Below are 72,089 nucleotides of genomic sequence, written 5' to 3'. Positions count from 1 at the left end.
GTGGTGGCCATTCGTGTGATGGTGGATTTGGCTTATATCGTGGCCAATGGCTTCCAGTAAAATAATTTCAACGGGACACTGAGGGCCAGGCAGGGGCCCCCTACCCCCCACTATGCTGATCCTCTAACTTACTTACCTTGAGACTGAGTTCAAAGCATGCTTTGTTTTTCTGAAACTCCCAACCAAGAGCAAAGAAGCTGAACCCAGCAGAAGGAAGGAGCCTTGGGGGGGATGGGGAGAGTGGGTACAGATGTCAGTGCTAGTATTGTTTAAGGAGCCAAAGCTCTCAGTGACTGTGAGGAAGGCAGAGCTCAGTCTTTGCTCTGAACAGGTGGGGGAGGGACGATCAAGGAGCTCTCAAGTCCTCTGGGGACATTTGAATGTCTTACCCCACTCTCCATCCAGGCTCTTTATCTTGAAGAAGCTGCAGAAGGAATACCATCTCTTCATTTGGGCCTTGTGGTTAGGAATCTAGGGAAGCCAAGAGGTCTAGGACCTCATTTGTGAAGATGACATTACCCACAGCTGCCACTAGGCAGCACCCAGCACACACTGCACTGTGACATTTAAAAGTGGAGATGACTCAGCAGTTAAGAGCACTGGCTACTTTTCCAGAGGACCCAGGTTCAATTCCCAGGAGATCTGAAGCCCTCCTCTGACCTGGGGTATGCAAAGATATCCGCCCAATCCACATAATAACAATGAAATTAAATCCCGCCCTCCCAAGTCCTGAAACTTTGTGCTGTACTAACCAAATTTATGCCCAGAGCAATTTGCTGTTATCATCAAACATTTCGATGTAGATACGTAGGGAGAAAAAAAAATGTATTTGACGTTTCCTAACCTTACTTCTTTTTCTTCTAGATCTTAGGTTTTACTTTCTCTTACCCCACAAATTTTTATTCTAAAATAATTAACACTTGATTTGAAGTCTTTTCAGACTCACTCTCGTGGAACTTCCTCTTGCTATAAATAAAAACAGAAACTGTTATTTCCTTTCCTGTAACTAGTAAAGCTCTAGGTCCCTTTAGAAAACTTTTCTTCAGAAGAAATTGATCAAGACAAATCAAATATACTTTTAACATTTTTTTATGAATGACAATGGGAGTGAAGTTTGAAATTTATTAAAAGCACACACGTGTAAGATGGAGGAGGCTTTGTGCACATAATCAGTGAACCAGAATAAGCAAGAATAATCTTATCCCCAAGCTCAGCCTGTCCCAAGCACAGATCAGATGGACTGACCCCCATAATTATATTTTCCCATTTTCCAAGCATGGCTGTGATTCAGCTGACCTCTTTCATTTACATTTCCAATATAATCACCCGCCATCAGGGGCATTTTAGATGACAAAGGAGGCCCCACCCTGATGCTGGCCTGATTGGAGAGGGAGGAGATGTCCCTGTCCCTGGTGTGTCTCTGGGAAGCAATTTTGTTTTCTTTTGTTAAAACTCGTCTGTGACAAAGTTGCAACTTCCGTTTCCAGCCTCAGCCTCTCGCGTTTGGCTGTTTGCTTATTTAAGAATGGTTTAAAAGCAAGGCTTTTGCTTTGCTGGGGAAACAATGGGAACAAGCAAATGTGCCCTTTACAGGGTTTAGCTGATGGAAATTCTAAAGCCGATTCTAAATCTGTCAGTTTCTCTCTCCTAATTGAAATTAACCCAACTTACTAACAAAATAAATAAATAATTTTTTTAAAAGCAAGGCAATGGGGTGAAGATGAACACAATTTGGCAGTAGCAGGAAGCACCCTGTTTCTTTAGGCAGTGAGGTAGAAAATCTAGTCTCTGGATACCACACGTCCTGTGAAATAACAGCAAAGGAAAAACAATTTAGCCAATTCTATTTATTCTTCACAACCAAAGTCACAATTCTCTTCCCACAGAATCGAGCCTTAGAATCTCGATATCAAATTTAATAATACCAGATTCTTTATTTCCCAGAATAAATAGATTTGGGGACCAGGCCAGTGGAATTTTCCACTTCAATTAGCCACAGTGGGGAGTTTGCATTGTTATACAATTGTAATGAAGTTTAGTAACGAGCATCACAATGGAAAATTAATAAAAGCTCAGCTTAGCCCACCCCATTCAAGTAATTGTCAATTAAGGCTACAATCAATATGGAGGTAATAGCTCATGACCACGATGCTTGGGTATTTTCTTCATGAGCGTCGCAAATCAATGTGACCGTTTAGCGTAAGCATAGAACGAGCTCATATTTGGAGGCCCTCATTGTTGGAGAACTGGCCGTCAGAAACAACTCCCAGATCTGAGTTTGCATATATGCAAATGTCAGGGGACGGCCCACTCCCATCCAGAGAAGTTACTAGAGGGCGGAGTTTTGTTCCAACCAGGAAGCTGGAATCCTTGGGGAGCACCTTGGTTTCCTTCTCTGCAAGTGGGATACAGACCAGTTTACGTTTATTTCTATCTTCCCATTTGCCTCATGTCCCCTGTAGACTGTAGATAATTGTTTGTTTGTTTGTTTGTTTCCTGTTGTTAAGGACATGATTATAGGGCCAGTAACTTGGCTCATTATGTAATAGCACTTGCAGCGGAAGGTTCAGTCTCTAGAACTCACATAAAGGTAGAAAGAGAACAGACTCCCTGAAGTCTCTGGTCCTCTGAGCTACACACACACACAGTGTGGTTTGAACCCAAAGTGTTCATGGACTTTAAAGTGAAAGTCTTTGTCAGCTTCTTGCTGAAAATCCAGACAAATGTACTTCCTGCAGGAGGAGCCTGTGATGAGGAAGCAAGGGTAGTGTTTGCATTCTGGGACTCCTAGGCCTGAAAGAGATTGGTCTTTCCCTCTTGTTCTTCCTCCACAGGGCTTCATGGACCCTTGGATGGGTGTGGAGTGGGGCTAGGTACCTGTCACACCAAACATTCAGTCGATAACTGTCAGGGAAGAGCAGGTCTTCTGCCTCTTCATGTACACATGGGAGAAAATAGAATGTCAGCGTTCATGAATTGTCTACAGAGAAAGGCTTAAGGAGAGTTTGAGGCTGGGCAGAGAGGCAAAAGGCCTCTAGTCACAGCATCTGGGAGGCAGAGGCCATTGGATCACTGTGAGATTGAGGCCAGCCTGGTCTACAGAGTGAACTCAGGAATGAGTCCCTTAAGGGTGATAGACTGAGACCATAAAAGGAAGTCCTTAAGAACAAAACAACATATAAAACATGAATACATTAATAATGACATGTGAAATTAAAGGCAGAATAAAAGATGTTAGATATCATGCGCTCTCTTATATGGAGCGCATATATTTTTAAAAATATTTCTTTTGCCTGCACATATCCAAGTGTATCACATGAATGCCTGATACCCATGGAAGTCAGAAGAGGGTGAGCAAGCTTATGGTACTGGAGATACTTGTAGAGTTAGGGCCTGTTACGAACTGTCATGTGGGTCCTGGGAACCGAACCCAGGTCTTCTGCAAGAGCAGTGAGTGCTCTTGACTGCTGAGTCATCGATTTAACACTAGACCATACAGATGTATATATGCAAATGTGCATGTGTATATATGAATAAATGCACACATGTATTCATGTATGCATATATATGTGTAAACACATATATATGTGTACATATGCATATACCTATTATACACAGGTACATGTGTATGTGTATACATGTACATATGTATGTGTGTATATATGCTTATGTGTTTATATGCAAATATGGATATATGATATTACAGATGAAAAGATAATATGAAGCTATATGTTTGCAATAGTATAAATTTATAAGTGTGTGACTCTTATTAAACACACTCATATACACACATTCAGAGAGAGGAGAATGGACACACTGACTGACAAGGGTCAGAAAATGTTAACACTAGTTCACTGTGTGTGGCAGAATGATGACTGGGTTTAATTTCTATTTTCTATACCTCTCTATACTTTTGACACCGAATGTATGGCTTTTTTAGAATGGTATTTTAAAATGTCATTCTCCTGATCGAGGGTGAAGATGGAGAAGTTCCAGACAAGTATGCGATGCTCAGTTAAATTTGAACTGCAGATAAATAACATTAGTTTTTAAAAAGGAAATGCCCGGTATCACATACAGCAAATATCAAACAGCATTCATTGTTACTTAAGATTTGGAGTTTGCCTGGTGTCTTGGTTTTTTTTTTTTGCTGGATCTATCTGCCCTAAATCCTGACAACCTAAGGACCAGGGCAGCTCCTCGGGTCTCTGGAGAATGTTTCCATCTGTATGCTCTGTTCCCACCTCTGAGGAGACTGTGGTGTCTACCACCTCCTTAGCAATCTTCAGATTCTCATACATCTTCCAAAGCCACTCAAGATCCTGGGGACCATGGTGGCATAGCAGCCAGGTACCAGCTGTCATTGTATGGTAGAGGATGCCCATATCCCTAATGTGTGCAATATGACTTTCCTGCCCTCCTTGGTGAGACCATGGGGTCACCATGGGGATAGCTCTCCTGGGAGCTGTCCAACTCCCCTCCTCACTGATGGGTCTCTGTGTATAAGCTTTGCTTCAGAGGTACAGTCATGGACTATCCTCCTCATCAGTGAAGTCCCAGTACAGAAACACAAGCCACAGGCAAGATGACGCCTTTCTAAAGAGCCTGAAATCTCGGGGTCAGGCCTTCTTACTCTGCGTCTCTGGGTTTCTGTCAGAACCGAGGCTCAGACAGAAAGGTCTCTTCTGTCTATCGAGAACCCAGAGGGGTGGAGAAAGCCACTTACTAACAGCCACACAGCTGACAGAATTGTCCTTGCTTCTGAGAGACTGTCTGTTGGCTTCACATTTCTTTGTACATCCATAGTGGCCTTCTCTGGGGACCCTGACCAGTGACCAAACACCAGCATGAGCTCTGAGGATCTTAACTCACTCACTGCCTTGCCTTCTGGAATAGCTGAAGCCACGTGATGACCCCAAGTAGAGACACGGTTAGTATATATATATGTATATATATGTTAGTAGAGATTAGAAACAAATGTATGTTTTATGTATTTCTGTTTGTATGAACATCTGGCATTTAAATGGCATTAGCTGTTCTGTATGAAGAAACCAAACCAATCTGGAGTCCAGAATTGTCCGTGGACTGAAGCCACAGGAGCCTTGACCTATTTGGATAGTGTCGAGTTTGAGTTTCCAGGAACACTATGAGCTGAGGACTGTGAGAAAGTACTTGGGTAAGGAAATGTCCCATGAAGAAGACGGACAATGTTGTGGGGACAGCGGAACAAGATCACCCAACAAAGATCCGAACAAAGAGAAGAAGATGCTCTGGTGCCACAGAAGAAGTAGGGGACGTCCAGCCTGGGCAGGAGACATCAGTGATGACCTGGTTAAAGGATATGGGTGAAAATCCGAAGCGGCTTCCAGCTTTGTGCAAATGCATCCTCGGGTTAGGTCCCTAATGGTCCTCAGTGCTGCCATAACATTGTCCTCTCTTCATCCCATGAAACACAGATGCTGCCTCTCTCTGGAGAGAGAGAGCAAGTGGACGATCCCATCTCTATTATTCTTAAGATGAGCAGAGGATCCCAAGTGAGGCCCAAGGCCGGGGGGGGGGGGGGGCAGGGAGGGAGGGAGGGAGGGAGAGATTGAGGGAATTCTCCCTGAAGACAGAGTAGGAGTGTGCAGGTGTTCCGTGAGCTTGTGAGCACTGTGGGTCTGTCTCACTCTGAGGATGGTGCTCACACAGAGGAGCTGGATGCCAAGACACGGAAGTCTGACCCGGGGATGACTCAAGGCAGTGATGGGCAGAGTTTCTGGGGCACGGCTTTTCAGGGGCAACATGGCGGAAAGCAGTCGCTGCAGAGATGAAAATGCCAAGCAGCAAAGGCTGAACGGAACTCAGTGGAAGAGTTCCTGCTTAGCATATCTGTGGCCCTGGGTCCTATCTCACTACGTACATGTACACACACGTGTATTCCTGCACACAACACACACAAAGTACTACCACCACAGAGAGAGAGAGAGAGAGAGAGAGAGAGAGAGAGAGATAACTCACACTCTTGATGAGGTATTCCAATATTGCCCAGGCTGACCCCCAACTCCTAGACTGGAGCAATCCTCCTGCTCCAGTCTTCTGAGTAGCCGAGATGACAGAAATGTGCCTACTTAATTAAATGCATTTGTGAGTATGATAAATAGCCAAGACAGAAGAATATAAAATTCTCACTTAAAACCAGAGAAGGTAGAAAAGGAGACTGGAAAACAAAACAAATAAGTAGAAGGAAAGGAGCAGTAATTTTTTTAAAAAGCAGTTAAAGTGTGGTAGCTATTAATCCAAATATGTCAATAGCCGCTTTAAATGTCATTAGTGTAAATGCCAAATAAAAAAGCCGGAGGTTCGCAGGGTAAGAAACAAGACCCGGATAGCGGTATGCTGCCAGTAAGGACCTCACTTTCAAATCTAAAGACATGAAAGTACATGTGAGAATAGCAAAAGAGGGGCTGGAGCAATGACTCAGTGGTTAAGAGCACTTGTGTTTCATGCCCAGGACCTGAGTTTGGTTCCCAGCACCCACATGGTAGCTTGCAACCTTCTACCACCCCAGTTTCAGGGGGTTCAATGCTCTCTTCTCGTTTATGAGAGCACCAATCATATGGGTGGTACTTGTGCAAGATAAATTTTTTATAAAAGGAGCAGAAGAATTGAAAAAGATAGACTATTAAAAAGCAGTCCACCCTCCCACCCCTGAAATCTACGGTAGATGCATTCATTTCAGGAAAGGTGAAATTCGAAACGGGAAGTTTATCATAGCTAAAGAGGCCCCTAGCGAGACACTCCAGAGCTTTCACGTAAATGTAACTGCTGTGTGTTTCTGAAACCGATTACCCAGAACTGGCACAGACCCCAGGTTAGGACCCTCATGAGACCGGACACCAGCGGCAGGCTCCAATCTTCCCAGGCTCCTCCCACCTCCTACCAAAGGGGACAAATTCAGAGCTTCCCACAGTCCCTTCCCAGAATGTTTCCTCAAATGACTTGTGGACATTTATTTCCTCTATCCCTCCCCTACTTTGCATATAAAGAAATCAACCTTCTGGTAGAATACTTAGGTGGTGGCTTCAAAATTCAAACCCAGCTCTTCTTTGGTTTCAGAATTTATGACCTCTAACCACTCAGACAGGTTCTCCTGAGTCGATGCCAGCTATCAGGAGCCTTCTCTTTTGGGGCTTTTCATCTCGCTGATGGGAGTCAGCCCCCACACCCACGACCCCCTCACTCCACTTAACCACTAGCTTTGGCCTCTGGATAGTGGCTTAGTTCTGTTGTGGAGGAGCTTAACCCTCAACGAATACAAATAGGGCCAGGAGCTGGAGTATGACCTGACCATGCTCTGCGTGAGGGGATGAGGGCCACGCTGAAGAGGGTTCGCTGGCTCCAGGATTCTCCAGCTCCCCTGACTCTAGTGAAGCTTGTATGGAGATGAGTGCCGTGTCCTTCCTGTCCTCTGGCTGGTATTTCCTTCACCTCCCAAAGGACTCTTTTGTACTTCAGTGTTTATCCTTGGGTCTAAGTTTGGGGGACATGCTAAGACAATCGTGTTCTCTGGAGAAAGCCTTTTCTTAAATTTCCTAACACTCAATACTGTCGCTGGTTTAGTCATGGGATGGTTATTTCATGTCCCATAAAGCATAGACTTTAAGTGGATAAAAAAGAAAACCCTATTCATATTTCTTTATTTTATTTTCAAAGCATATTTTTTTAATTGGCATGAGTATACATATGCATGTGCCTATGTGTGTGCACCCGTGTGTGTGTGCGTGTGTGTGTGTGTGTGTGTGTGTGTGTGTGTGTGTGTTGAGCACATACGCTGACTATAGTATCCACAAAAGCCAGAAGAGAAAATGAGATTTTCTGGAACTGGAGTTACAGATTGTGAGCTGCCCAGTGTGGGAACTGGGGACTCAGGTCCCCTAGAAGATAAACAAGTACTCTTAACCCCTGAGCCATCTCCCCTACCCCCTGCTTTCCTTAATACTGAGGAGGGAGGGGTTATTTTTTATTAACCTTTGATTTAGACCCAATTCAAATGTTAAGAAATTCAAGGAGGTTCCTGTTTGTGGGGTTGTGAAGCCATAACCAATACATACTTGTGAAACACTTGAATCACACTGAAAGGTGGTTATTATCAACCAGCTCAGTGTCTCCACATTTCCCTCTGCCCTCGACCTATTGGAACTATCATCCAAGTTTTAGTCCATTCTGCATATTTTATATAAATTACAGTTTCCAGTTCTGCAGTCTTCCATGTCAGGCTTATTTCACTGAGCATGATATTTGCAAGGTTCTGAAATGTACCATGTATCAGAACTTTATTCCTCTTTATGGCTGAATATTATTCCAGAGCACACACAGACCATGCCTCGTTTATCCAGTTATGAAATCTTCTTCATTGAAACTTGTGCACCTTTTGGGTGTTATAAATAATAAATGTTGTAAACATCTGCCAATACATTTTATTTAAACGCCTCTCATTTCTGTAGTAGATCAACTTAGCAGTGGAATCAAGCTGCATAGTTAAGCTGTTGCTACTTTTTTTTAAAAGAAGGGATGAACTGGTTTCCAAGATGGCTGAACATCTAGACATTCCCAGAGCCAGCAGTACACATGACTTCCCATTTCCCCAAGGTTCTTTACAACGTGTTTTCTATGTTTATAAAACTCTAGCCATGTTTGTGGGTGTGAAATGGTCTCTCACTCTGTGGTTCTGAGTTACATTTACCTAATGACCAGAGATGTCAAGCACTTCCCAACTATGTCTCCAGGTAAATATCTGTACAAAATCTTTGTTTACTTTTGATTTGATTTGTCTACTTATTGATGAGTTTTAACGTTTATGTATTTTACATACTGCATATGGGTTAGATATTTCGATTTGTCAGCATTTTATCTAACTCTAAACTGGCTTTTAAATTTCTGGATAGTTCCTTCTATTTTTCTCTAAGAGTTTCACAACCTTGGGCTGCGCATTTAGGTTTGATTGTCTGGAGTTAATGCTTACATATGAAGTGAGGAGGGACTGGGGCATTGTTCTTTTGCCTTGGCAACAATTGTGACATCTGTTTTAGTTACTGTTTCATTGCCACAGAGCAATGTCTGACAAAAGCAACATGAAGAAGGAAGGGTTTATTCTGGCTCACAGTTCAAGGATGCAGTCCATCATGGCTGAGAAAGCTTGGTGGCAGAGGCTGGTTACATTGTATCTGTTGTCTGGAGGCAAAGAAGAGATTAATGTTGGTGCTCCGATCTTTTTCTTCTTTTCTTATTAAGTGAGAGACCCTAGTCCTTAGGATAGTGCCACCTACATCAGAAATGGGGTTTCCTTTCTCTGTAGAAGCACTCTTATAGAAAAATCCAGAGCTGTATCTCCTGATAATTCCAAATCCAGTCAAGCTGAAGAGGGATGATTAGGCATCATGCTCATGTTGAACTGTTGCAGGTACCCTAGTTAAAAGTTAGCTGACAGCAGGCATGTATCTCTGAGTTCTTATGCTCTATGCTTTTGACTTTGGGGGCTAGCTAGCCTTGTGCCATTATCTTGTTCTCTTGATTCTAGAATGTATAGTAAGTTTGAAAATTGAGCAGATGATTAAGTCCTCCATCTTCTGTTATTGTGGTTGATCTCCTCTTCCTCTTCCTTCTCCTCCCTCCTTCCTTCTCTTCTTCCTCCTCCTCTTCTTCCTCTACCCCTCCTCCTTTCTTCCCCCTCTTTTTTCTTGTGTTAGCTCTTCAGACTTCCCTTGCTTTTTCCTTCTCAGCTGGGATTTCTCCATCCCTCCTACAGGGCTCCTCAGCTTACATTGTACTAGCTCAGAAAGTCTGAATCCAAACATCTCTGAGGAGAGGTCTCCTGATTCGTGAAGAGCTATATGGTCTTTGGTCAGAAATGTCAATGTTAAACTCTTATTCCTTGAAATCGGAAACTTTTGAAGGACTACAGAAGTCAATTGAGCCACCCACGAGATCCAGGCAAATATGCTAGGGCACAGGTTTCAAAGATCTGCTGAGCACCTCTGCTACGTGCTTGCTGGGTGTAGTGGTTTGAGTGAGAATAAAACCCACAGGCTCATGTATTTGAATGTCTGGTCCTTCATTGACATACTTTTGGGGCTGCTTTATTGGGTCCTATTTTCTATCATCCTTCCAACCATTATTCTACTCCAATATCCTCCAACCCCCCCCCAACACTATGTAGGAGAGAAAGAAGGTTAGAGGGGAAAGGGAAAGTAGATCTTTTTAGATTACTTCCTGCTAATTAAGGATGTCAAGCATGTCAGGTTCTTTGGGGGAAAATTCAATCTCCATTGTCAGGATATGTCTAAACAGCAATCCAGCAACAGCAAAAGGAGCTGCCACAGGCCCTTTCAGGGCATCTCCCATTTGTACCCTCTGAGGAGTCCCCAGAATTCCAAACAGAAACTATCCACAGCTGGCAAAAATCACACCCCTCTTAGATCGTGAGACAATCATAGTCAGCGGCTGTGAACAATCTCAAACAGCCCCATATCCCACACCTGGGATTAAAACAGAACCATATTGACATAACATAACTGGGTTTTTAAAGAAACCCAGATTCTCACTACAGTCCCTAGCTGGTCAAACTGTTTTTGAAAAGGATTAGGAGGTATGTGGCCTTTTGGAAAGAGGTGTCTCTCTGCCTCCTGCTTGTGGATAAGATGCAAGCTCTCTGCTACTGTTCTACCACCATTCCTGCCTGTTCTCTATCATGCTTTTATCATAATGGTCACCCTCAGGAACTGTTAGCAAGCCCCCAATTAAATTTGAGCATTTAATTTTATAAGTTGCCTTGGTCATGGTGTCCCCACATAGCTATAGAAAAGTGACTGAGACACTGGGTGAGTTCAAGTTGAATAGTTGAGATTATTATATATTTTATCATATATTTATATATTATTTATTATATAATACATATAATAACTCATATATTATTGTTATGTATCTTTTATTTATAAAATAGATTTAGTATTATCTACCTTAGAGGTTTAATAAGATGGTGAAAGGGGTTCTATATTTAAAGTGTTTAGCCAGAGAAGAGACAAGAAATCTTAGTTGTTTTTTTTTTTTTTTTTAACATAGACTCCTCAGATTGGCTTAGAGATCGGGAAGTGGTATTACGGTAAAAATAAAAAGAGTCTGCTGCTACTGATTCCCGAGTTCTCACTCCACACATGCATCCTTGGGGGAGGTATGGGCTCCTGAGCTGGATCCATTCACCTTGGGCTTCTTGACTATGCAGCGATCTGAGAGCTGCCCTCTCCCAGCTGTCTCCCAGCCAGCCGCTCTCACACACTGTCCCCAGGCAGCAGTTACCATGCCTGACACACATATATACACACACACACACACACTCCACTCCGGAACAGAGCTGGGTCTGCACGCTCCAGCTGCCTTTCAGCCATTGCTTTCACACACTGTCCTCCATGACCTGGTAAAATCAAAGTTCCAGAAACTTGTAATTTAGCAATTAGATTTATATGTTAAATTCTTAAATCCATAATACATCCACGTAGTAGATTCACTGCCAATTAATAAAGATATAAACCACTCACTCAGACAAGATAAAAATCGATCTAGTTCACCTAAATCTGAACCATCCTCCTCTGTAGTCTCCATCTTGATTTCTCTCTTCCTCTCCTCCTCTCTCCTTCCTAAACTTTTCCCTGCCTGCCCTTCCTTCTCAACCAATGATATAGGCTGGACCCGCCTTGCTGCATAATGACATTATCCTACATAGTGGGACCTCTGAGTATCATAGAAGCCAGCATCTACCCAGGCTTGTTTACTGTGAGAGGTTTCTACCACAGGGTTGGGAGTCAGAGACAGAAAGAGAAATAGATGCAGGGTGAGTGAGGAAAAAGAAAGAGGGTATTCTAGAATGTTCTCAGTAAGGAGAGATGCAGGGAACACATTGGGCGCCACCTGTAACAGTAAATATTAAACAAGGGCGATTGGTTCCATGTACCACCACATCACACTACCTCCTGCTACTCTCTGGCCTCAGTAGAGACCACCCTCTTGTGACTCTCTGTTGCAGACTCTGCTCACATTCCCAGCATCTACCCCCTGTGGTTATAGTCACAATTCCCAGTAACCGACAAAATCAAAACTCTAGAAGCTTGCAATTTATCAATCAGATTTATATCAGTAAATTCTCACTCCACAAAACATCCACACAATAAACTCAGAGCCAATTGATATGGATATAAACCACCCACCTAGAAAAGACAAATTGTCCTGTAATTATTCATCCCTTATAATATATTTATAGCTACCTGTGACTAATTAAAGCCACACAGGTACAGGACATCCTTCTCCCCCTCTGTCTTTTCTTCTTCCCCTTCTCCTATCTCTCCAGCCTCTCAAAAACTCTACTGGCCTTACTTTTTCACTGCACAATCACAGGCCTTGCCTTATCTTGTGCCTGCCTTCACCTGCATATAGACATTGACCACAAAGGAGATATAATATGAGCTTCAGAATCAGTCTAGAAAACAGTGAGCTTAGGAGCAATGTAGATGAATCCAGTATACTGTCTTCCACCACCTGAGTGGTAACCCAAGAGAAACCCAGAAATGTTCATGCCAGCACGCAATAGTGACATGAAGGTTTTGAGTATCTCTCTTGAGCCATGTATTATCTACTCTCATACAAACTAGGGCAGAAAGACCAGGTTTGTATTGAGTTTTTATTCTTTTCTTCATTGATTTATTAGTGCTTGAAACCAAGAGCTCTGGCTATGGCTCAACCTGTCTTGGAATTTTTGTATGGAAACTGTTGTGTGACTTTTCCCCCAGGGAGACCTGAACAAAATATTCACCCTAGACAGGACATCAACTGCCAACAAAAGAAACTATTCCACCCAAGTCTTCCTTGATAAACCAGTGAGTTTCTTAGGGTTACTCACAGGAGATTTGTGGCAGTTTGAATAGAAATAGTCCACATAGATCCATGTGTTTAAATGCTTGGTTAGGGGAAGTGGCACTATTCAAAGGTATGGCCTTATTGGAGAAAGTGTGTGACAATGAAGATGGGTTTCCAGGTCTCCTATGCTCAACCTATTCTCAGTGTGGCACAAACTCTCCTGCTGTCACTTGTGGATCAAGATGTAGAACTCTCAACTCCTTCTTTAGCACTGCATCTGCCTGCATGCCGCCATGTTTCTGAATCTCTGAAACTAGCCAGCCCCGATCAAATGTTTTTCTTTGTAAGACTTGTTTTGGTCACGGTGTCTCTTCACAGCAATAAAACCCTAACTGAAACAAGATGGGTGACTCAAAATAAGGCAGGTACATTGTCAGAACCCCCTACCCCAGCCTGGGTGATAACTTACAAAAGCTCTGAACCTATTCTCACTGCATTTGTAACCCCCAAGAGGGGCCTATGCATCTTGTAAACTTCCACACTTTCTGGGTCCTGTGAGTTACAAGAGTTCATGTCCCTCCTCAAGGGGGGGGGGGTAATTTTTCCATTAGGATAAAATGATTGTGTTGCCCACATGGTATATCTTTACTGACTGGACACAGTAAGCTGTCAGCCACAATCCTTCCTCCTTTAGCATTTCATAGCTCTTGATATCAAAGCTGCCCAGGGTTTCAGTGTAGTGCTGGTGCTGGCTTCTCGAAAACTCTAGAAATTTCTTATCCCTGGTGATGGCTAAGCACACGGTGACTCATGCAGTACTGACTTGTATTTCAATTGCAAATTGAATTGACACATTCAATCTCAGTGTGTCAGGAAGGATTCTGGATGTGTTATTTGTTGCCTTCTGTAATAGTTGTAAAGAGGCAGATGTATTGGTCTTATTTGGGCCACTTCTGAACTAAGTAAGAAAACTGTCCAGTGAATCAATAAACTAGCTTAGTTTTGGTCTTCTGGATAGAAGGGACGCAAAGGGAAAAGATAGTTTAATGTCCAGGTGTTCCAAAGAGCCCATCTAAGAGACAGGAGAGTTCTCAGCAAGTGGGAGAGATTCTTGGTCCATATTCTCTTAAACTATGAAAAAAAATTCTTCTCATCTTTTCACTTAATTTCTTTAAAAAGTTCAGTGAGACAGGTATGGCAGTATGTTCACTGAGGAGGTTTGAATGAAAATGTCCCTCCATAGGCTCAGAGGGAGTGTCAACTGCTAGGAGGTATGGCCTTGTGGGAATAGGTGTGGCCATATTGGAGGGAGTGTGTCACTGGCAGTGGGCTTTGAAGTTTCAGATTCTCAAGCCAGGCCCAGTCTCTCTCTCTCTCCCTGTTGCCTGCTGATCCAGATGGAGAACTCTCAGCTCCTCCTGCACCATGTCTGCCTGTGTGCTGTCATGCTTCCTGCCATGATGATAATGGACTGAACCTCTGAACTCTAAACCAGCCCCAGTTTAATGCTTTTCTTTATAAGATGTTGTCATGGAAATTGGGGTCTCTCCACAGCCTTAAAACCCTAAGACATTCACAGAGGAACATCTGAGATCAGCCTGGTAACATAGCAAGAGCACATGTCAAGCAACAACAACCATAATGGTAACTGATAAAACTTCTAAACAATTTTGAATTGGTTAGACAAGTTTAGTGATAAAATTTACATCTCTGCAATTTGTATTTTGCAACATTTTTTACCTCTTTCTGTCATGTGTATTGCAATGAAAGGTAACATAAAACCGGGTACTTTAATAGTTTTAAGTTCACTCCAGTGACATTATCTGAGGAACCCTCACCGTCCACCTCCAGAACCTTGGTCATTTTCTATCATCTCTGCCCAATTACAAACCTTTGAAGGTGAGCCTATGGCCACACAAACAGTTAAAAGAAATGACAGGGTTTCTGATGGCCTGTCTCTGTCTCTGCCTATGCTTGGGCAGACCACTCTCTGGATTGGGTCTGTGGTATTGCCCCTGGAAAATGGGAGGACATCAGCATGTGCCTAGGAGTTAGCATGGATGTTAAATGAGCTTGCACTTTGAATTGTGTCCAAGGGCTAAGTAAAATTTACTGTCTACCACTGTTAGTTCATCGGCAGGTCATTTTTGTCCTGAGCAATAACACCAGCCCAAACATACACACACTGAAAAAGGTCAGAAGTGGGTGAAATTGAACACAGGCTGCTCCAACATTCCTCCTGGATTGGCTTGTCCAGATGCCAGCCTCCCTGTACCTTTCTTTCTTAGACTTGACAGCATCTGCTACCCTGATGGTTTCCACTGGCCAAGAAGACCCAGAGTGTGGGGTCATCAGGATGGCATTGTGGATCTCAGGGGTTGGTTGGGAGCCAAGGATTTTAGGAATTATGTTTGCAGCATTGTTGAGTCCTGGGTTCTAGATAAGGGCTTAGTCAAGGAGTTCTGCTGGAAGTGGAAGCAGCTTGTTTCTCCATTCTGATGAGGATGAAGCCCCTCCTATTCAGGACAGCTCACCCCTTTTTTTCAGGTATCTTTGACTCTAGTCTTTGACCTACTGGTGGCTCCTTAGCCACAAGCTCTCTCGTTTTCTAAAATTATCCGCTACTTTACTCACCTACTGTCTGACTCCCTCTTCAGGAAGTCAAATGTCCTCTGTTTCACTCATGGTGACATTACCAGTGGTTAAGCTCTTGTCTAGTGTAGGAAGAGTCTCCACAGACCTTCCCTGTCCCGCACAAACAGGCGTAAGTCTCTCCCCTCCTATCTCCCGCCCCTCCCACGAAGTCCAGCATTAAACATGAGAATATTGGAGTGTGGAGAAGTTCATGTGGTTAATATTGTCAGGGGGATGCCTAAGAAGTGGGTCTCAAGACTCACCTATGAGGGATCGTCTGCACTAAGGCTAGCCTCTGCGAATGCCTGTGAAGGACTGTCTTGACTGTGTTAGTCGGCATGGGAAGACCCATCTTTGTTGTGGGCAGACCTTTCTCAGGGTGTGAGGGCCTGTGCTGTATTCAGTGTAGAGAGCAAGCAGCAGTTCTTCATTCTTTGACCTCTGTTTCTGATTATAGATGTGTTGCGACCAGCCCTCTCAAGTCCCCATTGCTGTGACTGCCCCTCCCCCACCAGGGATGGAAATAGCCTTTTCTCCATTAAGTTGCTTTGCTCGAAGTGTTTTATCATAGTGTCGGGAAAACAAGCTAAGACATTAGGAGATCGTCTGAGAGTCAACCTCAGGCACAACCAAGGACTCCTGAATTCTAGCCATCCGGTGCATACACTAGGATACTATTACCATTCTAGTAATGGTAAAATACTTTTACCATTCTGAAGGGAAAGGACGTATGCAGGCATTTCCTTCCCAAGTTCCATAGATGAGATCCTTGAGAAGGCAGATCCTAGTACCCACATGCTCTGAGTCAGGCCAAGTTATACATGTTCTCCACAGCAGTCTTGAAAGTTTTGCTCCACAGAAGGAAGGTGGAGAGGAAGGAAATTGTTAATGAGGTTGATTCTTTCCTTTTTTCATGTCTCAGGCCGGGACATTCTTTTCTGACTCATGTAGGCCCCTTCGATTTGGCCCAAGGTTTTTGTCAAAGGCTGGTTCTAGGCCTCTCTATTCAGAAGCAACAGGATTTGCCTATGACCCCTTCTGTTACCATTACCGACGAGCTCTTGTCTATTCTAAATGAGACTCCACTTATCTTGTTCTGTTCCAACTAAGACCTGCATCTTCCACGTCTTCTACATTCTCAATGTAAGATTTCTCAGAGTGCTACTGAGTTTGGGGGAATTCTTATTTACAGTCACTCCTCTCTTCTGGAGAACTCAAATGTATGTGGGAGAAGATGTGGGGACCACTGTCTTGACTCACAAAGGCACAGACTCACAAAGTTAAGGGAAGGGGAAGATGCCAGGTACACTTACAGCCCAGATCTGGGGAGTTGGATATATGCAGGAATGTGCCTTGCTATGTGATAATGGATCAGCATTAATTCATCAGCATCTGTTCCTTCTTAAATTCGTGGTTGGATTTTTTTTTCCTTCAGCTTCCTCTTTTCATGAAGCTGCTTACCTGTTGTCTGGGGGTCCTGGAAGCAGCTGGCAGCTTCTCCAGGTGTCTCGACTGTGACGTAACCCACACAGTTCACTGAACTGTTACAGGAGCATGACCAGGATGGACAGACTAACCTTTCCTGGAAGCAACGGGAGAGCCCGAGATGCAGGCAATGGAGGGGAGAAGACCCAGGCAGGACCGTAAGACACACGCCCGGTGATCTGACAACTAGCCCAGAGCCTGAGGCGTTTAGGACCTGAGTGGGATGGAGTAGTGTGAGCCATCTCAGTCAGCCCAGATCAACAGATGGGGGAAAGGCAGGAGGTGAGCCTGTATCTGGCTTGTCATCTCCCTCAGTTTAATCTGTGCGGAGGAAATTCTGTCACGATACGCTCTTTAAGACCTGATTTCCTTTTGTGTGTTTTAACTTCCTTGATGCTGAAGCCATGTTCTCTGATTGCTGTGTGTGGGGCGAGGGGAGTTAGGGTATACAGGGGAAAGTGGGGAGCATCTCTCAGGAAAGTGGGGAAGTCTATAAGAGTCGAGAAAGTCTCCTGTTCTAGAAATATCGAGGGAACCTGGAGAAGTCCTCGGGTTATTTCAATGTTATTTCTCTTAGTCAATATCTTTCTGATATCTATTTCAAAATAGTGTGTGTGTGTGTGTGTGTGTGTGTGTGAGAGAGAGAGAGAGAGAGAGAGAGAGAGAGAGCACATGTATACTCACATGCCTACCTGTGCACATGCATGCTTGCATTTGTATAGACTTGTATGTATGTGTGCATGTGTCTGTGTGTATGTATGTGGTACACGTGTTTGTATGTGTGTATGGATGTGCATGCCTACGGAGGTCAGAAGAAGCTGAAGTTGCATATGGGTGCAGAGAAGCAAGCGTGGGTCGTCTGAAAGAGCAGTACAGACTGTACTATTAAGGCATCTCTCCAGCCTCCCACCTCAACTTGTTAAAAGCTATGGGGATTTATTTAAAGAAAGAAAGTACATCACTCCGCTATTTCGGCAATTTATTTTCATATGTTTCTTTTGCACGTGTATGTGATTATGGTATGTGTATCTGTGTGTGTGCATATGTGTAGGTGTTTGCATGTGCATGAACTCAACTGTATGTGTGTGTGTATCTGTGTATGTGTGCGAGCATGCATGAATGTTTGCAGGTATATGCACTCCTGTATGTGTGTGGTGTATGTGTGCAAGTATGCATGCATGTTTGCATGTGTATGAACTCACGTGTATGTGTGTGTATTTGTGTCTGTGTGTGTGTGTGCCTGTATGTGTATGAACTCACCTGTATGTGTGGGTGTGTGAGAATATATGTATCTGTATATGTGGAGCCAGACATGACACTGAGACTCTTCTTGGAGCATGTCTTCCTTAAATATCAAGGCAGGGTGTTTTGGTTGAACCCTGAACTTGCCATGGTGGCTAATAGAGCTCACCAGATTCTCAGGGACCTCCTTCTCTCCCTCTCGAGTGCTGCGATTACAGGATGCCGAGGATATAAACTCAGGTTGTCGGCTCGCCCGGTCGTGCTTTTCTCACTGAGCCATCTCTTCACAGCCCCATCCATCCTCATGTTCCAAGAGGTGACTAATTTATACACTTAAAGGTGTCAAATAATGGAGATTGAAAGATGGCTAAGCAGTTGCAAGCACTCGCTAGTCTTGCATAAGACGGAGTTCTCAGCACCCAGCTGCTGCCCACATCTGTAGCTGCAGTTCTGGGCGATCCAATCTCTTCTGACCTACAAGGGCACTATATACACATGGTGCCCATACCTGCAGGCAGATAAAACACTCATACACATATGATAAAAAATGATAGCAAAATATCCAATGGTAGAACGAAGACTAGAATAGATATAAAAATGACAGTCCCCAGCTCTGTGGCCAGTGGAACCCACTGATGGTTTTCATGATTTTCTGAACAATTGTCCTGACCTATCTATGTCAGTGTGGATATCTGTCTACTGTTTCCTATAATGCTGACTGGAAAGAGAGAAGTCCATATGCACGATCATACCTGTACTGGCTGGTTTTGTGTCAACTTCACACAAGCTGGTGTTATCACAGAGAAAGGAGCCTCAGTTGAGGAAATGCCTCCATGAGATCCAGCTGTAAGGCATTTTCTCAACTAGTGATCAAGGGGGGAGGGCCCAGCCCATTGTGGGTGGTGCCATTCCCTAGGCTGGTAGACCTGGGTTCTATAAGAAAGCAGGCTGAGCAAGCCAGGGGAAGCAAGCCAGTAAGTGACATCCCTCCATGGCCTCTGCCTCAGCTCCTGCTTCCTGACCTGCTTGAGTTCCAGTCCTGACTTCCTTTGGTGATGAACAGCAATGTGAAAGTGTAAGCTGAATAAACCCTTTCCTCTCCAACTTGCTTCTTGGTCATGATATTTTGTGCAGGAATAGAAACCCTGACTAAGACAATACCCTTCTCCCCTACTCTGTGCATAAAAACACTTCATTCTTTTTCCAGGCCGACTAGTAACATTTGAAAAACTCCCTTAAAGATTTATGTTATCCATATGAATGTTTTGCCTGCACCTATGTCTGTGTCTTGTGATTTTGCCTGGTGCCCAAGGAGGTCAGAAGAGGATGTCAGATTCCCTGGAATTGGAGCCATCACGTAGGTGCTGGGAGCCGGTCATGGGATCCTTCCCCAGCAAGAGCAATGAATGACTCACCTCTCAGGTGCCAAAGGTAACTCTTCCTAAAGGAGTGTTCTACCCCCTGCAGTCAGCATCCTCTTGTGAGTTGCTTTTCTTTGGGTTTAGACCAACACTGCTTTTGTGCACACATTGTACTTGGTCAGCATCAGTATCTATATAGGAAAGTTCCCAGTGGAGCAAGCACTTCGGAAATGGGTACATTTAAAAGTAGATAAGCCTTCTCTGATGACCCGTCTGTCATTTTGGCCTCAGCTAAGTCTAATTGTTCTTCATAGCTGATTGAGAAAAAGGGCCTGCCACTTAGTTTCCTGAAGTCTGCAGGTTTTCTTTTTAATTTGTATTTGGTTTGGTTTTGTTTTTAAGTCTCTACTTGCTGCTCGCTGGCTTCTGTAGTTACTGATTGCTTTTTATCTTTGCTGGTTAACAGTCTGCTGTCCGTATGCTTCATCCCCTTCTTCCACATTGGACTTATGACCAATTTTCTATGTTATCTGCGTTTTTTTTTTTTTTTTTAAAGAGGAAGAAAATCTGCTCCTTCTCCTGTCACATGACCTATGAACTTTCCCAGCCAGTCACTTTTCTTTTCTCTTGGTTTAGGGCATGCGGATCACAACTCCAAGAGTAGTTTGTAATGTAATAGAGTGTTGGTCTTTGTCTTTGATGTGTCTATGTGTCCAGCCCTTCCTAAAAAATATCCTTATTACAGGAGCATAAAAGCAACCATCCACTTTACTAGGGGCCAAATTTCTAGGTTTTGTTTTTTTTTTTTTTGTTTTTTTTTTTTTTTTTTTTTGGTAACTTTTCTGCTTTTTGTATTTAAATCTTTGATCCACTAGGAATCAATGTTAGTGTGTTGAATGAAGCAGAAATCCAACTTAATTTTTCTCTCCTAATGAGTTATTGATCCAGCCTCATTAACTGAGGAATATCCTTTTCCTACTGTTTTAAAATGTCTCCCTTTCTCATATTAATTCTCAGGTGGACCTGGTTTCATTAAATGGAGTCTTTATTCCTATTTCTCGGTCTGCTTTTTTCTAGTCTAAACTATTTTCATGATTGAAGCTTTAGACCAGCCTTAGCTGTCAAGCTGAGATAATTCTTTATATTACATTTCATTTTCAAGAATGTTCCAGATTAATCTTCATAATTGGTTTTATAAATGAACTTAATATTATTTTAACTCACACCAAGATGTGAAAAATTGCCATTTCTAATGAAATTTCATTCAACTTAAACATTAATTTATGGGGAATGGTGTTTCCCCATTGGGCTGCAGTTTGTCTTTCAACTGAAGGCATTCAGGGATCTGTTTATACTTTATGAAAGTCTTTATAATGAGCACTCTGCAAATCATGTCTTACATTTTCCTCCTAGATTCTTTTGGTTGGTATTTTAGGAGAGATCTTTTGCACAGTTTTGTGATTTAAGAAAGCCACTGATATGTGTGTGTATGTGTGAGCATGTAAACAGGCATGTGCATGTGTGTGTATATGTGTGTGTATGTATGTATGCATATATGTATATGCATGTGTATGTGTGTGCATGTGTATGTATTTATTTATTTGTGTGTATATGTGTGTGCACATATCTGTGTGTGTATGTTTGTGTATGTGTGTTATTGTGTATGTGTGACAGCATGTGTGAGTACATGTGAGTATGTGTATGTGTGAGTGTGTGTGTGTGTGTGTGTGTGTGTGTGTGTTTCCAATTTGTGTCCTCTTTCAGTGCTCTGATTGTTTCTTACTGCTCTTCTTGCAGAGCTCTTGTGCTTTCTGGTGAGAAGTGTCGAGTCATTGCATTTTGCCCAGCAAGTCTGCACTTCTGCAAGCCTCGCTTCCCCTTCCAGACCACAGCCCTCTGGGTGCTCAGTTCCTAGAACATCAGGCTCTGTCTTGTCCGTGGGATTTCATGTATCTTCTTTGTCTGGTCATCATGTTCCTAGTCTCTGCTGGACAGTCGCAGCTTTCGGAGAGTCTTCCCTGAGCCCCACCTGACATGTAGTCTCCCCTTGCTCGGTGTGACTGCCCCTCATTGGCTACCCTTTGGTCACACTCATACCCTTAGACTTCAGAGTCAGGATATATAAATAGGCAAAATACCCATACACGTAAGGAGAATTAAAGTATTAATTTTATATTTATATGTCCACACATAAATATTAAATATTAAGATTAAATTAAATATTAACAGTAAATATTAAATATTAAGATTAAAATACTGATGACTCTAATGCTTTCAGCTACCCACCACAGCTAAAGTGATATTTTAATCTTTTCTCATTAAGGACCTCCATAAGACTAAAATGTATCTATAAATTAAATCGAACAAAATAATTTTGAAAGTAATTTGGCAAAATGGAGTGCAGATGTGCGGCATGTGGCTGGAATCTGAGAAAAAACACGTTTGGGTCCCGCCGAGCCCTCACACTCCCGAGGTGTGTGTACAGATGTCGGTGACTGTGTGGATATGTGTGTGTGTGTGTGTGTGTGTGTGTGTGTGTGTGTGTACGGATGCCAGTGACTGTGTGAATATGTGTGTGTGTGTGTGTGTGTCTAAGTATATGCATGTATGTATACATACATATATATTCATATATAGTCACGTATATGTGAATATATTCAAACATGTATGTATATGTACATACATACATGTATAAATATGAATTATATCCAGACAGATGTGTATAAATATCTATATGTGTGTATGTACATCACCCTCTCTTCCACAAGAATCTCCTCCATTCCTCTTGGACTAGACTAGCACATCTTTCTATTTATGTTTTTATATTTCCCTTAAACATATCCACAGACAGCATATTAGCACATATCATATTACTTTGTTTTTAATCTCTTTTTGTGTGTGTACGTGCACACGTGCTTACATATATACATATACATCCATACACATGTTTATAGAGGCCAGACGGTGACTTGCGTGTCTTCCTCTGTCTCTCACTGGCCCTTGCTCGTTTGCTCTCCACCCACCGTGCTCCAGGCATTTGTGGCCATGCCTCTCTTTTATAAAGGTGCTGGGGATTTGAACTCGGGGCCTCTTGCTTCCATGACGAGCTCACTTAGCCCAGTGTTGTGAGTTATCACCGGTGCTCTGCGGATGTTGTGGCACTGCATCCTGTCTCACTACACACTAACTTACTGACGGTTTCTCTCACTGATGCACGGATGCACCAAACATTTGGCTATTGCCTGTTACTGCGCTTCCTTGTCTGTGTTCCCTGTGTGAAGAGCCATACCACAACCGACATCTGTGCACACTCACCCACCCACAAACACACACACATCCACACAGTCATCCACCTACTCACACACACACACACACATTTCCACAGTCACCAACATCTGTACACACACACACATTCCCACAGTCACTGACATCTGTACACACACACACACACACACACATCCACACAGTAACCGACATCCGTGTACACACACACACACACACACACATATTCCCACAGTCACTGACATCCTTACACACATGCACACACACACACATATCCACACAGTCACTGACATCTGTACATACACACACACATCCACACAGTAACCGACATCCGTGTACACACACACACACACACACACACACACACACACACACACAATCCCACAGTCACCGACATCTGTACACACACCTCGGGAGTGTGAGGGCTCGGCGGGACCCAAACGTGTCTTTTCTCAGATTCTAGCCACATGCCGCACATCTGCACTTCATTTTGCCAAATTACTTTCAAACTCATTTTGTTCGATTTAATTCATAGAAACATTTTAGTCTTATTGCTGTCCTTAATGGGAAAAAAATATATCACTTTAGCTGTGGTTGGCATTGAAAAGTATTACTGACATTTTAATCTTAAATTACTCAAGTGTACTGAGCCCTCCTGTTCCTCACAGTAATTTATCTGCAAATACTTTAGCATTTTTTTTCCGGATGAGTAATCATGTTATTCAAAAAAAATACTCACTTGGTTTCTTCATTTCTAAGCATTCTAAAAAGATTTGTTTTTATTTTTATTAATGTGTGGCTTTAACAAATGGGATTAAAGTATTTGCAAAGAAAATCAATGAGCCTCTACCATACATGAAAAGATTATATGATTATCACTATTATTTCTATTACTATTATTATTATGTGTTTTCCCTAAGTAACACAGCATAATGATTATTTTATATTTATATGGTTATTTATATTTAATAGCATTATATTATATTTGATATTAGAGGTAATCTAGATGGGCCGGCAGGATGGCTCTGCAATTAAGAGCACTTGAGGTTGCTTCCTAGCACTAGGGTCAGATAGCTCACAACCTGTGTGACTCCAACTCCAGGGGTACTGTTGCCCTCTTCTGGCTTCTGTGGGTACTGCCAGTCACATGTCAGCACTCCACACACACATACACAGAATTCAAGCTGAACATATTTAAAAAGTAACTTAATGATTATTTCAAGTGTGCAGGAAGGCATATGTAAGGACTTACAAATACTGTGCTGTTTTTATTGGACTCATACCTGTTGCTGTGAGCATCCTGGGGGACTCCTAACAAAAAAACATTCTCCCTGGGAATACTTAGGGTTAAGTCTATGTAGTTGGACGTGTTTGTCCAAACTCACGCAGCTGCTCAACGCCTGTGCCTCTTATCACCTCTGCCTGCTTCCTTTTCCATCCCTAGAAGCTCTTAGTTAAAGAAACAGAGCTTTTGTGTGAAGGCTCGTGCACTTATTTTCCCACTAAAATGAACACTTGGAATTCACTTTTCCAAATGGGGGCTTCGTAGATCAAGCCAGCACAGGGCCTAACTCGTGAGGGGTAGGGTGTCTGTCCCCGATGAGGCTAGGAATTTATCCTATCGTGTTCCTTAAGATCTTTTCAGTCTGAAATCTTTAGTTCACTAGGAGTTCATCAGTCCATTGCTTGACCTATTAGCGCCACCTAATTTTATTCCAGATGGGATTTTATTCAGCGTATTATTTCATTAGTAAAAGCCCTAGCTTTTACTATCCTGATATATCTGGAATAGACCCTTCTTTTTAATATTATTTTAATGCGCTTTGAATGAATAATTCTGTGTGTCTATTTTCATGTAAGTATGTACATAGGCATGCAAGCATCTGTCTGAATGTGTAGACATGTGAAAACATCTACTCTTATAGTTTGCCGGCATCTTCCTAAGATTTCTGCGTCTTGGCAGTGAGCTGGCAGAGAGCTCAGAGACTGATCTGACCACTTCTATTCCTCTGTTCTTTGAAACTCTTCTAAAACCATGCAAAACTGGTGCTTTTTTGGTCAGGAAATATTTGCATGCCAACTGAATCTTTAATTCCATGAGCTTCACAGTCTTTGAGAAATTTTTGTTAGATTTTTTTTCCCTTGGGGGTGAATAGATATATATAATATTAAATATATATATATATATATATATATATATATATATATATATATATATATATATATATATATATATATGATCCCAGTTCTCTCTCTAAGCTTAAGATTCTAATACATCAAGCCATCCGTTGGCTCTATTTTCTTTGCTAACACTGTTCATTGAGAGCATCTCCTTCTATTGTTTTTCCTCTTCTTGTTTTCATTAATTCTCAAATTGCTTTAGGATGCTGAGACTTGGTGTTTTGAGGAGGAATTCAATTTGGGGAACTTTAGGGCCGAAGAAGGGGATAAAGGCTTAGCCACCACCACAGGGCCGCAGGTCCCATCCTGATAGCTTAGCGAGGTCTCAATAATGCCTCGTTTTTCTTAGTTGTCAAGTGCGAATACCTATGAGGCTTTTCATTTTCGTGGAAATAAGTATAGCATTCATGTCTCGGATTTTAACGAAGGTCAAAGGTGAAAAGAACACCGCCTCGGCTCCTCCCCCAATCAAAAATGTTTTCAGCAGCGCGGGTGGTGTGCACAGTCAGGTCGTTAATTACTTCAGTCGTCAAGGAACAGGCCCAGGCTTGGAGGAAACGCCAAAACATGGCTGCCGGTTGACTTAACTATACTTCCGCCCTGCCCCACCCTGCGGGTCTTGCTCCCTGGCACTCCAGCTCATGGGGAGGGTTCTCCCAGCTCCGCGGGGAGCAATAAGCTGCCACAGAATGAAGTAGGGTGACTTGAATGTGGCCACATCTAGCATGTCGCAGACTTTTGAAACGTGAGTTCATTCTTCCTATTGTTAGATTTAACCAAAAAGGTCGGGCTGGATTGCCAGAGGCCGTAACTGTGAGCTTCTCCTAGTGCTTGCTTGCTCAGTGACTGACTTGCTCATTAAAGAAGAATTTAACTCCTGCAATTCGTAAATCCACAATGAAATAGAGCATCACCATTAATTTCTTTCTTGCCTGCTGTGTGTCTCCACCCCGCCTCCCTTTGGCCAAAAAAGAGACATGGTGTCCGTTGCTTTACAGTGTTAGCAATGTGTAGACACGGAGTATCTAGTTAGTCTAGCCAAACAGATTGGCCAACTGGCCTTTCTAGATCCTCGTTGTCCCATTTGATATCCTGCTACATGTGACTTCTCAAACATAACAGATAGAAATCAGGAGTCAGTACCCTGGTCACTGTGGGCACATTTGGGGGGGGGGGAGCTCAGTCGCCACACTGACCTTGAGATGATATTAGAAAAGACTTTTGTAAACATTTCTGTCACCCCGGGGAGTTGCTCTGGACACTTGTATCCCACTGCAAGTCCGTGACAATGAATGTGGGGGAGATTCTGAGAAGAGTTAAGAGTGACCACGAGGTGGCCCGCTGAACACCTGTGATTCTGACCTACGCACAAGGCAGCTTGGCTGGATGCCTGTGGCTCTGGAAAACATCATTAAAAATAGTGTACTATTTCAACAAATGCTTCACAATGTTAGCTCTGGCAGCCTGCCCAGAGGCTCTCGAATTCAGGAATTCTGAATCCATGTACCACAGATCAGTGCAATTTATTCATTTTTTTTTTAATTTATTTTTTTGTAGGTCGACCTTATGGCTCTGTTCTCTTACTCCACCCCTGTCCACTGGTCATTTCCAACTCTTTCTCCCCACTTATACTTACTGTAAATAACCACTCAGACCCTGATCACTATCAGCTGTGAAACATTTGTTCTCTTTGGCCATCTTCCTGGAATGTATCATTAGGTATTTTCGTTGCTTTGTGCCCGGAGTGAATCTTTACCGCAGGAATTGTCCCGTCCTGACAACATTTACCAAGCAAGCCTGGTTAGAAAAATAGATAACTTATCATGACGTTTCCTGTTGTGCTTGAATCTCATCTACAAAGACCCAGCGTGATGAAGAGGGATAGATGTTCTTCTGTATGCAACCAAGCTACATTACATGATGAGATAGATGTGAATCAGAGGACCATGGGGCTAGGGGTCTGTCCCATTAGAAAAAGGATGGCAGCCAGCAAGGAGTCGGGGGAGGGGGAGCACAGCCATGTTGTCACAACCCTTGCTGGCCCCATAGTCCATTCTAATAAGACAAAGGGTTCTAGGTATTGGCTTTTTATCGAACGGATGCTTTCCCCCAATGCACCCAGGGCTGTCATGGCATGCTTGCCTCCAAGGTGTTCTCTCCCATCTACTCAAAGTCCATTCCTATGATGTGATGTAGTCTCATGACTAGACTGTCGCCAGAGTCCTCCCTGACCCTGTTCCTGCCCCTCCTGTCTTATCTTCTCAGGAAAGGAATCTGGGAGGTCTATCTTGCAGGTACCCCATTTTAACTGCTGGTAAGCTGAGGGCCAGAGGTGAGCCTGCAGGCTTCTGGGGAAAGGCCTGACATCTTTGTCTATCATCCCTACCCAGTGGATACTCACAATACAGACCTTGGGGTCAGTTTTCCTGCATTTTCAACCCCTGTGCTCTTTCTTCCAAATGCCTCAGAGATGTGACCAACCAGTCTACCACCTCAGGCAAAACATCACGTCTATGTTAGGCTGTGCTCTGCCTGCCTCCACACAGCAGTCAGTGGGGACAACCAAACCCGTGGCCTCCCTGTTTAAACGTCTTCTTTTGGTCAGGACAATGACCAGAGGCTCAGTCTGGCCTGCTTAGATGGCCCCTGTATTTAAACCTTACCTAATGACATTCCTTCAGTGCGGGTCTGTGATCTTGCTCTGTAAGCTATCACCCCCAGACCCTGTTGAATAAGTTTAACTTATTCCTGCCCTCCTCAGTGCTTAAAGTCCCCTGTCCCAGTCCCCTCTAACTTAGTTAACTCATAATCACCCTGCTTATCCATTCAGTGGTGACTTCCTCTTAGGTATCACATAAGTCAGCAGACCCCCCCCCCACCCATGAGGTCACCTCAGGGCTGTTCCCTTATAAGGGTAAATTACTTTTTTCCCCCAGAGAGACTTTTAGGCTCCACAGGGAGTCTCTTTCAATTTCTATTGTGTTCCAAACCGCAGGTCCCTGACAATAGAGGTATCAAGACACTTTTGTTGACTAAATCAACAAACGGTCACTTTGTGTGGCCTGCCAGCACAGGAAATGCAGTGGCCCTCCCTTGCCAAGTTCAAATCTTGACTCTGCCTTTTGTTTGTCAAGTGAAGACCTTTCTAAATTACAGTTTTCCCATTAGTAAATCAGCCATAACCCTAGTAGGCGAAGGAAGCTTCTAGGAGTTTCCCAAGAAACCACTCTCATTCCAGACCAGAGACCAGAAGTCCTCTGCAGCAGCCACAAAGCTCCCTAGGAATAAAAGACAGACATTCCCAAAGGAAACAGATAGTAACATTTTTTATTAAATATTACAGTGGATCAAAAAGTACAAAATATCTCTTGCCTGCTATGTGATTGGGAAACTATTGGCACAGAATACAGTATCAAAAAGCAGTAATAAGTACAATTTGGAAAACATACAAAACCGAGTGTTTATAGTTGGCTCAGCATTTTTCTGGTAGTGTTTAAAACTAAACGCCAAGGCTACTCAGTAACCTCTCCATTGGGAAATTATATAACATCACTGGGCCAGGTTGCTATATACAAATATCACCTTACAGAGCATCAAGGTTACATAGGTGGGGTTACTCAAAGTGTACAATATTTACAGCACAGGGAGCTTTAAAAAAGTATAAACAGCCAAGAGATTACGCTGCTATTTGTTTTTTTTTTTTTTGTTTTGTTTTGTTTTTTTTTTCAGAGTTCTTTCCGCCACGGGGAGACAAGCAGAATATCAAATACATCAACAGTCAACACCGGAGCAGAGGTACTCAAAGTCCCTACTCCAGAGGTGTGGGTCTCACTGGGGCAAAACCATTCCCGTTACTTTCTTGGCTCGGGATAATGAGTCAGGCTAGACCACACGGGACTTGGCTGGCCATCACCGAATGTGACTTAGTGGGACAACACGAGGAGAGAGATAAATGGTTCTCTTTGAAGGCACACTACATAAAATATATTTGTGGGACCACCTTGAAACTTCCATCAGACACACCAGCACAGTGAAATACAGTACCTAAGGAATCATGCACCAGGTTGCAAAGCTGTGTGAATTCAACATGGAGACAAACCCTTCTAGAATGCCCTGATGAACAAGTAAAACTGGGAGCTTCTAGCTAGGAAATAAACCAGTCTGTCCTGTGGCAAATGCTACCTGTTTGAATCAGTTACTAAGAAAATCACTTTAAACCTAAAGCTTGGTTGGGCTGTTGTGTTTTTTTTTTTTTTGTTTGTTTGTTTGTTTTTTGTTTTTACTTTCTATTTTATTTTTAAAGTTCAATTTCCAAAAGTGAGACCCCTCGAAGTTGCTTGGAGATGACATCTTTTTAAAGATTATTTAGAATCTCCAAGTCCCCAATAATTTCACGGGCTTGGTACATTTTGAGTTGCGACATTTCTCGGAAGCCACACTTGGTAAATGAATTTATGACTCTGGTGCCAATTGGATTCCACAATTTCCTTCATAGAGCAACTAATAACAATGGTTTGCTTGCAAAAAGAAAGGCTTGTGCAATGCCATTTAATAAGGCCCCTTGAACTCAAACAATGCAAACAAAGCCAGATTTAAGACTTTAAAAAATGTCCTTCTCAGCCAATGAGCAATTCAGTGGTCTTTCTGAAAGATTTCCAAGATCTCTGTTTGGAGTTTTAAAACGAATAACACACCACTTCTACTGGGAAAGTAACCCCCGCCCCCAGGTCCTTGCATTTGCCCTGATGTTTTGCGGAGGGTCTGAGCTCCCTTCAACAGAAATAGTGAGTCTCCTCTCGGAAGAGATGAGAAAAACAATAGCTGGATTATGCTGACATTGTTTGAAAATGGTGTGATTGAATTCCTACTCAAGAACACATCCCAAATCACTGCACCGAGGAAAACAATCATCCCATCTTGCAAATGGGTGAGCTTGAGATGGGGTATTTTTGTGTGGGGACAGACATGGCCGTTTCGCTTTGAGAAATGAACTCACAGGGACCATGTGTGGATCCAGTCCATGTCTGCTACAGAATCCCTGGTTCCCTTTCTTCTCTTCTGATTCTGTGGCTATTCAATCTAGTGTAACTTTCTCAAACTGTGTCCTGGCCAGCATCATACTGGCTGGAATTGAGACCCACCCCCAACACACACACCCTTTTTTGTGCAACAGCAGAATATTCCGCATGTGCACATTTGTGAGCTAAGTTATACTAATCTATCTATGGTCCTATTAAATATATAATATATATTTATATATATATTATTCCACAGGAAGGTAAATAGTTAATTGAAGCGAATGGAACTCTTAACACTGGGTCGCTACATTCTTTTGTTTCCACCTTTGGATAGCATGTTACTACATGGACTATTTGGCTTCATATCATGAGGACATTTCCATATGAACAAATGGCATGCATGGCTTTGCGTTAGAGCCGCAGGTTCACGGCCACTGGTTTTGATTACTTTTTGTAGTTTAGTTACCTATTCAGAGATGTTGAAAACCGTCATCAAGTTTTATAGACTTAAATATGTCAGAGGTAAGAGAGAGAGAGAGAGGCGGGGGGGAACCTGGTTAACTATGGTTCTATAGTCTACTGGTGTTGGCAGAGAAGAGGGCAGAGGCCGGGGACTTCATCAAAGAAGCTTTCAGCAGGGTTGGGTGCAGCAGGGAACAAGAATCCACTCTAAGGACCCACTTGCTACACGTAGCAGATTTTTGTGCTTTGGGAGCAAGTGGAATTCGTTGTCAAAGAGCATCAGTCAAAACACCTCCAGAGTGGACCCCCCACTAGTACAAATACTCATCCAACCCAGGCCCCAGACACCCAATGAGGATGGCTTTCTTTCGAAACAGGTTATCCAATTACTTCTCAAAGATCTGACCTGAGAGAATCTTGCTAGGAAACCCAAGAAGCCAGCTGATGACAACAATCACCCTGTCCCTTGATGGGCCAAGGCCTGGCTGGGATGCCCAGTGGTCAGACCTTGGGTAGCTCCCCCTCTGCTGAAGAGCCACACACTATCTTTCCCAAGTCCCCTTTCTGCAGGACATTTAAAAGGTGCAGTTCCAACACTGGCGTGAGTTACCCTGCCTCTTGTCCTAAGTTTGGAAATTTCTAAAACCTCTCCTCAGCCCATAAGTGGGTCCACTCAGTGGCTTTTCACCAACAAGGTTTTTGTTTTATGAGTTCTCTGGTATGCAGGACCGGTTCACAGCCTAGATAAGGTGAGTACAGTGCTTAATATTTTCACATAATCCAATACTTCAAAGCAAAGCATTTGGCTGCGGAAGCAGTATCTAAACTCTTTCGACTATCCCACTGGTGAGGGATAGAACCCTCGAGGCGCAGACCCACAAAGGCACAGGCTTTCCGCTAGCTTGTGTTCTCTAGGGGCTCTTTACAGTCTGTTCCACTAAAATCAGTTGCTTCAATTTGTAAACAATAACTTGACCACCCAAAGCTGCTCAAAAGAAGATGTGGGGGGCAGGGAAGGGGGGTTGATAAAATACACATGGACAACTAGGAGAGTCAGTCAGCCTTGCAAACAAAACAGAACAGAACAAATCAAAACGAAATAGAAGACCTGCAAACAGAAGGGATACTGTTTAATTTTAAAAAAAAAACCAAAAAACCAAAAAAAAAAAAAAAAAAAAAAAAAAACCAACAGATAAACAGACAGACACACAAACCAAAAATACCCCAGGGCAGGAACAAGAAGGAACCAGGAGAAAACACAACTACCTGTATATAAATTAGGTGAGGGAACAGTGACAAGGGTAGCCTTAAGAAGCGAATATATACAGTTTAACAGTGTTTCCTTCTCTGGATTGTTTAATAGTGTCAGAATGAAAGGTCTCTTTAAGTTTTACTATACATTGCATTGATTGAACTTGTGAGTTTGATGAAAAAGACGGGCGTCCCCTGGCCATTACTTGCCAGTCCTTCTTAACCTTGCCTTTGAAAAAAGCCTGCCTCCTCACCAACTTTACGCTCAAATTGCTTCCTTACCATCCAAACTCAGAGGGGGTCTTCTGTGTTCTTCTAGGATAGACCACAGATACCTTCACAAGACCAACATGAAAAGACAATGACCTGGAGGCCCTAGGCCATCTGTGTTGGAAAGGAGGTCACAACTGGCCAGCCAGGCTAGGCTTGTCCCCGAAAAGGTAGGTACGTTCAGCTCTATGGCTGGGATGAAACCAGATTAGAAGGAATACTGACTTCTAACTTTGCAAGCCAGCCCTCCAGGGTTGGTGCATTGGACCACACCATTTGGGGATGCTGGGCACAGCGAGGCTTACAGTTTTGTGCTGGGGTGGACGGAGGACAGCTGAGAAGACGGGAAGGCAGCCTGAGGGTTGATAGCAGCTAACGGGTAGATGCTGTTGTGCAACAGGTCCCCATAGGAACTTCCGACAGGGGTGGCTGCAGCCAAATGTCTGTACAGCTGCTGAGAATTTGTCGGCGATGTAAAAATTCCTCTTTGCATCACGAGTGAGTGGAAAGCCAGGGGCTGCACGAGAGGAGAAAGCACTGTCTGGTTCTTCAAGTACTGCAGAGAATGGGAGTACCCGGCCGGGAGCCTGGAGTTGAGACCTGAGTTACACAGGTTACCAGAATACAAACCTGGGAAGATAGGGGAGGAGAGAGGAAGCTTGTGACCTTCCGATCCAGCCCCAGAATACCCACCGTAGGCTCCTTTGTTGCCTTCGCTCTCCTGTTCGGAGGCCTTTTCTTTCCCAGAAGCCTCCTTGGCTGGGTCCAAGGGAGACACCGCCCTGGCCTTTTTCCCGGCGATCACAAGATCTAAATCCTCCAGGCTGCGCTTTATGGGGCGAGCAGCACCAATGTTCTGCGGGCTCATCTTCCGGTGCAGGATGGGATGGACCATGCCTTCCATTTTCCGGAAGTTCTCCAGTCTCACGTGGTGAGGCTTTCCTGACCTCGCAAGCGACTCGGGGTATTTTTTAGGGGCCGACATGGCCATGGGTGATACCCGGCAGGCTTTGGGGTGACAGTCTCGACTCTGGCTGCTGATGACCTGGAGCTGGGAGGTGCCTTTGTGATCCTGGGACCCTGAGGTTGAGTGGGCCAGGCCCAGGACTTTGCTGGTTAGTTTATGTGGGTTCTTGGGAAGGCTCAGGTCTGTTGGTTGGTCATCTGTGGAGGTTTCTGCAGCAGCCAGCTTCTTATCTTGAAGATGGAGAGAAGCAAGGTAATTGACATGTACCTTCTCTGGATGCTTGTGAGAAAGAAAGGCGCTGTTTTCGGATTCCTGGTACACGCCATCCCTAGTGGCATACTTGGAGGACTGTTCGTTATGAAGATGGTGTTCTGTGTGCCGATAGAGGTTGTGGAGATGCGGTGATGAATAGAAGTCTGCCAGGAAATTGGGCACGTGGGCGTGGGAGACGGCTCTCTTCTCTAACAGTTTCTCCTTGCCCTCCTGGGTCTCTTGTTTCAGGATGTAGGAGTCTGCCAGGGAGCCGAGCTGGTGCTTGGAGAAACTACAGCGATGAGCATCAGACCGACTCAGTTTGTCATGTTTGAAGATGTCGTTGATGCCCTTTCTGTCTTCAGGGGCCTTGTTTTTGAAGCTCTGGACATGTTGAATTACAGATGGCCGGCTGACAGCCGTGTGATCAGAGCTTTGGCTGTGTTGGGCCTGGGACAAACCCGAGCACAAGTCGTCCCGAGCAATAAGTTTCTTTTTGCTGATCAAGGGGGGTGGGGAGCCATAGGGATAGCTGCTGGAAAGGCTGGCCCCACTCACCTGAGACAAAAGCTTTTTCTTGGCCAGTGGGGACATGATACCAGGGTTGCCCCGGGAGTAAAGCAGGGGTGTGTAATTTAGTCCGTGGTTCTCATTCATGGGGCCAGTCAAGTCTTTGTCTTTGAACATGTCAAATGATTGGACCACGAGGACCTTCGGGGTCTGCTTGAGGGCAGTGTGGATGTCGTCACTGCCCAGCTGGTCCACCTTCACAGTGCAGTTGGCAATGTAGTTGGCCATGGCAGGAAGCTTCTCTTCCTCTAACTCATTCTGACTTGCCGGTGGTGGCTTGGTGGTGGGGAGGCTGGAGAAGGGTACTCCTTGGAGGTCATTCTCCGGGCTCTCTGTAAAGCAGCAGGGTTTGGCTTCTTGCTTTGAGTCCACTTGGGTACTGGGAGAGGCAAGAGGCTGTTTGCCAACCCCAGGGGTAGGAGCTGAATCTTTTTCGGGAGGCAAGGGAGGGCTTGGAAGCAGAGGGGCAAGGCCCTTATCTCCCAACTCCTCGACCTCTTTCTCGATGTTGGAACCTTGGTCAGTCTCGTTGCTCTTTTCTGGATCTGCTCTAGGCACTGGGACCCTCACTACAAGATCCTTGTGTCCTTCTGGTTTCTTCTTTACTTCTGGAGCTGGGAGAGGCTCTGGGATGCTTTTCTGGCTTAACATCTCTTCTTCCTTCTTTTGCTCTATTGAAACCTGGGAAAACATGGTGGGAAACGGTAAGAAGAGAACCATGCATACTGACACACTTCATTAGGAAACAAAGTATCATACACGGCGGTTATCCTTGAAGCCAGGCTTGTCAATCAACTCACCAAGTTCCTGTAAGGTTTTATTACTCCCCAATCATAGCTCTAAACAAAGAAATCTAAATTACAGAGACATTCAGGGAAATAAGTGTATTCGCTTCAGCCCCTTATGAGACACCTATCAAAACAGCAGAGTGACGTACTGACACATCAGATCACTCTGTTCTGATATTTAGTTTAATTCTAAGGTTGTCTTCTTGTCAAATCAGTCAATTATCCAAACAGGATTTAAATTACATGTTGCATTTTATGATGCTGCTTATAAAGTTTTTTTTTTTTTCTTTTTAAACATCTCTCATTCAAAAATTGAGCCAACCCCATGTCAATAACAAACAGGCTTACTCCTGGCCTTTCCTTAAGAGCCGTCCCTTCCTAAAGAGTTCCGTGGGATTCACTGGAAACCAGCTACAGTTACACATGAATTGTTTATTACAACAACACAATGTGTTAGAATATCAAAGGCATATGCAGATGGAAATGTGTACATCCAGGAATAAATAAGAGATATTCTGAGTCCTTCTATGGCATGCCAAACTCATTGCTATTAAAGCCACAAATGGAATGAACATAATTCAGGTAGATGTGTTGCCTCCGATATGTTTTCTATTTATTGAAATAAATTGTAGTCAATGGGATGGATACTTCCTGTTTGTAGTAGGTATGGGCAAAACTTAAGTCATTTACTACCAGGTCATATAAGCAATGACTTTATAAGTGTTGTGATACAGCTGATGGACAAACCTTTGCATAATAATCATCTGTCACAAAACATCTGAATTGAGTTTGTCCCCATTCCTTTGGCCCAATCACATCACTAGAACGTTTTCTGCTGTGACAAATCCATCAACCGAATCATACCTTTGGGGAAGATTTTAAAATGTCCGTTTGGGGGATCTTAAAAAATGTACTCTCAAGGACTCATACCCATTTTGTGGATTTTTCCCCCTTCAAATTTACGTGAAGATAACCATGCTTACCAGGCATAAGAGATACCCAACAGTCAGACCCTCTTCTTGCATAGTAACCATCTTTTTAAAATACTGATCCCATTCTTAAGCTTATTCATTAAGAGACATAAAAATAAGGGATTCAAAAGGTAAACTGTGCTCAAAGTTTCTGTGACGTTGGCCTTCCGCTATGCTGGAGTCTTGCATGTTTGCCTATAAACCCTGTTTAGGGAGGGATTTGAAAGATAGGCCGACAAAAGAAAACATTTGTTTTCTGTCCCCCAAAGACTGTGCTTTCTGAACCACCTGGCTCTCTGCACATTGTGATCCCCGAGGAGAGTGGATTTGACTTAGACTCCTTCCCTCCTCTCTACAGTCTTCAGTAGGTCAGGTAGAAAACATCAAAAACTACAATATGGCATTAAATGCAACTCCCAAACCTGGCTCATGGGTATGCTGAGTCTGTAACATGGTTCCGTGGAGCTGGTGGGCCTGGTTCTTACTGAATGCATGCTTCCAAAGAGATGGAGATGTCAGGACTTCATTTGACAGTCTTAGATGCTCCAGATACCCAAAACCCACCTCAGGAAAGGGGATCATTGGCACTAGAATGAATGACTTCCTTGTGGAGAACAGGGAGGCCCACAGCTTTCAGAGGTCTGAGGGACTCTTCGTAACCAGACTGTTCCCTCTACTCTTGGAAACTGTCACCTCCTGAGCTAAGGGGCTGCAAGGGTGGACTAAAGATCCTTCCCACAGTTCACAGACTCAGTTTTAAAGTTTGCCCACCCAGTTGGAACAGTTCGAAGGTCAGCTGGCCTCATGATCCTCCAAGCATCCGCTGATGCTTTGGCTGTGTTGTGCATCTGGTATCTAAAAGAACTGACCAATCCAAAGCCCCGTGATAAACCACTGGAATCAAGGAGGAATGGAATGTAAGCCTTAACTTGGAATTTCCTTGCTTTGGGCCATTTCTGTTGCAAACTTGCAAATGTTTACAAGTCTGCAACATCTTATATTTTATTCCTTTTAGAGTTGCTAGAGCTTAAAAATAATGAAACTTAATAAGGTTCGGCCTGGCTCCGGGTGAGCAGGGAGGATGTGAGTTCGGGTCCTACCTGTGCTACAGAATGAGTTCAAGGCCAGGTTCAGCAACTTACAAAGACCCTGCCTCTGACCAAAAAGTGAACAACTATGCCAGATTGTACCAGTAGAACTCTTCGCTGGTATGTGCAAAACATGAGGTTCATGGTTCAGTCTACAGTACACCAGGGTATTAACTTCATCTTTTAAAGAAGATGTCATCTGGGAGTTGGTGTGTCTCTGTGTGTGTATGTATGTGTGTATGTGACTGTGTTTTAAACTGGTATTTAATGAAGCCATTTCTTACATGTTTATTACAAGCCTGATTTTTAGACTGTTGAAGATCAGTACCTAAATTCCCCCAGGGGTTGAATCCTAGAACATGCTGTCTCCGAATGTAACTGTTGATTTTTTTTTTAATGGGCAGCTGGATATTTGATTATTCATATTGAAACAAAGCCCAGATCAGTCTCCTTGATTGGCTGAATTCTACCAGGCATGCTTTCTACTGAAAAACAGGGGCTGAGACTTCATTTGCAAAGTCCAGAAACTACCTATTAATATGAAAGATATTAATGGTTTCTGATGAATCACTTGGTAATTTCCCCATAACAAATACAGATGTTGATAAATTGATCTCAACCCAAGGCTGTTGAATAAAAAGGGAACATAACTAAAACTTTGGAGAGAAATCCCAAGGAAACACCCAGAGATCTTATTAGCCCATGTTCTCTGGTACCTGTTCCTTTCCCTCTTACCCATTCCCCCGAGTCACACTGAGTTCTTACATCATCTGGCTATGAAGTCATCAAGAAGCTACATTGACTTAATAGGGATCCAGCATTGTAGGAGGTTTTTAGCCCTGTTTTTTAGTCTCCAGTTCTAAGCTTTTGCTGCAGGTTTCCTACAGGGAAGTCTCACCCTTATTGATACTATTTATGGCCTATGCCATGTACTGACTGTATCATTGTATCTAAGCCCCCAAGGGAAGGAAAACTCTGGGGGTTTGAAAAAGATTTATCTTAATTAATTGATAGATTAAAGTTAAAATTAACCAATTGTGTGTGTGCGCATGCGTGAGCCATGGGTATGTAGGTGCCATCTGATGTCATAAGAGGGCATTAAATTCCATGGAACCGGAGCTATAGGCTGTTATGAGCTGCTCACCATATGATAATGGGTGTTGAGAACTGAACTTGGGTTCTCTGGAAGAGCAGCCAAAGATCCCAAGTCTAAGTGCTGAGCCATCTCTACAGTCCCTAAGTGTGTGGTTTTAAAATTTATTTTTAAGAACTGGTGTGTGTGGCACTTGGCTGAAAGTGCCTTTACTTACTGAGCCCTCTTCCCCACCCAGAGGCTTAGTTTGTGATTTCTCAGAACAGCCATGAGGTTTTCAGAGACCAGGCTGGAGATTCTGGGACCTGGATGCTCTGACGGCAGAGTGTGTTCCCCAGGACTGGCATCACCAAAAGCCACAGTGACTCACCTCAGAAGTATCTTGGGGTTTTGGGGTGTTCTCTTTTTCTTTCTTGTTTTTGGCCACGTCGTGTTTGATGCGTTTGTTTCCCGAGACTTTTGTTTTATTCTCATTTTCCTGCGTATTGTTTTCTTGTTTCCGAGGTTTGATTGGCGGCAGAGGCTTATCTTCTTCCCCCTTAATAAATCTTTCATACGGCAGGATTAACCTAAAAGGAAGGCAGAAGAGATGTGTCATTGGTTGACCAGTTCAAGTGACATCATGGCATGGGGCTTCGTGACATCATTGCTGTGGAGCTTAGTGACATCATCTCCATGGAGCTCAGTGACATCATCTCTGTGGAACTTAGTGACATCGTTGCTATGGAGCTTGTTTCCTCTGCCCTCAGTCTATAGCCACGCGTTCTAAGACTCCTCATGGATGTTGACTGTCATGGGTACCAAACTCTCTCTGTTTCCTATACTTTCCCTATGCTTAAATACCTGATAACGCTTGATTTATAAATTAGGTAGAGTAAGGGATTAGTAGCTCTAATGAATGATTTAGAACAATTAGAACAACCTACTTCAGTGGTAAAAGTCACACACACGTAACTCCCCAACAAATCAAGATAAATATTGGTTTTCAGTGATGGCTGACCATGGGTAACTGAAAGCAGGCAAAGCCAAGCCGTGCAGAAGTAACTTGTCGAGTGGCCTCATCCCTGTTACATGTACACCCCAGAGACTCGCTTGATATCATCTACTCTATTAGTGAAGCTTGGTTAGCTGGTCTCCTAAACACTTCTCTGAAAGACTTCTGTCCTTTTGGTTCTGTGAGCAGATACACTAAGAACACCAACGGAGGTAGCCGAGAGTGACATTTTTACAATGGCCCCTAGTACTTGGCTGAATGCTGGTGACATCAGGAAAATAATCACAGCTGCTGTCCATTTACAGTTAAGTCAAATGCTTGTCAAGTATCCACCCTGTGCCAGGCTCTGTTCCAGATACTAAAATAGAGCCTCTGACCTCATGAAGCTTCTATTCTAAGACAAGCGAGGTAGATGGTCAAAATCATTTAATATAATCTATGCCACATCTTCTCGGATTATTGTCATCTTCACCACCACCATCATCATCATCACCAGCATCATCCCCACCACCACTTTCCCAAGATTAAGCAAATGAGTCCAGGGGTCACAGCATCTGTTAGACCTGGAGCTTGAATGTGCTTGCACCTCTGGTCAGAGTTTTCATTTTTAGTTACCTCAAAAAGTTGACTTGCTGTGATTCAGTAGAAAAAAAAAATGCTTTCATGAACCCAACCCTAGGTTCAATAAATATGTACCACTGGGGGGAAAATACAATATAGAATATTGGCTTTGACACCTCTCTACTGCCACACATTGATCAAAGGTCAAGAGGAGGCATGTTCAGTTTGGCCAAGACAGATGTATTCTCCAGCCCTGAAGGGGCAGGTTATCCCATCCAGAAGAATATCTGATTTTAGGGGGGGATGAGCGCCAAGTTAGAAAGAGCCTTACCAAGAAGGAAGCCAGCTAACCACCAAAGCAAGGAAAATCAGAGGGCTAAAAATTCCGAACATTTTAATTACATAACTTTTAAAAACAAAGTGCATAAAATTGCTCTAAAAAGGGAAACATCAAACAGCTCTGTTTTTAATCTGTTCCCTTTGCAAGGCAGCTCTTGATCTGAACTGGGAAAGGGCTGATGTAATTAAAAGGCACGGGTTGCATTACAATCCGAGTTTCGACTCCAGTGATTAAAGTTTTTCTAATGCACTTGGTATGATTAATGACTCACCGTGGGATTAATACAAGGCTTGGCCTTAAAAATATGAACCTTAATACAGCAAACATAATTTGTTTTAAATATGACAAGTTGAGTCAATGAAGAAAATGTACTTGGCTTAGAAACAGCAGCAATCTGTTCAAATATTGGGAGTCCTTTATTTTTCAACTAAGACACTCGAACCTCTCCCTCAACCCCACCCCCAAGAATCCTGATTTGGAATATTTGTTGAGTATCTTAAAATTGGTTTCTGATTGTGCAATTTGTCTATTAGCTACTTAAATATACACCACTGTTCTGGGTTTCTTGGTAAAGACTTGGGGGCATCTGAGATGCCAACAACAAAAGCAAGGACACTGTGGAAAAAGTCAAATGCCGATTTACGGTATTTTAGGACCCAGATCTGTTTACGGAACGTGCACGGGCAAGGTATGCAAAGAGGCACATGGGTAATACTTTGGAGGCCTCTGTCTGGCAGCGGGCCAGCCACGAAGATCAACACAACCCACGGGGGATGGTTATCTTCAGATCCCATTACAGCCCGAGTTTGAACATGTTACAGCTGCTAAAACTGGAAAGAGCTCTCTTCATGTGGACTTACTAAAATAATATATGGTTGCCAAATACCTGCTTCCCACCATCATATTACACTGCGTATTTATACAATAAAGAGCATACAGAGAAGAGGGGAAAAAGCAGCCTTGTTCATACTTGAACCTATTCTGTCTCATCTTTAAAGTCCCCCCTCCCCTGCCCCCGACACATAATTCTCTCTCTTCTGCATTGTTCAGCCTGGGACTTGATCCCCTTTTCAATATCAGAAAAAAATAAGGGATTTTCCCTCCTCCTTCCCAACCAGAAGCCAAATGCCATTGAATATTTTGAGCAGGGAAAAAAATGTTTTAAATTGATTTTAATGAAAACACATTTTATTGTTGGGACAGATAGGTTTGTTGTGCTTTTGTTTTGTTGCCATGGGAACCAAGGAGCTCAAGAAGCCCTGGTATTCCAAGAGCTGCCATTTGTGGTACCTCCCTACCCCCGTATCCCTTGTCTAATGGAGGTGGTGGCATCAAGAGAGACTCTTTTTTCTAGGGCATGGTGGTACAGAGAGGGAAGAAGGAGAGGGGGAAGAAGGAGGAAGGAGTGCAGAGAACAGGATTGGGGAGACACCCAGGGAGCCCAGGAAGACCCCCACTCTGAGTTCTGACAGCCTTGTGCTGACCCAGCTCTCTAGTGTATACTAAAGGACAACTTGATGTTAATCTTACAATTTTGCAAGTTCCCCAGGCTGGGCCGTATTGTCACCCCCCCCCCCACTTCCCCCATCATTTTTTTCTCATTTTGACTCAACTAAGTGGCAGGCAAGCCTCCAGCAACACAAAATATATCTTCACTTTGCTGATCAGAGGCCTGAAGCCAGAAGGCAGGAAATCAGGAATTAAATGTTTCTTGTATCTGGGAAGAGGCATGACTAAGGGTAAAACTGAATCCAAACACAAGCTCTGCTTGTTCAAGGCTTCTAGAGGGGTGTGTGTGTGTGTGTAGGTCAAATGAATTCCTGCTCCCCCTCCCACTTTTAAATCATTGAAATATAATTAGAGTTGCTTAGAAGGAGGGGGGGGGGGAAGCTCCCAAAATAAAACAAGAAAGGCAGCAGTTTAAACAGAAAACTAGCTGAAATATGAGCTCCGAGGAACAGGGCACATTCCCACACAGTACATAAACAAGCCCTGTTTCGTACAGTGACTTCCGCTTGTTGTGACTTCCTTGAGTTTTCTTTTCTTTTTTTTGGTAAGTTCATCTGTCACGGTGCAGCACAATTCCCCCACAGGATGCGATCTTATCATCTGATTATTAGAAGTTTTCTTAACAGCACCGGAGAGCTCCGATAGTTTTCTGAACGTTTTCAATGTTCCATGCACACATGTAATCATTAAAAACAGATTAGCTGCTCTGAGATCAGCGTTGCCCAATGCAGGAAGCCGTGGAGGCCTGTATTCTATAAAAGGATATAGGGTAATTCAACATGCCTGTGCCTCTCGAGGGGATTGTTTCTCAAATATTTCTAAGGACGGTGAAGATCTAATCAGCTTCAAAATGGTACAGATGAAAAGCAAACATGTATGTGCCCTCCCCCCAAAAAATGTAGCTATTGCACAGAAGAAATATTTTAATTGTGCTTCAAGTCAAAGGATGTAGGCTGAGTCTTGGGAAGGTAGAAGCAGAGAGAAAGAGAAAAAATACACTCACTAGTAAATTCACAAGAACCCCCCCCCCCCATCTGCATTGAGGTTAGAGACTGAAAGCTGGTCTTTCTTGTCCAGATTTCCTATTTCAGATTAGCAAACTGCTTACTTACGATGCCATTAATGGATGTGAACTAGGTAAGCCATCATGTATTAAGGGGAGAAAAAAATAACAGCTTTTCCTAGGCATAAGATTTGGAGCAGTGTGAGATTTTATTTTTTCCCCCCCAGGAATAATACAAAAATAACATTTTTTTCCACCTCAAAACAAACAGTAGGGGAGCCTTTTGCTATCATAGAGATCCTTATTAAATTCAGTCATTGTGAAAAAGACAGATTCCCACCCCGTCCCCTTGTTCTTCTTCCTTAAAAAAAAAAAAAAAAAAAAAAAAGGAAGACTTAAAAATCAACCCAAGTTAAAATTAACAAATCCATGGCATTATAACCTTGATTTATTAATGTCTGAGCTGGTGAATTGTCATCATACAAGAAATTGCCAGCTGAAAAATACCGTGGCTCCGCTAAACCTCATGTTGAATGATGGCGCTCACTAGGTTTTTAGATGTGTCTCTGATATTATAAAATATTCAATACATTTCTCTACAGCAGAAGTCAGGGGTCAGCAAATCTATTACTGTAATGTAAGGAATCTGGCAAGTCGCCAACTCTCTCCCTTTTATTATTTCCTCTTAAAAACAAAACAAAACACCGAGGTAGATAATTTTATATTTACCAAGTTTGCAATCCTGAGTGAAAGCAGCAGGCTGACATCAGAGAAGGGTATATCACAGGCCTTGTTATTTACGCTTTACACAAAAGGAGAAAAGGCCCCTCATATTTATTAAGTGACACGCCCTCCCTTCCCCATCAGCAGAGGGACAAGAACAATGCCTGGCCTGTCTCATCCTAATGAGTAGCCATTATGTCTCCTGAATCCGGGCATATTTGTAGGGAAGGACTGAACTTTTGAGCCAAAACATTTAGCGAATGAAGCTTACGAGGAAACATAAGCATCCATCTATTTATAGAGAGAAGGATATTACAATAGTGTCCGGAACAGATTCGATTTAGAGACTTAAGGAAGAGAGCTCGAGTCTTTAGGGCGTGTCTGCATCTCAAACCTACCCAAGAAGGCTCACAGGCAGGCTCACACTATTAAACCAGTCTTTTAAAAATTTAAATTTGAATAATCCGCTATACATTTTGAAGCAGACCAGGTGAGGGGCAGAGAGGATAAAGCCTGCGTGTACGGCAGGTTAAAGACATTACCGTTCTTCTTATGTGAGCAGGGATTCTTTGTGGCGGTAGAAGAGAAACATGTTTGTGCCACTGGGGCTTCGGACCTGCTCTGACCCCAAATGGCCTCATTACATCTCTGAGTTGATTTCGGGCTTGATAAATTCTAAGCCTCGGCCAGACATTGAAAATATAACTTCACCATGAAGTATGGGAAGCAATCTTTGATCAAATATGGACCGGGAGAATTGCTTTTTCCCTTTGGGAAGAGTGACAGTACATTACTCGCTGAGGCAGAGATGGGTACAAGAAGAGCTGACCACACCCACTGCCAACGTCCCTTCCAGCGTGAGACCACACCTGCGGAATTTAGGCACCAGAGAAACAGACCAGAAACCAGATGTATGCGCATGCGCTCTGTGACCTTGTGGAGGATGGAGATTGTCCCTTCCACGGGGCCAGCACGCTTGGAGAAGGATCAGGTCCTGACCCGGATTTTCATATTATGCTGTTGTTCATTTTTAGTAAAAAAGAAACAAAGTGAATGTGGGGGGGAGGGGCTAGGAGTGAAACAGCAGAAGCCTTTGACCTGGGGGGTGGGGGAGAGGGGACCTGCCAGCACCCGAGAAGGCAAATGGCAAGCCACTGGGCATCGAAAGAGTGTTCGGTCCCTGGTAGAACTCCACCAAGTGGGGAGATGAATGTTGGGAATGCAACACGGAATGCCTGCAGGAGTTTGCCTAAGAGCTCCTGAGGGCGAGCAGCCCTGCACCGGATAAAAGGGAAGTCTATACCTATGACCAGACTGTGCTCCATGCTCAGACACCAATAAAACATGGGGTCCATTATCCTCCTGTACAAAACATTAGCATTTGTCAGGAAGTGTCTTTTTCCTGTGAAAGACCAGAATGGGAGGGCTTGCTGAGGAGCCTTCGGGACCCTCCAGTTTCCCCCAGAACAGTGAGAGAACTTCCGTGCTTTGTTCTTGGGCCTGCTATTATTCCGGTGCCCTCGGCATCATCCTAGGGTGCCTGTGAGCCAGTGTGAACAGAAGATAAAAAAAACGTTGTGTCATTCAGATACCCAGTAAGAGGATGGCTTGGCTCCTGTCAAGGTGAGCTGGTGTGGAAGAGGGAGGTAAAGATGACGGGTACTCTGAAGTGGGGTTATAAGGACTTGAGGCAGGTAAAGGAAGGGTGGGCAGAGAGATCAGCTATGCTGTGTACGTGTGGAACCTAGGACCTAGTCTATGCCAGTCAGTGCGGTATCACGGAATTACACCCCAGCAGAGGGTGTCCTTACACATTGCTTAGGCTTTATAGTAGCTATAACAGCCATCATGTTAAGGTGCTGTTAATACCAGGAGTTGGCACATCTTCCCTTCCACTCTTATCAGGAGAGCTATTCACATGGAGATCATTTTGCCTTCATTTTATGGGCGGCAAAGATTAAGGGTCAGAAATGAATCAAGGTGTCATGAGCCATATTCGTCCCAGGATAACTAGGAATGTGGCCTAACACGTTAGTAGATGACAGTGCCATGTCGTACCGTCCTTGGGTTGGACAATCCTCAACTAGACAGCGGTACACAGCTATCGAGTCCTGGGATTTGAACTCAACACAGGTCTGCTAGGCAGAGCTTCCTGCCTCATCATCTAGGTGACCATCTCCATAGATTGAGAAATAATCTCTTTAGGAGATATCTTCATTGATAGCACCTGCCCACGTCAAGAAAGCTCTAGGCTTCTATGAGATTGTCTAAGAGGTCAGGGCGAGCCTTCTCGTCTCCGAGGCAACAGGCCCATGGAATCCACAGAGCCATCCAACAAAGGGTCAACATCTCACATCAGAGGCGACCCCACAGCCTGAGGGAAGGGTACGTTCCTTCTCTGACATGCCACAACAGGCACACCCGGAGGCTCCAGGATAGGTGGCTCTTGTTTATGAGGCCCAGTCTGCTGCAAACAGTAAGAGAGACTGAAGAATGGCTTCTTCGTGAAATTTTCCCTCTGTGACTTAATGTTAGCGGGGCCATAGTCCCCGTGGTCTCTCTAATGGCTTTGCGATGCTTGTTGGCTACTTCTAAGAATTTCTCTGTCTAGACTGATGTCATTCCCATTCCTGTCGAATGAAGACTGCACTGAAGAAACCTAGAATGGGCTTCAGGAAGTTGACTCCATGCCCCAGAGATGATACATGCTCATGACTGAAGAGAGACAGGCCATAAGGAGCTCCTGACCCTCCACAGTGCAAGACCACAGAAAAGATGGTAGTAATGATTCTCAATGACTAGCTCTGACTGGAGTGGCATGGATCCATTTCAAGAGCAGGGGACACCATTTCGTGAATCCATAAACATCACACTGACTCCCGGTGATGGTTATCACACCAACACACAGTCCCACAAAAAGCTACCACCCACACCAGGGCTTCCGAAAGCTTCACCCATTTCTCTAGCCCCCACAACTGTTGGACAGACTTTGTAACAATGTGTACCAAAACACAATGTTCCAAGAGATTTTCAGTGGCCAAGCTAAAGATATATTTTAATGGTAAAGGATCCCATTCTTCTTGCCATCCTAGCCTTCCTCTCCCTCTTTGGAAACATGCTTTCTGAATTTTCAATAGTTCCTTTGTTGTCTGTTACTCTCAAGATTGAAAAGATGTTTGTACAGTGTCAAGCTCAAGAACACGGTTACTTAATCTTAATGATATAACCTGGAGGAGAAAGAAATCATAAGCCTCTGGTTTTGTCAAAAAAAAAAGAAAAAAGAAAAGAAAAGAAAAAGAAAAAAAGGGGCAAAGGCACATAATCTATTTTCAAATTTAAATTCATGGTGGATGAGCGCCAATCAGGGAAGTTTGGGTGGACCTATAGAGTTTCTCAGACTCTTCAGTTAAGTCCACACAGCAAGGAGGTGGGTAAGAGACAAACCATCGGCAGAAAGGAGACAATAAAGGACTTGGGAAGGGAAATCGTGCTGTTTGGCAAGCTTTGCCAGAGGAGGAGGGCAGAAGAGGAACTCAGCATAGCAGATAGGAGCCGGAAGAGTGTGTGCCTGGGGCTGTTTCTACACTCAACAGTGTGAACACCAACTTCTATTCATTACCGCTCAAACCCAGAGGCAAATTTAAGAATTTTTAAATAGAGATTTTTCAGATGCTGTTGCCCATGCTTACAAAATAAAATTTTTTTTAAAACTATGAGATCTGGCTAGAGTCTTGTTTGAGTTTCTTGAAATATCCAAGCATTGGGAAGTTCCCAGAACATTTTAGAACAATCTAAAGAGCGAGGCTCTTGGGATGAAATTACCTGCATGGCCTGCAAGGAGAAATTCTTTATGGATGATAAAAGGTCACTCCAGCGAGGGAGGTAGACACTGACCAGGGGGGCATGCCTTGGGGGACACAGGAAGGCCAAGAGCAACAGAGCTAACAGAGGCATGTTGAGTTTGGCTTTTCTGGCTACTGTGTGTCAGTAAGGACCAGCTGAACCTCTAGTAGTGAGGGGACAAGGAGAGCTCTCGTGGTGACAGTGTGGCAGAGAGAATCTGCCCACACGGATTCCCGTAACAAGATGGCGGCCAGGAGACAAATGCAAGTCCTCTGATGGTAACTCCACGCTGGGTGAGGAATAGATGGAGAGTGTGAGGACAAAGGACCCTTGCAAGCCTCTGAGTCACAGGCTTGGGAAACCAGGCCTTAGAAATTATTATATCATTCTCTACTCCTTAGGCATGTTCTAAAAGGGACCGTCTCTTCTATAAACTCTAAATTCAGTGCGATCACCATGTCCACGGTGCCGAATTGGGAAATTTCGAGGGAGGTGATGTCACAAGGTCCTTGCCCTAAAAGTTTAGTTGGATGATAGCCTCAAGTCCTGACTCTACCAGCTCAGATTCTAGATCCCACAGAAAGATGTCTCAACTGTGGGTGGGGACCCCCATCTCTGCTGCCTCTTTGTCTTTCTTGCTATTACATATCTGATTTCTAAAGTCCTAACTATCTACATGTTTTCCCTGGCCCATGAGTCAGATAAACCGGAAGTTTCTGTAGCTTTAAGAAACCAGCAGAGGCTGCTCTCCAGTGAGGATCAGAAGCTGTGGCTGGGTTTCAGGAAACCCCTGCTTCCTTAGCAGTCTCTGCTCCCATTGTGCCAATGTATCAAAGCCACCCAATTCTGTGACCATGGTGGAAAATAACACATACTCAGTGACACACACACACACACACACACACACACACACATGAATTTCTAGAGTTCCATCTGTGTGTTTATTAGCTTGAAGGGTGTCCAGGATACTTGGGCCCATGTCCCGGACATGAATAGGATGGAAACTCACCTTGACTCCCATCTCTTAGCTTTTTGTCCAGTTACGATTAGCTGTGTATTTTAGAGCCTGAAAGATCTGGGGGTCTGATTTTGGGCATAGTACTTATTTATCTTACTCAGAGCACAAAGTGTCCCCCATCTTGCCCACCACCTTCGGAAAAGCACAGCAGACCTTGGAGGCTCTCTTGTCTGACATTCATTTTCTCCCCCTGCCTCTGGGTTGGGTGTGGCTCACCCTAAGCCACACTGCAGTAAGCATTTTGTGCCGCTTGGAGTAACCAAGACCTGACCAAGGAACTCCCCCGGAAAAAGCAGAAGGTTAGCATTTGAAATTGGACATTATGCATGCAGGAAGACAAAGTGCAAACGCTCACTTCCCTCACAAACAAACACATTTGCTTCAGACTTTGATTTTTCTAAGTACTCAGAAAAGCACACCACAGAGTACTTTACCCTCGCTGCCCCTTTTTAAAACCCCTAATAGCAACTTCATGTGCTCCACACAAACAGAGCATGTAATTTATTCAAGAAAATTAAAACCAGTAATCTAGTATTTAGTGTAAAGATTCCCCCTTTCTTGTGCTTCAAAAAAATGTTAAAAATTTGCATATGAAAACAAAGCCTTTAAAATTAATTACTTATTCCAGACAAAAAACAAAAATCAAGCTATGGAAAAAAGTCTACAGAAGTAGCCATTTTGTTTTTGTTCCTTACACGATTTAAAAAAAAAAAAAAAAAAAAAAAGGAGAGCCATTCACAGCACCTTCAGGGTTGGACAAGAAAGAAAATGTGGTCCTCAGAAGAGCCCTTTGCCCGGAGAACACAGACATTTCCTGGCGTCCTCATCAACAGTAACTTAATCTATAAATCTCAGCAAGAAATGTTGAAAGCAGCCCTATTTCATAAGCTTTGCTGAGTTTGAGACATTTACATAGCAACAGCCTCGCGCTGGGAAAACACGGAGGCTTTTTATATTGGTAATCATCTGTAACAAGAACAATTAAATACAGTACTAATGGACTAGGGCCAGGAGCCTGGCACTGATATTAAACACTGACAGAGATGAATAGGTTTAGAAGCAAAACCAGGCTGACAAAGACATTTTTATGAAGTGCTTGGACCTATTTTATTTAAACCAATCAGAGACGAGTAGGACCCTCAGCGACAGCGAGACATTCACAGCCACTGTACAGCCTCTGCGCTGCCTTAAATAAAAACACCCATTGATTCATTTCCACGGCTCCTACTTTTATTATTGCACTCATTAATAAACCCAAAGTGCCCAACTAATAATATACAAGTAACATTTAATGAGGAACTGGCGTTTGGGGTTTTTCCCCCCTTTTCTTGTAGTAAAACAAAAACATTTACTGGAATCATGAACCACACTGCATTAAAAAAAAAAAAAAAATCAGCAGTGGATAATGTGATGTAGATCCCTTGCTCTCCTATCTTTGTCCAGGGAAGCAAAGCAGGAGGCAGGGACATGGGGAAACAGGGAAGCAGATGGAGAGATAGCAAGTATTAGGACCTGAGCTCAAAACCCAGTACCCACGTAAAACCAATAGTAGCACAGAACTGACCTCAGCACTGTGGGTCAGAGACAGATGCTTGGAGTTGGCTGGCTAGCCCGTTGAACCGGATGTGCAAAAAGACCCTGTCTCAAAGAATAATGTAGGGGACAGTGAGGTGGCTCAGCAGGTAAGGCCACCACTTGCTATCAATCCTGGTGACCAGATTCAATCCCTCCAGGTGTCCTCTGACCTTTACACACACTTGTTGTATTTTCACAAGAGTGCTTGCACACATGTATGCAGACATGCACACATGTGCATGCAACACACACGCACACACACACACACTGGGGAGGGGGAAAGAAGGGTTTCAGTGGTCCTGACCCATCTCTGGAAGGCTGTAGAAAAGTCAACACAAAGTTCAGGACTCTCTCTCGACTTCTCAAGCTTCTTGAAGATGGTGGCTGTTCACCACAGCAGCAGGACATTTTCTGTGTGGCCATGTCACTTGCTACTGACAAGAATAAATTGGACTTGATGTTATGGCTTTAGCAAGAGGCCAGCCTCTTCTTTGGTTAAAGTCCCTGATCCGATCAGAGTGTCCTCTGTCCCCCGGGAAAACAAGTGAAAGATCGGACATTCAAAGAACGATGGCCCTTGGGATTCCTGATGATTCCTGGCATAGTTTCCTTTCTATGGTTGTGATAAAAAGTCCTGGTTAAAAGCAACCTGGGGAGAAACGGGTCTCTTTGTTTTACACATTTTGATCATGGTCTATCATCCAGGGAAGCCGAGGTGGGCCCTCTAGGTAGGAACTTGGGAGCAGGAACTGAAGCAGAGACATAGAGGAGAACGACTCACTGGTTTGCTCCTTGACATTGTTTTATACAGTCTAGAGCTTCCTCCCTGTGGCCTGGGCCCTCCACATGAGTCATTAATAAAGAAAAATGCCCTGCAGATCTGTCCACAGGACCATCTAATGAGGGTAGCTCTTCAAAAGAGATCCCCTTTTCCCCAGATACCTAACCTGTGTCAAGCTGCCAAAAATCAACCAGAACCATCACGATTGGTTTAAAAGAGGGTGGTATGAATGTATTCATAGTCTACATTAAAATAAAACCATGATCTGCATAGTCTATATTAAAAGCAATAAAACCACGATTTTCAAATATTGGTAGCTAATGATTATTAATTACTAATTATTCATATCATTCTGATCGGAGGGCCACAGCAGTCTAGATAGCAAAACTCAGCTACTGAAGAAAGGCCAAGGGCTTGTTATTGGTGCAGAACTACATCAGTCTTTAGGCTCTGCACACTCCTGATAGTGGCCGGACACAGTGTCACCAGACAACAGCAGTGCCGGTTGGTTCTAGGCTCTAGTTTCTTTCAGTGGTCCCAGAAGCCTGTGAGCACACAGAGTCAATCTTGAAACTCCTTCTCCTCCTGTAGGTCACTGTGATGTTAGAATAGCTCTCTCAGACTCCAACTCTTCCCGGTACACCCCTACAACTTGTGGGCAGAGCCAGAATCACTTCTTTCTCATCCCAACCTAGGGAATCAACTTCAGTGTTCCTCGGTACCCCATACCAGTACTTTAAGCCAACCCCTAACTACCGAAGCCATCTTCCACTGCTCAAGACATGCCCAAAAATTTAACATGGCTGCCAGTCTACCACTCCCTGCCCCCGACTCGAACACTGGCCAAAGAAGTTCCAAAACTGGATGAGTATATTAAACCTCTCGAAAGTTGTAATCCAACAGTTGACCAAAACTTTACAGAGTGTCTAGTCTGATCCTACAAATTCAGGAAATGAAAAGAAAAAGAAATTAAAAGCTTACATAACGGGTTGTGGTGGCTAGGTCTTTCCAAGTTTGACATGGTTTGGGAATCTAGTACTCTTTAGAAAAGGAAACTCATTCAGCAAAGTGCATTAAAAGTGTCTGGGCATTCTGGTCAAGACCAAGTCACTGACAAAACCTCTTAAGGAGAAGACACCCAGGGGCTGGAGACACAGCTCAGCATTGAACTCCATCTTTTGGCCTGTGTAGGCTTCTCCATACATATAAGACACAAAATACCTATGCACCTCATTAAAGAAAAATCACACACACACACACACACACACACACACACACACACACACACACACACACCCTATACTCAATCCTTCTCTCTAACCCACTTCTCACTTGCTCTTGGTCATGAGATGCTTTGTAAGATGCACTTAGTGGCTATGCCCAATTGCCAAGGAAGTGGGCTGGCTACAGCTATGTGAGTCTTTTTGCCAGTTTTATTTGTCATTGGGTCTCCTTAAGATGAATGGTTCAGGTGCTGGGAACTTTTGAAGAAGAGAGAGAGTATATTTTTATGTCTCTCGTGCCATGATTTGATTAGAGGCTCCTAAGCCAAAGATAAGTAGGTTATAGTAGCGTCCAGCACTGTGGGCAGAGCCCTGACCGGGGAGACATTATACTAGGGATGAGCTGCCCAGTACAGCGGGTAACAAGAATCCGTGGGCTTTGATGTTAAGTACTGGGAGAAATCATACTCACATTTATATATGTCAAAAACAGTGCTGCCAAGAGCGGTAATTTGAACATCAATTACTGATGTTCATGAATCTTTCCTGATTATAATAGGGCCAGGGCAATTTCTTGAGAATAGTCCATGGGAATTTTTCATGAGGTGCTAAACCCAACTCAATTTACTTCAATTATTCTAAAGCAAGCATTCGAACTTTTGTTAACTGGTCACTTAGTTTAAAAAAGAGATACCCAATAAACATGCCTTTGAACATCAAGGGAACATGATGAACACCTCGTGTGTCAAGAAGAATTATAAAGGATGCTGTATATAACCCACAGTGGGTGTCGTAATGAGGGTCAAGGTTGGATTATCAATGAACTATGAGAAAAATAATTGGTAAATTGAATATTAGCATTTTAACTTTTTAACAAGAATGCTATGTTCCACTACTAGGTGTGTCTTGCTTTCTGTGTATGCATGAACACCGTTAAAGCATATGCATGCTTGTGCACACACACACATATGCAAAAGCAGTCACACACATACACATACAATCTCTCTGTCTCTCTGTCTTCTGTGTCTTTCTGTCTCTCATCTTTCTATTTGAACTCTCCAGACCTGGATTTGAACCCACCACCCACCGTACTTCATGAGTCAGATACACTTTTTCTCACTTAAGGTCTTTGGTCAGGATATTTTATCAAAGCAATGAGAACGGTAACTAAGCTCAGTAGACGAACTCTGAACTGGCCTCTGCCTTTCACACCAATGACAGACATGTGTGCACATGTATTCTTGACACACATACGCATGTACATACACTATTACTAACCCCCTTTACATTTCTATAGGGCAGTACCAGCTGTAAAAAAAAAAAAAACCAACCAACCAAACAAACAAAAAAAACCTGCTACAACCTAAACTTTATGTATGGACTCAATACCCAAAGCGTGCACCACTCATGAATTTGCTGCCATTTCTCAGCATTGTAGGCACACAGTCAGTGTAAGCACACAGTCAGTCAGTGTAGGCACACAGTCAGTATGGGCACATGGTCCTTAATGCAACTGGGGGCTGGAAAAAGTGCACTAGAAGTGGGCAGATGGGACAGGACATGACTCTTGTCCTCAGAGCCCTTTTTCTTTCTTGGCTATATCATATTAGTACTTTCCTGAAACAAGTGGAGCTTATTAAAGAGCCAAGGCATGCAGAATTTGGCCCGAGATTTCCTTAGTCGAAAGAAGGCGTATCTATAGGTGAAGAAATCTTCTCAAGGTATGAAAAAGACACACAGACATAACCCGAGGCAGTGCTGTCGGGCTTCGGAATGCCTGGTTTCCACGGCTCAGTCACATGTTACCCTCATGACAACATTCCCCATCTTTGTTTTCCAGAAGCCCAAATTGCTCATGGTAAATGAGCCTCCTGAGAACATCCCTTAGCAAGCCACACTTGGGGGGAAGGGCATTGCCAGACAGGTGGCCAGCTAGACAAAACCTAAGTAAAGGCACACCTAATTTTAGTCTGGGTAACCAGAGAGCATGCTATGTAAAGGAGAACACTGGGGGTGGGGGTGAGGGCACTAGGGGTGTGGGGGTGTGGGGCACTAGGGGTGTGAAAGTTGGAGGATGGGCATGAATGGGGGTGGAGGGAGTGGGTGAGTAGGTGGGGGTAGTTTATCTTCCCAATGGTTTTAGATTTTTCCTATCATGTCTTTATCCAGAATTGTCTTCCAAATAACATGGTTTTAGTTAAGCAAGGACTTTTGCAGGAGATGGTTTCTTACCTTTCGTAGTGTCTGCGTGTACAGGTAGCCGCACTGGTGCTCCCAGGATTACCACCTAACTCGTCATAAATATGTTTCCACTGACGGCGGGCTGTTATCTGAAAAGACGGCAACGAGAGATTCAAATCTAGCATCAAGAGTGAGCTGCGGCCACCAGGGTCATTTCTTATGTACAACATCCAGAAGAGAACTGACTGTTCTGGACACCCGGAAACACAGGCTCCAGTGAGTTTGAGGGGGCAGGTCATGGTTTTAACACAAGATCTCTCACTTCACAACAAAACATGGCTTCCCACTTCTGATGCTGCGAGCCACCCTTGGCTAACTTCATCTAACGCACCACCTCCCTGGCTATTCATATAGCTATTTGCCCCCAAGATCCCAAACATACCCCACTCCTTCTATGTTAAGTGATACAATACAAAATAAAGTCACATTTCCATTGAACTGTATGCTAGTTTTCCAACTTAAATGGATCGCAGCCGACACCAGCTGCCTGAAGCAGGAGGTGGGTGGCCAGCCACACTACTTAAAGAAACTACCTCCCCACCCCCCTCAAGCATTTATGCATCTTCTGATACTTTGAGCCCTACAATGTGTTTCCTGCTTTAAAAAAACAAAACAAAACAAAACAAAAAAAAAAACAAGGCACTAATAAACTGATCACATAGATTAATGAAAGTGATAATGGTAGAAGAATTTACAGCCATCCTGACATTGTATCGTCTCTAAAACAAAGCCTGAGTTGGAGGTGGAGGTGTGTCTATCAAATAAAACAGGGAAATGGGATATTAATCAAATCTCATGGAAACACACACATATTCCTGAGGTGAAATGCTCTCTGTGTACATTATTGAGTAGGGTTGTAATATGTGTAATATCAAAACAATAAACAATGTCCTACACCTGTACAACGTGGTCTCTTTCTATTTTCGCTCCTAAGTTTTCCTGTTGTGCATAGGTTAGGATTTTGCAAAATGGCAGATGCTAAGATCCGGCTATTATTTGGGGTGTGGAAAATCACATAGTTCACCTACCACACCTGAACATGTCAGAGGCTAGGACAAGTTGTGACGTTCGTGTACACAGTTCTAAGCAGTTTAGGGAGGATGCTATGCTGTTAACAGGATGAGTAGAGGACAGGGTTGGTAGCAAATTGCCAGGTGTTCAGACAATCAGGGTAGATGCTTGGTTTTAAAAATGCCACAGCGCTCACTGTCAACAGAGTTCACATGTAAAGGAAAGCAATGGAAAACTTCAGTCTACACTGCAGGCTGTGTTATCGATTCTGATCTAAGGAGGAAGAGATGGGGGCGAAACATCAAGGTTGTCAGTTTTAGTAAAAGAAATGCTCTTTGTCCTTAAACCCCGCTGAAGACCCAAGAAAGACTCCATGCAATATGGAGTCTCACACTGTTCTGTTTGCCCGGAAGTCATCTTATACAGGGCCGCCTGCTGCACATACAAGCCAAGACAGTGACATGCAGTCCTTATGGGCACAGCTTGATCAAACTCCTCTCATGACCCTACAGTCACAGTGATTGTCACCTGTGTAATTGTAATCTTCATCCAGTTTGCAAATGATACAAACTTGGATTGACCTATTATCAGGCTGTCAACAACAACAACAACAACAAAAAGGTACATTTCGTTCCTCACAAACACCTGATGCCTCCTGATACCAAGGCCTCTTTAGACATCTCCCAGCAAGGTCTTCATTTAGATAAGGAGAGGGTACAAGTACACAGTAGGACTACAGAAACAGCTAAGTAAACCCACATCCATCCAGTTGCCTTCCGGTACCCAAAACTGAGGTCTCTGTGCTGTTATCAAAGATACCTGTGTTTTCAGATTGACCTGAAAATACAGGCCATGCCGGGCATGCAGGCTCCCCCTTCCCCCTCCCACCCCCCCAGCCCCCCCCTCGAGTTCTCAGCCTTGGGATTTCTTTGGGTCAGCAAGACTCTGAGAGTAAAGTGGACTCTGACATGTCAGTCTCTCACATTCTGAAGCTAAAGGGCTCTTTGTCTCTGGGTAGAACAGAGGAGCTCTGCTACGCTATTCACTACAGAGTCCTTTTTCTTGGGTTGTATTTCCCTGTCACTACTTCTAGGAAATAGGGTAGGATGCTGGAGATTCGGGACATGACCATCTACCTACACTTCATCTCATTTTAGGACAGAGTTGGGTAGAGAGAGTGATGGAGGTGGGAAGGAGGTCAGAGGTCAGAGGAGATTGGGACAGATAAGGCTTTCAAAGTTCCTAGCTTAATGGACATTCAGGCTCCAGACAGCCACAAAGACTGAGCAGACTACGCTCAGGTACAAGATCCAATCTGGAGGCCTGTGACAAGCTCACTCTGACGACCACTGAGAATCACTTTTCTTTTCTAACAAAGGTGAAATTTAAGGGTCTCTAAAAAAAAAAAAAATCACAGCACACCCATGAGGCCCAGCACATGTGTGTTCTTGGTTTTCAAGGACAGGGTGTTTTCCAAGTGATCTTTAGAATCCAGGTGGCATTTTAGAGGTGCACCCAAATGAGTCATCTACACCGCCAGACTAAGGTGCAGAAAGAAACCCATTCCCTCTGATGAAACCACCCAGATGCTTCACGAGTTTACAGAGATACAGCTCAGTTACGAGGACACTTGCTTATATACAGGAGCACCCAAGTTCCATCTCCAGAACTTTCATGGAAAAGGCCACAGGTGGTGATTGATGCTTGGAAACTTAGAGAGGCCAATATCTCCAAAACAACGATGAGATCCCTTAGAACACACAGCCAGTCATCTGGTCATGAATGTGGCCGCTGCACTCACCCAGGAGCTCATAGCAGCTCTGGCTCCTGCACAAGACCAGTCTGGGATGAAGCCAAGCCGGCAAGATTGGCCAGCGTTCCCGCAGACAGCTCACCGCACTCAGCGAGTTACAGGACAGAACCCACCGCCAGCAAAACAAAGCAAGCAAAACCAAAATAAAACACAAAGCAGAAGACATGAGGCAGGGAGAGACCCAGGCTGGGGACACCTGTGGGGAGCCGTGAATTGGGGGTGCCTGCAGGAAGTGGAAGTTGGAGTTGGGGGGTGGTTACATCATGACATATTGTTTACATGTATGGATCTACGAGAGAGCAAATAGATGATATTCTCTTTGGAAAAAAAAAGGTGTAGGGCATATGAGGACACACGTGTGCACGCACACACGCACGCACACATACACACACACACACACACACACACACACACACCATTTCAGGACAGCCACATTAAACCCTTGGAGCCTTTAATTTATTTACTTTTTAGGTTATAAGGATGAAATCATGCTGGTATCTGGGGGTCTAGTGAAGCAGATGGAACTAGGGGCTTTTGTGGACTTGAGTTTTTCAGTGACCTAAGAATGGGACGTCAACACAAAGTCAGAGAATGCATGTGTGTGCACTTAGCATTGCTCAGGGTGCCTGGGAAACAGAGCTTCGTCTGGACACCTTGAGGGCGGGATGGATTCATGAAAGATGACTTTTTTAATCCTGGTAGTACTCCAGGAACTGAAGCAGTTCAAAACTATATGACATCATCTTTGGCCTGGACCATTCTGAAGTGAGCCAAACGCTTTGTTTTTCCAGAATGCTAGGGATAGAGTCGGAGGATGCTTCCAAATTGATGTCAGAGCCAGAGTCTGACGTCAGAGCATAATCCGGCAGGAAGCCAAGTGACCTCTCCCAGACGAACACATCATGGCACTGCCCCATTGATGGGTCTAGACGGGGTTGGGGAGTGCTGTGCTTTGAGAAGTTTCTCTAGGCACCCACTGTTCCAATACCACTTTCTCCCAGAATACTACACGGGGCTTTCTATCAGGTGGTCAGGGAGGTGAAGTTGTCTTAATGAAACTGTAACTGGGGTGCCCCCCTCACACTTCAGAGACTCCCCTGGCAGTTACTCCTTCCCTAGCTGCACAGGAAAAGACCCTAGCTCCCGGGCAAAGCATTACCCTTTGCTGGATTAGAAGACTGGGTAGAGGAATGTCTAGCTGAAAGTCTGCTAAGTGCGAGCCAATACTAGCAGCCAGTCAGAAACACTCAAGATGCAGTATTTTAGGGACTCAAATTTGTTAGATACATTTATGATATCTAAACCTCAAAGAGGAGAGATACTGTATTTCCAGTAAAGGTAGAAGAGGCTGAGAGCGCTGCGCAGCTGTCTGTCAACTTTACAGACTTAAAACGAAACTTTTGTTTCTCTCTCCATCTGTCTCTGTCTGTGTGTGTCTCTATGTCTGTCTCTCTTTCTCTCTCTCTCTCTCTCTCTCTCTCTCTGTCTGTCTTTTAAATTTAAATTGGAGGATTGTGAAGAACCAAAATGAAGCAATCCATAATCCACAATTCAAACCAGAAGGTTTGGAATAGTTTATAACCACAAACAAAAACAAGCCAATTAAGATGTTCTTGTTCATAAGCAGAGGGAACTCCAGAGAGCTGGCTTTAGACAGACACACTATAACATGTCTGCAAACTTGATGCTTGAGTTTTGGACTGGTCCTGAGTATATTCATATTATCTAATATTTCCATATCTAGTATTTACATTATCTTTATTTAAAGCATTCTCCTAAATTCTTACACGTTTTTTTCTCTCAAGAATGAGACATTATCTCAGTTTGTAACTAGGAAACATTAGCACTCTGACAGGTATATGGGGTACTAACTTGAGTGGGCTGGGGATGTATCTCAGTACTATAGTACTTGCCTGATTTCATAAGCCATGATGCAAACAGAAACAAGCAAGCAAGCAAACAACAAAAAAGCTAGCTTAGGGACAAATTTCCAGCCTTTGATATGTGATTTTTGAGATTGGACATAATCGAGGAGAAGTTTCATTTGGGACAATATTACACCTGGCATGCATGGGCTAAAAGGATGATGTCAGTAAAAGCAAGTTGATTAGATTCTTTCCTTCCGACATCACTCCTAATATGAAGAAAATATTCTAGATATATGAGAAACTGCCAGGAATGGAAGGCACAAGAGACAGTAATTTATGAGTGTCCCCATCACCTGTGCTATGACAGAGGCACAGATAGTGTTCTGGGGATTTCCAGCAAGCAAAAATACAAAGAATACCACAGTGGGGAATACCACAGAGCTAAAATCTAAAAAATACAATGGGGATTACCAGCAAGCTAGAACCAGAGGACAGCCATGATGGTCTTAGAAACTATGCTTTAGTTTCTTTGTTTGTATGACAAAGGACATAAACTAACCGAAAAAGGATTCTTTTCCATGCACAGGTCAAGTCATGAAAAAAAAAATTCATCTGTCAAGGTGCTACAATTCCCTTTACCCAGAATGGAATTAGCTCTAAGCCACATCCAGATTTACAGGAACTTTTCACAGCATGAAAAGAAAATACCAGAAACACTGTGCAGTTCTTGGGCCAAGAGAAGACTGATATTCTAGGATGTTTTAGGCTGCAAGAGTAAATCCTCACTGAAAAAAAAAAAAAAATCTAAGATTCACCAGTCAAAATACTCCAAGAAAAAAAAAAAAAAAAAAAAAAAAAAAAGCAGGGCCAAAGCTTAGATGTAGATAGTAAAAACATAGTTAGGTGCCAACAGGGCCACAGGAAGCAGAAAGCTAGGAAGGTGGGGCAGGGGGCGATTTCTTTAAAAATTTTGTTCATAAATAGACAGAGAGAGGACACTCATTGGGTCCTTCATGTATCCCCAGAATATGCCTCTCACACTCATGCTACTTCAGCATAAGGATCTGAGCTAAAGGCAGTTGAGAACACAGAGTCCCCCCTCTTCCTTATCCACCTGTCATTGGTATAGAATGCCCATGGAAAGAGAAAAGAAGAAGAAAAAGAAGAGGAGGAGGAAGAAGGGGAGGAGGAGGAGGAAGAAGAGGAAGAGGAAGAGGAAGAGGAAGAAGAAGAAGAAGAAGAAGAAGAAGAAGAAGAAGAGGAAGAAGAAACTCATTCTTAAATGGGGTGACTTCCTTCTCATTCACCCTTTTCCTCAGTCCACTAAACAGTCCCCGAGCTCTGCATCCAACATCCATTCTCTCCTGGCTCATTTTCTTGCCTTTACCTATCAAGAATTCTCTACTCAGCCTCTTGTCCTAGGCACTGATCATTCTACGTTGCCTGACCTCGCTGTACTCAAGGTTATTCTACCTCCACATTGGGATGTTCTCCCTAAGAAAGCCAAGAGAATTTGTATTTGGATCCAACCCCTCTCCTGCATCTGAAGGTCATCCCAGAGCATCTTTAATTCAAAACACTTATCCTGTGGGTCACATCAGCACATTTGAGCCTTGAAAGATTTCCCCCTCATTACTACAGGGAGAAATGCTTTGTTTTTACAGGGCAATGAATGGTCTTTTAAAAAATTTCACCCATAATTTAATGACTGATTCTCTTTAAAGTAAGTCCCTTAGGCTGACCTAGATCTTTCCTTTCTCTCATGATGTCTAACATATGTCTCATATGCATACGATGGCCTGTAAATATATGGTCACGTAATCTGCTGACTTATGGTCATTTATTCATTCCACAAGAGAATCAATTCTATTGGTCCAAAAGTACTGCAAATGGGCTCCCAATTTTATCAGCAGTTTCTTCTATTTGTTCTATACCCACTTGGTGTCTTGTACAGACACAGATATGAAAGCAGGAAACACTGGTTCTGTAAAATCTGTTGGATTCTTCCTATCCGTTCATGGCATGAAGATCCAGAGTTTGAAAACGACATCTCATAACACTCTGCAAATATCAGGTAACCAACCATGGCCACAGTTCACCAAAGTGCAGCCTCATATTCTTCACGTTGTAAGATTAGCTTACAAGTCAAGGCTGAGAGGCTGACTGTTTAGCTCAGGAGACTAAGTTTCCATCTTTTCACACAGAGAAGACCTATAATTAGCTCAAGACTTTGCAGAATCATGAGCTTTAACTGTGGCAGGGAGTCCATATCCTAATCCATCAACAGATTTAGCCAAGTTAAAAAAAAATTACTTATTTTCGCACAGGGTACTTTTATAAAACAAATCTCTCAAATAAACTTGCATCTATGAAATGAATATTTTACACGTGTTCACGTGCTAGGTTTCTTTATAAACACATATGCTCCAATATATTAAGCAGTTTATAAGTTCACATATGCATGTCAAACACTTTTTCAGTCAGAATTCCTAGCAGATATCTCGATGGTAAATATCAGATCATCTGACTCAAATAGCACTTTCTATGGTTTCCTGTGCCCAGACTCCTACATCAAAACATTCTATTAGTTTCTGGAACAATATACATTATATGGCAAGAACCATTGGTTTGGGGGAGGGGTTGGGGTAAAATAAATATAAATTTCTTGACTTTGTGTCTGTTGCTTTCATTTTACTACAGTGCTGAGGTCTCTCAGATTACTTCTTAAAGGAAGAAAAGAAATAATTTCCCACTCAATTGCCAGAAGAACTATACAACTTAATCTGATTATCGTGTGGGAGAGAAAAACATTCCCAGTGACGCCATCTTCCTATGTCAATTAATTTTATTACAGATGTCTTCTCTGTGCTATGTTAATGCAGATTTTTCCCCCCTCCGCATTTCAAGATCTTAATCTCCGTTTGTCCCTCTGATATTTTATTGGCTCAGAAATACACGCTGTAAAAATCCATGGCCATCAAATTTTCCCGTGGGCTAAAAATAACTCACTCCTGTCAGTTAGAATTAGCTGATAAAGAATGTCATAGGCTGTTCTGAATAAATTTGATAACTTCCTGTTTATGTAGCAGTGACCCTTGTCTAATAAAGCTTCTTTGCCCTAGAACGAGAGGAGGCTGTGCTCTATTCTATTTCTTAATGGCCAATCCTGATGACTTCTGAAAGCCTTTAATACATTTCCCATATTAGACATGAACAGATGTCAGGTAGGTTGCCAAGGGAGATTTCTTTTATGCAGTCCTGGCTTGTCAGACAATCATAGACCTTTCTCAACACGGGAAAAAAATTACAGACCCAACTAATTTCCCTGACAGGGGAGAGTTACATATGTTTTCCACTTGTAGTGTTTTACGACAAGTTTACAGTTTTGCCAAACCTGGAACTAATTGGGACCATTTCCAAAACTGGCCCAATAAACCCCCCAAAGTGTAAAAGCCATTGGGAAAGGCAGCAAATGATGGAGTGCTTGCTTTTCAGTTTTCCTCCATTTTGGCCAGAGACAGAGGGGGTGGGGGAGGGAAGCAGATTGTGAAATCATTTCATTTAAGTTGCTTAAACACTTACTGTTTCATATCCTCCCAGTTTTTGAGCAGCTTGAAACATAGTCCAAAGGTTAACTGTTAGAGGGACAATAAGTATTTAGGTAAGCATGGCATTAACACACTTGCAAGAAATGTCAATTCAAACATTTTGTTTTGTTTTTTTTCAATGAGAAAGAGAAAGAAACAACAGCAACAACAAAAACCCAATCACCTCTATCAACAACAGTAACAAGAACATCAACAACCTAAAATTGCCCGCACTCCAGAGAGCTGAATCTTAAGGAGACAATTCACTCGAAGGGCGTTCAACATTATAGGGTCTACTACTTAACCCTTAAAAAGTATTTCTTGAGAGGTGGTCGCAACACTACACGGTTGGACTTTAAGGACAAATAGCTGCATCTTGTTTGTGTTTTCATCTGCAAAGGAAGACATTGGGAGGACCTTGGGGAATGCTTGGGAATTCAGAACAGGGGTGTGGTTCTCGCTCAGTTCAAGGAGAGAAGGCCTTGTCGGCCACGCCTCCCCCAGATAAAATTTCTCTGTGATCAGTAAACAGTCACTTTAATATACAGTTACCTTCTTAGACTGTTCGATAACGAGGCCCTGTTAACAGATCGGGCTGTATTTTTGCCAACATGTGGCTGGCACATGAGTATAGAAAACAGGCAGGTCACATGCCAGGCCTGGGTCGCGCAGTAAGGGGAGGGTGTCATTCACAGAGAAATGGAGTCATAAGCCCACTTAGCTCCCTCCCTGACTGTGCTCGAGATAGCTGTGTGATGTTAGGAAAACCTATAACTTTAAAACAAAACAAAACCCCAAATCCGGAGTATAGGGTTTGCATGTAGTTATGCTGTCAAACAAGCTTGGCTCAACTAGTACTGAGATATTTTTGGCTGTTCATTTTGTATCAGATACCTTGGAATGTGAGAATATTGGACTTCAAGTAATTCCCTGGTAAGGGAAATGAACCGAATAGGGAATTAAACTGTCATAAGGCTCTTTGACACAACAAGCTTGAGAAGCCATAGTAAACTCTGTACTGTTTTCAAGGCTGGAAGAGCCATCCCTTGGCTTCTCTCTGAAACGCTGATAACGGGACAGAGCTCTTCACAGAACATTGATTTTACTTCTAGCTAGTTCAAGCATCCGGTTTTCAGACAAACGTCGTAACCATCTGCCGTTATTTAAGTTTTATAATGGCTGTGAGCTCTTGTAATCAGTGCTAGCTGCTATTAGCTATGCGAACTGTTATGTAAAACATCCAGGTTTGACTCCCTTCATCAGAATGACACATGCCTTTAATCTAGAAAGAAGCATTTGGAGAAAATGCTATTTCACACTGGAGGGGTCCATGGCTCTGTGCACCAGTAAATCCAGACAAGAGCAAAATATACACTCGGTGGCAAGATCTGTGTGGTTGTGGTTGTTTGTTTTGTCCATTTTCAATGGAATTCTGCTCAAGCTAGGGATTTCTTTGTCTATGCATAAAGACACCTAGACGCACAGCCAGCTCAAAGTTTCTCCAAACTAAGATTCCCCTTCAGGCTTTTATTTCATATTTGCTGTGAATTCAGACTTAAAAAAAAAAAAAAAAGCCAACAGGTTCAAAACTAAAGAGACTTTCCCCCTTCTTTATGGCTGTTTGGTTCACTGTTAAACATCTTCCTCTTACGAGCTGTCTCTGAACAGGCAACATCTGTGCCTGATAAGGCGACATCATTATCTCATAAGAAAGGAGTTGCAGACACTCCAGATTGACAAAACAGAAAACAAGAAGCTTTCAGCACGGTCTATTTCCAGTCAGCGTCCTCGGACTCCTGCCTATAAATATCTCTGCAATTGTCCCAGAAGGTAACAATGCAGCGGAAAGAGGCAGGGAGAAAATTCTTGGCTTGGACAGTTTGTGGATCTACTATAAACAGAAAACACCCTGCCTAGATTAGGGTTTCAACATAATCACTAGTAGAAAAGTAGAAAACACACACACACACACACATTTTTTTTCCTTTCCCCCCCCCGCCCCCGCCTGACGCCTTGCAATTTCAAAGAATCTGAGCAATTTTGATATTTCAGAAACAAAAACAAGAATACTTACTCTGTTTGAAACCCAAGTAGGGAATTCGCTCGATGGGCGTTTTTCTTTCTTTCATGTACTTATACAGTGCCACTAAGAAGGCTTGTTCATCTGCCCTGCACTCTTCGCCAATGGACAGCTTTGGCTTTTCTTCATTTGAGGTTTTTTTACAGTTATTGTGGTTATTCTTCGGCTTGGTCAAGGCCGACCTGGCCTCTCCTTTCACCTGGAAAAACAATAATAACAGTATAACAAATCAAGCCCAGCCTCAGGAGGCTTGCAAGGGCATGGCCTAAGTGACGATTTCCACAGAAGCCAGTCTTGAGTAAGAATGGTGCTGGACAATGGGGGCAACGCTCTATAAAGGAGCACACAATGGGTTCTTGTTCTTGTGCCCCGTGGATTTGATGACAAGTACTCAGGTCTACCGAGGGTGTGATCCGAATGTCAATAAAACTTTATTGACAAACAGGTGTCCAGAGGGCCACAGCTGGCCGGGTTGTGCCAGAGCCCTTTGTCTCCTTCAAAGTACATATATGTCAAACCAGAAAAACACAGTGTTGATGTTTGGTAAGAAGGCTGCTTTGCCTCTTGGTGCATTTTATCTTCCCAAGGGGCACCATCATTCATGTTGATGAAACCTTGTCTTCATGACAATAACGATCCTGTGTATATTATATGAGAGAGATTTCTTTCTTTGTGTAAATTTATCTTTTTCTTCTTTCTAGACACCTGGGAGAGCTCTCCATGCTGGAATATAGCAGTAAGGTCATTGTCATGTGTCACCTCAGGTAGATGGCCACACATAACCATGAGCAGTATACCAAAAAAAAAAAAAAAAAAAAAAAAAAAAAAAAACAAACCATACTCCTTAATGAAGACATTGACAGCTTTTTCATCAGCTTAGAAATGGATAGGAAATGATTCCTTGCCAGAAAAGAAAAAGTTGAGAGCAGCTAAAACCCCAAGTAGAACAAATGGAGCCCCCTAAACTAAGACATAAATGGAGGGAGATACTCTATGGTTTTTCCTTCTTCACCACGGGCGGGCTTTGGAGCTTGGCTAACCTAATGTTCCCTGCTCTCGGCCACGTTATACAGCGGCCTTTGATGGTTGTTAAATATAACGCTAAGTTGCTGAGTTATTTTAATTGTAAAAGGGAGAAGTACAAAGGGTCAGACTTGGAGTTCAAATGCACCCATGGGGAAAGTGTACATTCTAATATTCTTTACATCTCCTGGCTGACATTAGGCAGGAAGAGGGCAAGGGCCAGGGAACGTCGTGAATAAAAATGTCCCGCAGATTCTACGCTGTTCTCCCTTTCAGATTTTTTCAGCCGCTGCAGATCCTCCTGAGTTCTGAGCACATGAAAAGGCTTCTGTTTATTTGTTGAAGGGGAGCACATCCTCTCTAAGAGGGCTCCGTTACCATTCATTCTCTCAAGAGAGCACACTGCTTTAATTTCTTCAGACTGGCCTCACAAAAATAGAACTTTCTGGGCAACTCAGTGGGGCCACCAGAGATGATTCTAATTCTTTTAAGGGGCTGTGGAAATGGGATGAAGAGAGTTTTTCCACATGGGATTTTTTTTTACTGACAATGCCCTGACTTTTGTGCTCTGTGACGTCATCGGAAGACAGACATCCTGCGGCTCTTTACAACAGCGACAATTTTCACTGCTTCAGGTTGAGGTGCCTAAACTTAGGCACGTCATCTTTTTTTTTTTTTTTCCTGGCTTCTGAAACTGTGAGAGCATCCTAGATTCCATCTTTCCTGCCTTATGTGCTTACAGTGGTACCCAAGTGCTGTTGTAGAGCTCACTTCAGATTAGGTTGCATCAGCAGGCTTGCCAGCAAACTCCAAGGAACTGCCTGTCTCTCTCCACCTCCCCAGCACTGGGGTTATAAGCACATGTAAGCACACCAGCTTTTTTCTTTTTGTTTTCTTTTTTAACATGCATTCCCTAGACTGAACTGAGGTGTTCACGCTTTCAGGACAAGCATTCTAAACACCTGAGCTATCTCCCTAACCTTTACACGCACGCCTCTCATGAAGCAGGTTATCATTGTCACAAGAAGGTAGAAACTGAGGCACAGGCGGGAGAACATGGTTAAGTGCATCAGATGGACTTAAATGTTAAAGTCGGCAGTCAAGGAAAAGGCACGTCACAATCCCAGGTGTGACAGCATCTACTGCTGAGAAATACCATTTATCGTATGTAGATGTAATCCAGGTGTGACGTCATCTTCTACTGAGAACTATGATTTATCAAGTCACATAAACAGCAAAACTAGGTGGTTTATAAATCATAAGGGCTTCTTTCCTTTCATTGGGCACCCAGACAATCAAGAGAAAGAACCCTATATCCACAGGGTGCCTTCAAAGAACCATGAAACCGTATTGCTTTATCTACACTATGCTACCCTCTGGTCTACCTGCCCCCAAACCTCAACTGTGTGCAGGGAAGTGGAGCTAAAAACTGCACGAAACAGGCTGAGGTCTAAGTTTGTGGTGGTAACAGACTGACTGTCGCTGTTATTGGGACAGAGGCATCACTCGGTGAGGGGACTCTGAGGTTTGCAGATAGATCGATGCGTAACCCTCTGCTTGAGTGTGTGAGAAGAGAAACACTGGAAATGGAAGGAGAGCACACGGGGTGGAAGCCAGGGCTGAAGTACCTCACCCTCTCTGTGTATAACCAAGCACGACCATGCGGTCACCCTCTGAGCTCCATCCTGCATCCCAGGGCTTCCTCTTAGAGGATAAAGGAAGCTCAGCAAGAGGGTAACAAGTGAGTGGTGGCTTGTGTCTCAGACTAGCTTGATGTGTTTCTCAGTGCAAGCTAGCTTTCTGCTCCCAGTCCAGTAAGTTATTGTCTACTCAGTTTGCCCACATTTACTCAAACATTCCCAGGATTCTAGTCTACTGAATTACGGCAATTCAAGGATTAAAATGGAAATAGAATCTAGCGCTCATGTTGACCTTGAGAAAGCATGACCTTTTAAAGGTGGCAGTCAGCTTCCTGACTGGAGCGATACACACCCTGTGAACTCACTAAAAGCTCTGGGGTCTTCCAAGTGACCGACGGCATGTTCCTTAGAGAAATGACGTTTAATGTTCTCGTTGAAGCTACATGCCTATTTGGTTCTAATCACATTCTTCTACACAACTGAGTTATAACCACTCTCTTTCCATCAGCGGGGCCAAGCCAGCTGAGCTGAACCAGCAACAAACAGGCCAGACTTCTAGTCCCGACATGGTCAACAACTTGAGAGGAGACCCTTGGCTTCTTGGTAGAACAAGGGTGCTAATTCTTGGGGAAAGTTTGGAGGGCGGAAAGAAGTGAATGGTATTGACACTCATGCGAGCATCACACTTGTGACGCACAACACAACAAGGATGTGATGTAAGAGGACACCTGGCATAGCATACGTCCCCTTTCTATGTTCCTTTCAACATGGGAACCACCTGTTATAGGTCTAGTCTTTAGAAAAGGCTTAACATGCATGCATGAGCGCGGGTGCGCACGCGCGGGTGCGCACACACACACACACACACACACAATCACAAAATTCATCACTGAAGATCTAAGCCACAAAAAACCCTTTAGTATAGTTGACCAAGCCTCAGTCATGGACCTGCTACTACTGTAAATGGCCCCATCCCGTTTGGAACTAATCCTCACAATCCCTTCCTAGGGTTGAGTGAGTACTTTTCCTCCTCATGAGCCTGTAGACTTTTGAAGGTGATGTCATGACCACAGAAAACCCCATGCATCTCTTCTGGAAGGTTTGCTTTGTGGAGCTGCAGGAGGCTGGCATTTGTCCACGGTTAGAAGTGGTCTGTCTGAGGCACTCTGAAAACACACGTAGGTCCGAGAGCCAAGCGGGCTCACCGTCGTGTAAAATACGAGTTCAAGTTCCCGAAATAAGCAGATGGTCACAGATTTAACATCCTTACTGCAACAGTTCATGGAAAAAGACCACTTTAAGATCAAAATGTCTTTTAAAATGGCTCTCCCGGTAACAAGAATGGTTTGTTCCTCCGGCAGGATTTTCCAGACAGGTGCCAAACAGATACACTCACCACATTTTAAAATTAATCTTCCTCAGTTAGAGGATTTCTCCAGACCCATTAGAAATATTCCAGGCAACACTGTAATCCAAGGCTCCAAAAGCTAAGACGTCCGGCCAGTTCCCAGGAGCTGACCACAACGTGAGACCACTGCTGGAAAGATGTTGTGTCCCATGGCGACCATTTCCAGTGGCAGCATTTGTGAAAGGAAGGGTGATGGGAACCCAGGCTTGGCTGTCATCCCTCATAAAAAGAGCAAGTCAGTGAACACCAAACATGGTCCATGCGTTCATTAGCCGTCGGTTTCTTCCGGTCTCTGAGTCCCAGGATGAGTTTTGTAATTCCCACATATGAGTAGTAATTCCAAACAACAAGGATCAGTACTTCATTCCGGTGGGCTTAGATTTAAAACAGTATGGAAGAAACACAGCGCGGGCTCTGCATCCTCTGTTGAATGTCACCATCGTAAAACCTTAAGTCCATCTTGCAGGACCCCCAGGATGCACTTCAGGAGGAGCATAGCTCCTACTGCTTTCAGTCAAAGCCATAGAAACCAAAACCCTGGGTAGTGAGTGGGTCCAGGGCTAAGTTGCTCATCCCACGAGAAAATGCCCTTCATGGTACCCATGTGAGTTACTTGCACATAGTTACATGAACAGAGGATAAACAATATCAGAGAATGCTAGGCTTGCATTTAGCAGGCAAACAGAAAAAAAAACACACACACACACACACACACACTTCTGTAGATTGGCTTTAAAATTAAAAAAGAAAACAGAGCAACAACAACAAAAACCCTTTGAAATCTTGAGAGCATGACAAATTCCTAACAAAAGGAGCCTTCAGAGCTTTGTGGTTAAGAGTCATGCTTGAAGATAAGATTTACGGAATGTAGAAATCCATGGTTCACTTCAACACACTGGGAAGGGGAGAGAGGACCCAGTACAAGCAAGAGCAGGCTGGCCACATACATTCAAGTCGTTCTTTATGTCAGAATCTCCATCAACGGTCAACATGCCCTCATTCAGAACTCTAGCACCTAGATCTGGCAATAAATACTTCCAATCTGATCTTTATTTCAGATCTAGATGGATTAGAACTGTCTTTGGCCTAGAAACAAACGCCAAACACCAACATCCAAGAGCCAGAATGTGGAACTGTGACCCAGGCTTACAGAAGTCAAAAAGACAAGTCCAAAAATATGAGGTGACACTTTACTAAATACTTCAGGCACACGGCGAAGATTCCAAAGAACGCTCATTCAAAAGGGGCCAATGAGCCTCTAAAGTAAACACGCTCTTTTAGCATCCAGAGACATCTTTAAAAACATGCATACGCCTTTATTTGCATGTGGATTCTTTCCCCGAGTATCTCCAATTTGCTTTAACATGAATTAGAGGTGACTTTGGGGAGGGAAAAAAAAAAGAACCATGACCAAAAAAGATTAATTCGAACCACTTCTAATCTCATCCCCAGTTAAATCTCTGAAGCATATTTAGATGTGTCCACTCAGAGGATGGTTCAGCTGGTCTATTTTTGATGTGAGCAGAGTAAACTATGTCATTGTGTCATTGGGTATAAGATCTCAGGCTGAGTGACGTGCGCACTTAATCATGTCCTTTACTGAGCAGGCCAAACTGGGAGGTGAGAAGTCTTTCCGTTGACTAATCAAAAGGCCAGCCTTCTACCAGATTCTCCCCGCCCACTAGGGAAGTGTCCAGAAGCAACAAAAGCCAAAGGCAGATTCTGAACTGACTATAGCCACCGAGACATCAGATATTGGAGAGGTCAAAGGGGAAGTCCACAGAAGCACCAAGCAATCAGGAGGAGACCCGGTGGACGACCCACCTTACCTTGCTGATAACTTTACCGTCACAGTTATTGTTGGGGTCCTTTGAAGCACTGAAGGAATCTCTTCTCTGGGGACATGTTTTCTTTTTGCGCGGTCTGCCTTTAAGATTTGGCGCTGAAAACAAATGGAGAATGATTGTCAGACTTCTTCCGGGAAGAGACCCAGAAACTTTACTATAGGGTTCTGCTCCGATATCTGAAACACACAAGTCGGCCACCAGCTCCCATTGGATACTTCTATCTCTGAAAGGATCTTGGTAGATTCGAGACTTTCTGTATTTGTCTCTCAAATATAAAGTATCAACTTTCCCCAGTCTGATTAATATAAATAAGATGAGGATGATTAAAAAAAAATACAGCCCCTCTCCTGCCCTCCCGCCCCTGTACCACATCCCTTCACGAAGCCACCCCACCACCTCCACAGAGCACACTGTCAGAATCGAAGTACCCCTGGTTAGACTTGGAGATCACTCCTCTTGTTTGTTTGGTATCTTGGTTTTGGAAACCCAAAGAACCTGCCAGCCTGTGATGTCATCATAGTAAAGCAATATCCGAAAGCATCACTCTTCTGAAGAGTTTAGAGACTGCAATAATTTCTCAAATATTCCTCCATACCGAGGAAAGGGCTAAGGAGAAGGGCTCACAGTAACTAGCTGCCACTCCACGAATTTTTCCCAAACAATACCATGGCCAGTCTGTCTCAAATCTCAGCAAATCTGGCCAAGACACTGAGTCAGCGTGTTCTCTTTCCCGCCTCAATATATTTTTTCATGAAGATTAGTTAAAAGGTTATTTAAAATAAATTCCAAAGCTTACACCGAGGTTAGCCTGACCCCTGTGGAGGCTGATTACTCTGTGTGCGTGTTATTTAAGCCATAGTTACCAATGACACAGGTGATGCTGATCTTGGGCTATTTATGGGGTGTCCTGACTGCCCCCCCACCAGCTTTCACATTCAACTGCATCGGTCATGCAAGTCTCAAAAATCTAAAACCAACCAACTTACTGAGCTGCCATTAACCAACTCCAGACAAACGCCTCTTCCCCCACCCCGCCCCCAATCTCTCCTGAGCTCTCAAAGCACCTGTATTTTTATTACTTTAAGGGACAGTTACGGGGGTGTTGGGGGGGGGGAAGGAATCATGTCTGAACAGCAGGGAGCCTCTTAATTGTTATTTACCTCGGAACACACAAGGTTAGCCTTAGGACATTTTATGTTGGACCCAATTTACATCCACACGGACTTCCTACTACTTTGTTTTTCTGTCGCGGTTAGGAGCTTTACTGTCAGTGAAACTCAGCTAAGGCAACACTTTCTTTCCAAGTCAAAGTGGGGAGGAGGGTGGGCTCTGAGGCCGTTTCGGGAGGCTCAGGCTTCCCTTCCCAACCGTTCTCATCTCAAAACACACTGGTTTTCAATTCCATCCCAGAAAAATCTGCCTGTTTTTTTTTCCCCCTAACGCAAAGTCAAAAGCAAATTCAAGCGAAGAGAAAACAGACATTACCCATTCCAGTCGCCAAACATCTGCCCGATTGACGCCTGTGCTCAGGAAAGCTCCGGCAGGGGACTGTTCCCCAGCCTCATCCCTGGAAGTCTGGTCTTGGTGTGGATATCAGCTTCCTAGCAGCGAGAAGGCTCAGCGCTGCTCACAGGTCCCCTCCCCCGGCAGCTCCATTACTCATGTAAACACACAGCAGTGACTAGCACGGGTGTGTGGGATGGGCTCTGAGCTCGGAGCACTTAGAGCTGCCAGACTGGCAGGGAAGACTGCTCTCTCCTCCTCCCTGGCTCGGCTTGCTGACTGCGCCCAGCCTGTTTGGTGGCTCCTGACCTCTGGCTCTTTGGTGGGAGCTCAGAGCCCAGTTCCGAGAACTTGCTACGGTCCACAGCCTGGAGCCAGGGTGTGGACTGTTTTGTTTCAAGGACTTTGTGTAGCTCGGAAGCTTCACCGTAAAGACCCAAGTGCAGAGGCTTTAATGACCGCGAGGGCAGGGTTTACTCTCTAGTCCCCTTATCAAAATAACAGCTCAGCAGTGAGCAGGCAGAAGCAAACAGGACTGGAGAGAGGTGCTCTGAAGTGATCCCCCAAAACAGAACAATATGGCCTCTGTTCTGAGACTTGTCAAAGCCATCTTTCCCCTCCTCACGTTTATGAAAAGCACTTAAGACCTAAAAGGCGTTTATTTCCAGAGAAACATTCAAAGCCCCGAGGCACCCTCT

General features: G+C 43.6%; 1 protein-coding gene across 1 annotated transcript; it reads right to left on the bottom strand.

Annotated features, from left to right (window-relative positions):
* Positions 1-31,748: 31,748 nt before the first annotated feature.
* On the bottom strand, positions 31,749-71,478 carry ARID5B (AT-rich interaction domain 5B). The gene is made up of 7 exons (XM_080937868.1): positions 71,374-71,478; positions 69,871-69,983; positions 63,965-64,169; positions 61,886-61,938; positions 53,603-53,700; positions 38,171-38,369; positions 31,749-34,541 (listed from the first exon to the last, which is right to left on the bottom strand). The coding sequence occupies exons 1-7, from the start codon at positions 71,375-71,377 to the stop codon at positions 32,373-32,375; spliced, it is 2,841 nt and encodes a 946-aa protein (XP_080793994.1). The 5' UTR covers positions 71,378-71,478; the 3' UTR covers positions 31,749-32,372.
* Between the last annotated feature and the right edge of the window lie 611 nt (positions 71,479-72,089).

This window comes from Micromys minutus, assembly GCF_963924665.1.
Source record: "Micromys minutus genome assembly, chromosome: 25".
Classification (NCBI taxonomy): Eukaryota; Metazoa; Chordata; class Mammalia; order Rodentia; family Muridae; genus Micromys; species Micromys minutus.
The sequence above is the reverse complement of the archived record's forward strand: the minus strand, read 5'-3'. Positions and strand labels throughout refer to the sequence as shown.

Excerpts from the sequence above, each read along its gene's own strand:
- ARID5B (XM_080937868.1), bottom strand. Across the intron at positions 61,939-63,964 it reads CTACTTGGGTTTCAAACAGA|TTAACCTTTGGACTATGTTT; the intron begins GTAAGTATTCTT and ends TCCCTCTAACAG. Across the intron at positions 34,542-38,170 it reads AACCCCAAGATACTTCTGAG|GTTTCAATAGAGCAAAAGAA; the intron begins GTGAGTCACTGT and ends ATGTTTTCCCAG.